This window comes from Talpa europaea (genome assembly GCF_964194135.1).
Source record: "Talpa europaea genome assembly, chromosome: 11".
Lineage (NCBI taxonomy): Eukaryota > Metazoa > Chordata > Mammalia > Eulipotyphla > Talpidae > Talpa > Talpa europaea.
In genome coordinates, this window is record NC_140078.1 from 104,528,310 (window position 1) to 104,600,166 (window position 71,857).

The window sequence follows — 71,857 nt, forward strand, 5'->3', positions numbered from 1 at the left end:
ATACATTTGTGCAGATCCCCAGACTTAGTCAGGCCCGTGGCTTTCTGGGTGCTCCAGCGCATGCTGTGTGGCTCTGCCCCAACATACCAGGAAGTGCCAGGTGAGGCCCGCGTCCCCGTAAACACATCCAGGTCAGAGCCCAAAGCAATAGCAGACACCCTCAGAGAAGCGGCATCAGGACCTGCAGTTGTCCCGAGGAACAGCAGCCCGAAAAGCTGTGAGGCCCCATCACAAGGCCCAGCCTGCGGCCACCCCCAGGCATGCGCCCAGCCTGCTGCGTGTGACTGTGAAGCACGACACATGTCTGTCACGCGTGAGGAACTGGACCCTGACACATGGGAAAGCAGCCCTGGCCAGGTACCAGAAGTCCAAGGCAGGCGGGAGGGCCAGCAGAGTGGCACAGGTGGACTCTGAGTGGCCTCTGTGGGCGTGTCTGGGCAGGAAAGTCACATGGGTAACAGACGTGAGAAACAAGGACAGACAAACCACGTCTGGAAGGTTCCTGTCTGTAAATGGGTCCTGCCTCCCGTGAGCAGCACTGGAGGGAGAACGCTGGAGACCCGTGAGCACAGGCAGGAAGGAGGTGGCTGTGGTCCATGGACAGCCGAGGTGGGGGTGCAGGGCACGGGACACGGGTCTGGCGGGTGAGCGTGAGCTGAAAGGCCACACTGGAGAGACGTGCGGCCCTTTCTCAGGTGCGGGCACCTGGGCAGGACTGTGCAGGCACAGAGGCCTCTAGCACTCCCTGGGGCCAGGCCGACCCAGTGGTCGCAGCTGCCCAGGAAGCCCAGCAAAGAAGCATCTCTGCACAGACCCACCCTCACTCCCAGGACAATGCAGACTCAGCCTGAGGGTGCCGGGCCAACCTCTACAACAGGGGCGCCCTCGGCCAAGACCTCACTTGCCTTGTGCACTGTGCCCCTCTTGGGCCAGGGCTGCAGGCACACAGGAGGCGATGCCCAGTATATGTGTCATGGTAAGACAACTGCTCACTGGCCACCGTTTCCAACCGCTGCTTTCAAGGACGGACAGCAGTACCGACCAATCATTCCAGAAGGAAGAGGACTGAGGATTTGGGGTGTGCTTTCTCTCCCTAGTTCTCATGCTAATTCACTGTGCTCTGAACCCACAACTGAACTCCCCACCCCTCAGGTCCCTGTCTACAAAGGACGGGGTGTGACAAGCGACTTCTTGGGGAGCAGGAGAGCGCCCCTCTGCCCCGCTCCTGTCATCTGCGCGGACACAACAGGTTCAGCAGCACGCGGACTGCAAGGGCTCCACAGTACCCAGGCAGCCGGGGCCATGCTTCTCTGCCACGCGTGTTCTCTCCTCTCACTTGCTGAGGGCTCTGTGCACACGTGGTCACAGCTAAGATCCAGGACTGCCGAAGGTGGATCATCCTGAGCCCAAATTCCCAGTTCTCAGGGAGCAGCTTCTAGCACCTGACTCAATTGTCCAAGAGCAGCAATGCCAGGGCCTGCGCGGTCACGACACACAGCGGACATGGGGGCCCTGCCCTGTGCCTCAGTTGTAAGTCCACAGAGCAGGGGCTGCTGAGCGCCACCCGCCCTGAGGATGACAGAGCTGACTCTTCCTCAGGTGGGAAGCCACCTGCGAAGCCACCCTGAGCACGACAGAAACCGAGACGAGAAGTGCCTGACAGGTGAGTAAGCGCGTTCAAGCGAGGCAACGAGTCCCCCTGCTGCGACCGGGCCCACCATGTGGCTCGTGAGCCTCAGCGTCCCGGATGTCATGATGAAGCTGCCTGCCTGCCGGGGGGACGGGTCTGATGTGGCACTGCCGGTGGGAGAACGCGGCTTTGCTCCCCACAGACTGAGGACTCAACTTTCCACCCTGGGAGTCTCACTCTCCAGCGTTCTACAGACGGCCGTGCTCCTGGGAGAGGGAGGCGGTTTGAAAGGTGTGCACGCATCAGAGCCTCGTGGCCACGGACGTGACATCTGTCATTTCCATTTAGGGCCCAGCAGCCTGAGCGCAGCAGGAGCGGGGCCCAGACTCACTGCAGATTCCTGTCCAGGAAGGCTCCTCATTTTTACCATCAAGGTTTCCTAGGATTCAGGTCAACGTTTTCTAAATCTTTTTAAATACCTAAATCAGCAATGTTTTTAAATTTAAACTCCTCTTTTTCAAGTTTTAAAGGTGAAAATAATTAAACATGTTTCATAATTAAGTTTCTCTTGCTCAGGTCCTGCTGAAATTCCCCGCGCATGACGCACCGGAGGACAACATTACCCCACCCGAAGGCCTTGCTGTCGCGGCCTGTCCCGCTAACTTTGGATTCTTTCCCAGGTCTGCGTTCCTCCTGTCGTAACATTGATTACTGGAACACTCCTCTAATCCACTCATTATCAGAGACGTGCAGAAGATGCTGAAAAACACCCTTAATTGTGTGAGCATTTAAGGTTAATTTGTTCTTCAGTTCTCATTTTATTATTAGGCTTCATTTTCATACTAAAATGTTCCTACCTTGATTTTATAACAAAATCCATTCATTCCCTTAAAGGAAACTGTTTATGCTTTTAATTTTTTAAATGGATGCTCCATCAGGAGTTCCCGCACAGCACCAGCGCTATTTACCATGGAATCGGCCATCTGTCATCCCGGGAGTGTGGTCGATGGCGATGTGTCAAACAATTAACAGAGGTAATAAACAGTCACTGCGCAGCCGTGTCGGCTGCATCCGCGGTCACTGGCTGGGAACCGACGCGCCGAAACTCTGCATCCACCCGACGTCCGCCAGAGGAGCGCGGCTGAGACGCAGCCGACGGTGATTAGTGAGGACGGCAAGACTCACCACGCGCCTCTTCATCCTGGAAACTCTTTCTCTTCTCCCTCCTTGTTAAGTTTGCAAACATATGTCATAGAGTGCAGGCGCCTTCAGCCAGAATTGTATTCACTCCTGGCAGTTTCCACAAAAACACACACATTAATATAAAACAAAACTGATTCTAAATTATTTGACTGCATCAACGCTCCACTTGAGTTGTCCCGTGACAGGAAAAATTACCACGTGGATTACAAAGATTGAAACATTAGCGTCTGTCCAAGTTTCAGGGTGTAGGCTTGCACATCTGTGGAACTCAGGCTGTCACAGAAGCCGCCAGCCGGGCACTCCTAGGACTGGGAGGAGGCGGATGTGCAAGAGCCAGTCAGGCCAGCGAGCTCCTTCCTCACAGCCTCAGAGTGGAGCATGTTCCCAGTCCTTGAGCCCCCGGCTCCGGGAGACGCGGCTTTCAGAGCACCATGTGCACGCAGTCCCCACAGGGTGGGCCCAGACCTGGGGGTCCCCACACAGACGCTTGGGGACAGTGGCGCGTGTCACTGCACACCTGCACGCGTGCCCATTACCTGGGCGCTGATGTGGACTTTCAGAAACAGGCTCCCGGCCACTCTGTCTGGGTCCAAACCCAAGCTCTGTGCTGTGGTGGCCCTCGGGTGGGCGCCCTGCCCCATCCTGCACCGAGACCTCGGCCGGCCACAGCCTCCACCTGCTGCTGGTACCGACTTGGCCGAACACATGGTGGCGGGAGCTTCGTGGCTGCACACGAGGACTGTCCATCTCTGAGCCCCAGCTGGCAGACGCACCTGTTTTCATCACTCCGCGGTTTGTGCACCGGCTGAGCTCCCTCTCACATCTGGTGGTTCTCCAAGTGGGGTTCCAGGCCAGAGCAGCGATGCCCCCCCCACCCCGGACACAGCGCCCAGACCGTGGCCTCTGGGCTCTGCCGGGAGACGGGCAAGCGTCTCTTAAAGCCCATGAGGCTGTCTGGAGAGGCACTAAGCTCCAGGGACACGTGTGTCTATGGGGGTGCTGAGCCAACCCCCACACTCCGGGGCAGTGGGAGGGGAGCCCACAGCCGTCGTCATAGGAGTGTCTGTTGCTCCGCGTCTGTGCCTTCCACGTTCTCTTTCTGTCTCTCTAAAGACTCGCTCTGGTCAGGGAAAGGCCGCCCAGCAAGGCCTTCCTAGCTTAAAGACAGTAAGTGGGACTTGGATTCCATCTGCAAACCCCGTCCCTGCCCCTTGGCCAGTGTCTGCCGGAGCTGCCAGTGGCTTCTGTGCGTGGTCCAGCCCGCTGCTGTCCTTCCTCCACGCCCCAGGGCCGGCACTGAGCACAGAACCCCAGAAGTGAGGGACGCTGGGAGCACAGCGCAGCCAGCCACCCCCACGCCAGGGAGCTGTCAGGTCCCCTGACCGAGACTGGACAGCCCAGCAGGGTGCGCCCCCACGGGAGGAGTGGCTGTGTCACTGCGACACCCCGCTCGGCCCCTGGGGTGCGGCAGTCGGCAAGGCACTGGGCGGTGGACAGCAAACGTCCTTAGAACATGTGTTTTCACATTTTGTAGAGGAAACCTTTGTGGGCTGGTTGAAAAGTACAGCAGGTCACGCCTAGAGTTTCAAAGGCAGTTTCCCTTTAACTCACTGAGCCACGGTCCTCCCCGCTTGCCACGTGCTCCCTGCGCGTACACCGACTTGAGCACGTCCACACTGGCCGACACGCATGTTCCATATAGTCATTAAATGAGACTTATTAGTTTTCCACAATAAAGCCACTCTGGGAGGAGCGCTGTGCCGCCGTCTCCGGTCTGTGCTCCCGCAGCCGCGCCACTGCCGGCCCTGGAAAGCCAAGGCGTACGGCTGCTCCCTGCGCAAAGGCAGGTGCGCACCCGCTCCGGCGCGCGGGAGGCAGAGCTGCGTCTCCCAGGAGGAGCACGGGGTCTCCTGCAGAGGCGAGACCTACGTTCTGACGGCTCGTTAAGGGGAAGACCCTCACTGGAGAGACAGGTGGATGTGGCTGAATGTGCCTGGCGGCTTCAGACATCACACTCACGCAGCTGATGCCCGCGTTGTGTCTGCACTCACGAGACACTTCTTCCGTTGGAATCTGTCATGTCCTACAGCGCTGCCTGTGAGAAACACATCCCACCTGCTGGCAGGCGCCCGTGATCCCCACGATAGTGGATTTGCTGCTAAAATGTAACAACTCTCATCAAGTGATACACCAAGAGTATTTGATTTTACGAAAATCCTGGAGGTGGGAAACCACCTTATTTACAGAGATTATCGATGCATTATCTGTGAAGTCAAAGGAAAACAATGATGTGCAAATACTTGCCCGCAGACACCCCAGATGTGCACATCTCAGCACCGTGGTGACACCAGGAGCTGCAGAGCCCTGAGCACCTGCCGCCGGTCCCGCAGCACCAATCCATGCTGCGGGGGTCTGTTGTCGTTCCGCTGAACATGACAGAGATCCACCGAGTCATCTCCCAGGGAGGCTTTAGCGTCCAAATAATGAGTATTTCAGAAATAGAGCATTCCTTCAAGGATGGGCAACCCGCTTCTGACAAGATCAGACAGCAGATATTTAAGCCAACCAAGAGACAAAAACTCAGGTTTTCCAAGACCAGGGAGAGCCCTGGAGCCACAAGAACAAAGGCTAAAACCTGTAGGCGGCCACCTTGGAGCAAAGGAGTTTAAAGACCTCTAGGTCAATGCGTCTCAAACCCCGATGGCAGGAGCCAGTATGGCGAGAAACAACTCCCGCGGCACCCTGGAGTCCGCACATCGAGGGCTGGTGGGGCTATGGCCCTCTGTCCCTCCAAGGCTGGCTGTGTCGGGTAGCCTGAGGGTGAGGGGAGCACAGTCCCACCTCCCGATGACCGGAGCGCAGCGAGCATCTCCCTCTGAGGCGAAGGGCAGGCAGCTGACCCTGTGTCGAAGCCCAGGTGCCAACCTCAGGCCCCCTCCTAAGTGCAGCCCACTGCCCGGGCCAAGGGCGCGGCTCCCGGGTTATCCACCCAGACGTGGATCACGACCAGCACTCAAAAGTGCTTCTGCGGCTCTGCGACTTGCACACTACGTGTAATAAATGCCCAGAACCGGCGGGTCCAAACTGTCCTGTCTTCCGCCCAAACCCCTGCAGTCCGGCGGCCTAGCATGTCCGTGGCCCAGACACAGGTGGCACAGAGCCAGCACCAGCCCTCTCACACTCAGCACACACTGCCTCTGCCTGCTACACACTGGCCGTGGCGGGCGACCCTGAGACCACAGCCACTGACCTCGCCTCGCGCCCCGCATAGTCTGAGGGGTGGCGGGCAGCCGCGACCTTCTCTAGGAGAAGAACATGGCGAAAGGGGCAGGATGTGACTCCTAGACTGCGGTGACAAGCAGGTGCTGGCTTCCTCCCTGGCCTTCCTCCCTCTGGCTGCTGCTCGCTCACAGCCACGGAAGCCAGTTGCCCGACTGTCCTGGGAAGGGGTCACGGGGCTAAGAGCCGGCGGAGCCAGCCCCACAGTCAGTGGGGAGCCGTTCTCGGCCCAGCAGCCCGCGAGGAGCTGATCTTGCTGAAACGTGGATGAGTGAGACATGTGCCTCCCCCGGTGGGCCCTTCGGAGGAGACAGCAGCGCCACTTTGAGAGAGCAGACCCGGCCGGGCCGTGCCTAGCTCCAGCCGTCCACAAAGCGAGACCTAATGCTTGTTGTTTGAGGCCTGCATCTGGGGTACCTGAGAGTCATGAACACCCGACAGTGCGAGCACTCGCCCCCCCTCCAGAGAACACGTCCCTGCAGGGAGCAGTCCGTGCCCGCTGTCAGAGCGCCCCCCACGGCGCAGGGTGGAGCACGTCGCCCAGCCAGCTCCACAGTGACCAGAACAGCACCTGCTCACGAGAGGGCAGGGATCAGGCGAGGGGCTGACGTGCCCCCTGGGGTGAGGGCTCCGAGGGTGTGAACAGACCGAAGAGCTGAGGTCACAGGCTGGGCGACACGTGAGCCACCTGTGCTTGAGGAACCTGCGTCCACACGCGAGGACTATTTAGCCCTCTGGTCCTCCTCGCTTTTCTCTGACTTTCAACTTCCACATCCACATAGGCCTTTAAAAGCGTATCCTTTGGGCTAGTATTTTAGTGACAGCTCGGGATTTGCAAACAACTAGGGTGCCAGGCTGCTGCCACTGCCATGACTGGTCATCGGGCCAGGCCGGAGGGACCGTGGTCACGGGAGAGGGCACTCAGGGAGTGGCCTCCAAGGGCGCCTGAAGGGGAGCATTCTGTGCCCCCCTGGTTTGGGGTCAGCCACACTGACCCCAGGGAGACGCTGAACTCGCTGAAAAGCAGTTTTGTCTAATTTTAAGGCACCACACCAATTCTCATGAATGAGTATTTGAAAGGAACGCAGCATATCAAGACGCCTTCTCACGACTTTCAGGAATTGTTTTCCAGAGGGAAAGGAACCTGGGCCCTTGCCGTTCCGCTGATGCCACATGGTCACGGGAACAGCTCACAAAACTTGTGACTTTCTTTAAAATACTATAAATAAGTGATTTAAATTGCAATTCATAATTTATTTTGTCTCAGTTACATGACTCTGAGGTGTGTTATATTTGCTTTGGATCGATTCTCTGCTGACGGAGGAGCTGTCATTTTCACTACGGAAAGCCCTTTAAGTGAATTTGTGACTTTTAAATACTAAATCACCCAGGAAATGTCATTGTGTGTTGGTCTACATGGAGAGAAATCCTTACCATAGTAATAATAAGATTATACCTTATTTCCAATTTTCCCTAATGAATATTCTTATTTTACCCATTTAAGTTTCTCCAGTGGATTTCCTTGATGTAAACACAATAGTTCCCATGCTTGCTCAAGCTGAAAATGTTGAAGATGATTATAAAGTAAGATGGATAACCGACCTCCCAGAGATGCAAACCTGTTTAGATCCAGGCTTACCAGCTAGCCAAAACTGTCTAGAATATTCTAACTCAAAAAGATATAGATATAATATTTAAACTCTAGGAAATAAATTGACTGTCAAAAAAAGTTTCACATTATCAGTGAATCAATAATTTAAAATCCAGCAGTAATATTTCACAACATATGACTCACAACAGAAAACAAAAATAACAGACAAAAGTTGATAGAAAAAATTGCTCATTAGTAAAAGGGTCTACATTTTTAGGATTTAATAAATCACAGAATGAAAAGTGCTGATTTAGGAGTGATAAAACCAGTAGAAATGTAAATTAAGGAAGTTTCTGTGACTTTTACTTTTCCTATAACACAGTTCCCTTGCCTATATAAAAGTAAATAAGCACTGAATGTGCTTACCTGCATACAAAGCAAATACTAATGAGTCGTCCATAAAACTGCTCAGTATGGTGCCAACAATTTTTACAAGGGAACTTTTTTGGGTCCCTTTACTTTTTATGGCAGTGATTTCTCATGTTCAATAAAGCACATTCTTCTCCCAAAATATAATTGGACAGACTGCGACCATGAGCAGGACCAGGGAAGTCACGGCTCCCCACATGCAATGCAGCTGATCCGGGGTGACCAGCTCCCGGGAGCAAGGTCAAGCCACCACATGCAGAAACGAAGCTTAAGCAGCCTCAGGAAACCGAGGCATGCAGCGCTCACCCTGGGACAGGTCACTGGCAAATCTGGGAGATACTGGAGGAAAGGAGGAAATTCCTCTTGCAAATACTGAAGACAGAAAGGGGTGGAGGCACTCAGATTTCTGTTGTCAGAGAAAGTGGCTTTAGAAAAATTTATAAAAAGGAAGAAGATTTTCTTGATGCTTAAAGACTCACCACTTTGATATCCTATAGGACTTTAGATTGGCCATAGAATGAGGCCGCCTTTGTGGGTTAATTAGCAGCACTCTTGGTATCATAGAGAAAGAGTTGTCTGTTCAGGAGTGTGCTGCACGCATCAGGACTAACACACGGATCTCATGAAGGAGCTGCTGGTCCTGGGATTATTTTAGTGATTATTTCCAAAAACAGCATTTTGGAAATTATTCTAAAACTTGTTGAAAGGAAGACTATCAATGCTTATGGGCACGCAGCTTGTATTTTCAACATCAGAATGAAGATTCAATATAATGAATGCTTTCTAGGGTTCTTAATTTAAGGAGTGAGCTTTAAAGAAATAAATCTACAGAAAACTTCCATCACAAGCACCACCAAGTTATTTCCAAAGCTTGTAATTTAAGATTTCCAGATGGTTGAAGAGCAAATTCTGTGGTGGTTAAAGAATGAAAATCTCACAATATGAAAAAAAATAATAATAATAATCACCACCCTGTGACTAGGCTGGCTTATATGAAAGAATTTGAGATGAGTAGAAATAAAGATAGTGAAAAATAAATGTTTGTAATGACATATATTTAAAATGCTACATATAATAAAAAGCATAGTTTCTTTAACACTACCGTGTTGGTTTATTAGGAACTGTGGAAGTAGCCCCTTTACTTACTAACCTACACAATGATCACATTATCAAGCACTGTCGAAATACATTAATAAAAATATAATTTATAATTTTAAAATTTTGCGGTGAAATGCTTACATGTGTGTTCAACACACCACTGAGTCTTTACTATAAAATTATAGTAGCCCTGATTCCTCTATCCATGACCCTCTTTCACGCCACTTCAGGGGAGAAATGCACACTTGTGAGACTTATATTGTCCATGTTATCTAGGTTAAGTCTCCAGATGCTTTGAAAATAGGAGGGCTCTCCAAGTGAAGCCACTTGATGTGCAGAATAAAGAAGACAATAAAGAAGCGCTTCCTGAGCCCCAACCATGCTCTCTGGTTGGCACAGGAGCAGAATGACCAGCTGTGGTGCTCATGAGCTCCGACAGACGTCCACGCGCACGAGGCGCCATGGCCAGAGGCGCCAGAATAAGCAGCGTGACAATGGCACATGGCTATGTTCATGCTTTGCCTCACCTCTCAGGAAACGTGTAATTATGAATTTCAGGATTAGAAAAATGATCTTTCACTTCCATAAAACATTATTTTACAAAATCACTGAAAGTGACTTGGTCAATTCTCCACCTTGTTTCGAGGCACATGACTGAAACGCACGACATCAGCAGGACAAGTAATCATCACTACTACTGGCCCCACAAGTCCCGCCGGAGGGCCTCACAGGACAAGAGAACCGTGAGGCACCCTGTGTGGTGATCCAGGACATACTTGCTTCTTCTCCTTATTCAAGCTAGAAATGGCACCCATGTGCAAGGGCTGTATTAGGTAAGGGAGGGTAACCAATAAAAAGAATCTTCAGGGGGCCTCCCCGGTGGTGCAGGGGCAGCCTCGGCACTATGAAGCTATAGGAGCCTCTGCAGCAAGAGTTCCATTTCTGGCCATGGAGCTACCCACACGCCACAGCAGACCTCTCCTGTCTCCCCGCTGCTCCCCTCAGCAGTGTGTTTCAGTGGATCTACCTATTCTTCTCCCCACTCTGCCTCTTGTGAGTCCTCTCACCCCCCATAGCTCTCACCTGCACCCCAGTTCTTGTATGTATAAATAAATAAAAAATTGAGAAATTATCATTTCTAGAGACTAAATATGGGTATTGGTTAAACAGGGTGGAAAAGACCACACCACAGCAGTTCCATGGGGCTGTCACTACTGGGTCCTTATTTGTCTTTCGTGCCACGATCCCCTGACTCCGAATGTGTAGAAAGATGGGTTCCGAAGTAGGAAAACCTACTCGAGTTTCCTAAGTGAATGAGTCTATTTCAGAAAACCTGCCTTGCTTGGCAGAGTCTCCTGTACTATTCTAAAAGGTTCTACCTGGAAGTTGCCATTGGCTAACACTCAGTTTTAAAGATGATTTAAATATATAACTGAATTTCAAGTAAATTCCAGGAAGGAAACACATTTGGCTGCTTCTTGTCAGAAATGCACACACCCTTTGAAATAAACCCTCTGAAAGGTGGACTTCCTGAGTGCAGCGTGGAGCCTATGTGGGGCAGGTTGGGGACAAGCTGACAAAGGATTGTGGATGTTATTAAATGGACCAAACTGCCCACTGTGGACTGATAACACTCCCCCCTCCTTCTATTCACCTTCGGCATTTGGCGTCCTGGGTGTGGGGTGTCTGTGACAGTGGTGCAAGGTCTATATGCAGGGCGGACCTGCACCTGTACCCGGGAGCTCTGATTTGGAGGAATCAGCCACCACTGAGACATAAAACTTGGATGAACTCACAAACCTTCACCCTTGTTTGCTTTTTGGAGGTGTAGGATTAAGCAGCAGATTCTTAAAGTATTGTTGCACTCCAGTATAGAGAATGCTGCAGAACTAAATACTTTAAAATGCAGTAAGTAACCTCCCCTGGAGGAGGTCCTCGGTCACCTGCTTTCACTTCCATTTTTCCACATTAAGGTATTTTTTGCAGGATCTGTCCGATGTGATGAAGATGCATCATGGGCTTCTCAGGGAAGCTAAGAAGTCTCGAGAGTGTTCATGAGTGAATCCCCGAGTTCTAGATCAGAAATAGTGTCCTACAGAGAAGGCTGGCGTGTGGCAGTAACTCCATCATTTCTCAGTGAGAGAAAGACATGAAGATAAGTAATCTCTGAGCAGACCCAGCAAGAGCAGAAACAAATGCCATCAGAGGACTTTGGAATGCCGGGAGAGCGGAATGGGGTCCCACCCCCGGCGTTGCTAATGCACACCCATGCGAGAAAGAGAACGGGACGGGGCAGAGGCAGCTCGAGGAAGGAGGACGGCGGAGGCCCACCTGCTGGACTGACTGACCAGACGAGTGGAAGACCACCTGCTGCGTGGCCCAGAGGAGCGAGTGTGGAGGAGCCAGGTGGGAAGGCGATGCCAGCAGCCGCGGGTCAGCGAGACAGATGATGCGCCGAGGCAGGTCCTGAGCCCAGGGCGAAGATAAGTGAATGAATGAAGATAAGTGGCACAAAACACCCATCCGTACGTGCACTAGTGACTAGCCAAGATCACTGCTTCCAGGTTTAAAAATAAAGAAAGAGAATGCGGTGGCACTTAGAGAGGGGCGGCTGCGAAAGCTGTCTCTAGTGGCTACTAGGGACTCCCTGCCCTGGATGTGTCCGCCAGAGCACTCTTGGGCTCAAAGAGCATCACCACTCCCAATGGCCCTCGCAGCCAGGGCGAGCAGACAGAGAAGACCTGGCCTCCAGAGACACCATCCACGGATGAGTCAGGACCTCCTAGGATACACAAAGATACTAGCTATGCCATCCTTTGTAAAACTGAAAAATTATTCACTCACACCCTTCTCTGAAGGGTTTATCTGTCTCCCCCTGGAAATAAGCAAGGGACTGCACTACTTCAGGAGCTGTGGGCAGTCATTTTACAGCCCAAGAGGAATCAGCTTTAGGATGAAGCCACAGCAGCTATGGGAGAGAATTCTGGCAGGAAAAAACACTAAACATTGGATTCACCAACCCCGAGGCTTTTCTGACTCTCTGCTTTCCTTTTATATAATAGGACTTCCCTCATTTTAAAAGCAGTGTGAGTTTACCCATTTTTGGTTATTTGCAATAGAAAGAATTCTAAATGATAATATGTCTCTCTTTTTTTCTTAAAAGATTTATTTATTCATGCATACAAGAACGGGCCAGATGCATGGGAGGGTAAAAGGATTCACCAGAGACAGAGCGGGGAACAGAACAGGCAGACTGACGAAGTACACAGCTGAGGGGAGCAGCGGGTGCTACAGGAGAGGTCTGCCGCGCCATGTGGGATTCTCACCAACCGGCCGGGATCAAACCCGCACTGCAGAGGCTGCGGACAGCTTCACAGTGTGGTGCTCAACCCACTGTGCCACCAGGGAGGTCCTGCCTCTCTTCTTAAGTAAACATCTACTCCCAAATTATTATGTATATCTACATAAACATCCATCCATCCATCCATCCATCCATCCATCCATCCATCCATCCATCCATCCATCCGTGGTGAGGAGTGGAGTGAAGTCTTTGGTTAAAAACTACCTCCAATTTTAAATAAACACTCTTTTTTTCTAATACTTTTCTTTCAATTGCATGGCATTCTTTTTGTTTTGTCAGTGGGCTGAGCTGTTAACACCCACTAGTATATACTGTGAATGCCATTAAGCTGATGGTTTGAGATAGAAACTTATTTAGAAATAGTCAATTCTGGTGAACTTGGACATCCTAGGTTTCAGGAGATCATGTCATTACAAGCCTGGGGTCTGACCACCACCCTACCTGTACCATGATTTCCAACTGAGCAGAGACTACCTGAATGTCTATCGACTGCACTTAAATAGTCAAATTATACAGACAGAATGATTTCTAAAAAAGATCATCTTTAGTATAATGAGTGAACTCTCCATTAAAACACAAATGAATCTTGATCTTACAGAGGTGTTAGGGTCTAAAATTCAAAATTCTAGATTCACGCATTCTCAAGAAAATATCAGTAATACATCCATTATACCACTTTTTTTTTAAGATTTATTTATTTTTATACAAGAGCTGGGGTACAGGCCAGAGGCGTGGGAGAGTAAGAGGATTCACCAGAGACAGAGCAGGGAGCAGAACAGGCAGAAGGACCGAAGACACTGCCGAGGGGAGCAGCGGGCGAGGCAGGAGAGGTCTGCTGCGCCATGTAGGAATCTCCCTGGCCGGTCAGGAATCGAACTCACACTGCAGAGGCTGCGGTCAGCTTCACAGCGCACGCTCAACCCGCCGTGCCACCGGGGAGGCCCCATACCATTTCTTTTTATACTGCTATGCCGTTCTCTTTGCCCCTCCAATTTCTGACAGTGTCGAGGGCCTCCTTCAATCTTCTTTGGCTCTGGCAGAGGAGTGGAATGAAAGGATCCCTTGTTCAGTGGAGACAGAAGGTGGTTCTTGTGACCCTGTTCCTGACACTTTTTGCACAAGACTTCGGGAGTCCCACGGAAGACTCCCAATCTATGACTCTCCGTTTGATTTCCAGGGTTACAGTCCATACTAGCTGGGTACCTTCAGGGAGACACTAACTTCCTGAAGCTCAGTTTGCTCAAGTGACTCGGCAACTTCACAAAGGTGCCTCCAGTATCAAAATGAACACATATAAATGCCCCTGCGAGTGCAGAGCTCTATTCATAGCTATGCGATTACCATGGGATGCTTTCTTGAAGCTACATGTCCTCTCCCGGTCCCCATGACAGGCCTGCCTCTTAGGAGGCACAGGTTGAGAAGAGTCTGGGACTCGGCACCTGTGTAGGGAAGGGGGCAGCGGCAGGTCGCTGGAGCAAGGACTTCCCGTGTGCAGCACAGGCCGCCTGGTGCCGAAGACACCAGGGGTGATAGGTCTCTAAAACGAGACCCGGGTTTGTAGCATTTGGGGTCTGCTGGCCTCAGCACTTCAGCTTTTATTTACATTTTCAAGAGCTCAGCAATACGAGCAAATGACAGATTCGGACAACCTTGTAGGTTGTGTGCAAAAAGCAAGCAGATTTCTGGGTTTATGGCGTCATGCAAAGAATTGTTCATATTTATTAGTGTATTTATATGTAAATATACAAACATTAATCCTGCAAGGCGGGTTCCATCATCCCTGTCATAGAGAAAGAAAAGTGAAACTCCAAGTATTTGGGAAAACTGACGAAGCCACTGCGGTGACAGGTGGCCCACAAATGCAAAACCATGACAAACCCAAGGACCCACTCTTTCTAAGACTTCCTGAGGTAGGGCTGCGTCCCTCGCCACTGCAATTCCTTGAGCATCACACCCTGTCTTTACTTCCTGTTTTCCAGACTGCCTAACACGTGGCTGGAGGTCATTAAGTATTCACTTCCTTCCTTAGACCGCAGACCGAACAGCCCAACTAGAGAAGTCACTTCCTTCCATAAAATTCAGTAGCGAGAATGAGCCCAAAGGGACTTAATTTCATTGCAGAGAACCTGACCCTGACGCGCTTGGCCATGTATCACGATGGTCTATTTGCCAGAGGAAGCCCCGGCTCTAATGGGCCTGAACCCTCGGTTTCGCAATTTGCACAGGCAAGGAAATCAGCATCAGCAACAAGGAACCTTCAAGAACCCACATAGTTTAGCTGTCTGATGACTTGTTTTTATCTTACCCAGGCTGCCTCATTCCCAAGGAGCACACACGCACTGAAATCAGCATTTGTCCAAACCACTCACTTGCTGAAAGAATTACATATCCCTTCCCGGTGAAGAACAGAGGTTCGTAAGAGTAAATAACTACATACTCATCAATCTCAAACCGCTGTGTCTACTGGAACTGCTGTCATTCCAGGAGGAGCTGCCCCAAGCCCTCACGTCAGACTCCGTGCCCGGCCCTGGCGCCACATGGCTGCCACTAGCGTGCACGCAGCCTTGCGAGCAGAGATGGGGCGAGACTATGCCCATCGCATCCCTTCATGCGGGCTCTGAGCACGTGGGCACGGGCGGACCAGGAAGTTCTTTCAGCCAAAGCCACAGGCTCTAATTAGCTTCTTTATCAGTGTTGTCCTTGTGATCACTGAAACACAGGTCTACTGCATTCTGGGGACCAAGTGGGAGCTAAACAGAGTGGCCAAATAAATGGAGGCATGTGGTTCAGCCTCGTGCCCCTGCCCACAGCAACATGCCCCGGAGCAGATGCACCAACCACACCCGAGCCACCCTGCGCCTGGCCACCGCAGGGGTGCAGCACTTCTCCCCCAGTCCCAGGGGTCAGGCCCTTCACTCCCGGTGCCTGGACAGTGGGCGTCCAGCCAGGGGACACAGGACGCTGCCGCCCACAGCAGGACCAAGAACACACAGGTTTTAATTGTGCAAATCAATTACTGGGAACCAAGGTAAGTGACAGAAGCGAGAAGGGCTGTGGGAGCGAGGACTGGACTCGGCGACACGACGTTCCCTGGGCATGGAGCCAGCCACTTCAGGCGCAAGGCTGGCAGGGCAGTGCCTAGGAGCTGCACCATGCGCAAGGGAACACCTGCACACAGAAGGCCTCTCCAGCGTGAGAGGCTGACAGCGAGAGGAGGCCCGCCTTCTCTCTCCACGGGGCGACAGCACCACGGAGCCTACAGAGCGCATGCGAGCTGAGGCAGGGGGTGAAAGGAATGGTCAGGGGCGACAGTTCTCCAACCTCTAGTCTTCTGGCACCTTCCCACCTTCTACTTGGGATGAAATACCAGACAGAGTGTGAAGAGGAGAATTGTACGCCAGTGCCCACGCTTACACTCTGAACAGAAGTGTCCATGTGCCTGTGTGCGTGTGACTGGATGCTGTGTCATCTGTCTAGAGCTGGGTCTGTATCCACACAGGCCATGTGACCTCACTGCAGCCAAAGGAGCTGCCCGCGGGCACTGTAACTCCAGGAACTTCTTCCACGCGACCAGGCGGATGGGCAAGCTGGAATCAGGCCAAAGCATCGGCCAGGAGCACAAGGCAAGGAGCATCCATAGCTCCTGTGGGTTCCTTGCTGGGACATGTTTCTCCTTCCCCAGGATGCCACTGACCCTACAGCCTAGGCCAGGAACTCTGTCTCGCTCACGCTGCACACCTGGCTATTTCCATGGACCTTGGCCACCGTTGGCACAACAGAGAAGACAGCACAGAATGGAAAGCAGGCGGGACTTAGAATAAGGCCACCTGGAAATAAAATTCCAACTGGAATAATCACTAGTGGTTTGATCGTTGCAAGTTTTATGAAACTTCCGAGCCTCCGCGCCTACTAACTACATCCCCATGTTGCAATGTGGCTTCTCTGAGATCAAGCATGTGTCAGGAAAAACACATTTTCAGATGTATGATTTAATAAACCCACTTATTAACGCACATGCTCTGTTAATAAAGTGTTTGGAAGCATTACTTAATGAACACCCACTGGCCTGAGTCGCCAGGAAATGAGCGTAAAGGCCGCTGCGCCTGCTGGGCATGGTGCTCTAGGCCCGCTCCAGTGCATTCCCTCACCTCTGCGCGGTCCTCTGGCCTCTCCCTGGGTACAGGGTGACTGCCTCCTTCCCCCGGCTGTTCTCGCCTCACACGGGGTCTCCGCGGAGCTGCTCTTTCACTTGCTACCGTCCCTCACCAAGCACGTGGCCCTCAACTCTCACTCGGTATTAAAAGCCTTCGCTCCGATCCCAGGCTCCCTGCTGTGCTGGACCAGGCCTCAGCAGGGCTGGCACCTGAGAGACCGACAGGCCTCGACAGGGCTGGCACCCAGGAGACAGAAGGGCCTTGGCAGGGCTGGCACCCAGGATCTAAGTGAAGACTGAGCATCACCAGGCTGAGCGCCGGTTCCAGCCACACAGCAGATGAAACGCTTAGGCAACAAATGGAACAAGAACAATGTTGGGATAAATGCAGAAAAACAAAATCTCAAGATCAAAAGTCACCTTACGATAAAATAGGTTGGAGCAAAGCTGAAATGCTGAGTCCAAAAAAAAAAAACAAACAAACAAACAAAAAAAAAACCAACAACTTAGAGGAAACAGAAATTAAAGAAGGTCTGAAACTGCCTCACAGCAGGCGCGCTTCAGAAGCGGCACGCTCAGAAACGGGCTGTGAACCCTGCTCGGGTCAGACCCATGGCAGGGCATGGCCAGAAGCAAGCTGCCACTTGGTTGTTCAAAAAAAAAAAAAAAAAAGGAAGTCCATGTGGCCACTAAGGCAGCTCCCATTAAAGCACCTGGGAAAGTGTTTCCAGACAAACGGTCTGCGGAGGCCTCAGACCTCAGGACACTCACTGGAGCAAAAGGCAGAAGCAATTCCATGTGACCCCTGCTCCATGGCTGGGGTGAGGATGTAATCACAGACTCCCCAGAAGCCGCCCGCGCTACTGCAGTTAAAAAGAAAACACTAACGTTAACGCTGGGGAGGTGAAAAAAGGTTGCTTCGATCCCTTGGGTAACAAAGAAATTTACAACATATACTACTTTGTGTAAAGTATGCTATTTTGCTTTAATTACTCATTGCATCATGTCTCAGGTGTGCAATTTTCTCAGACATAGAACTTTAGTCCCTCAAAACAAGTCAGGAATTAACCTCACAGCTCTGTGAACCAGACAATGGCAGAACCAGAGGAGTAAGGGACAGCAGCAGTAGGCGCCGGTCGCACCCCAAGGCCCCCACCCGCACCCCCACGGCCCCTCACAGCTGCAGCACTGGCCCCATGATGCTTACCCCAAGACCTATCCACCCTCCGCGCACAGCTGCGAGCTCCCTGGCTGCTGGCACATTTTAGAGACTAGAGTGAAATGTGTTGTCCATTTTCCCAATCGAGCAATTCATGAAAATGCCCCTTTTACTGCCTCTCCTCCCCCCAAAAAATACAACAGAGGTGAACTATGTATTTCTAGCAAATGACTACTGGGAAAAATATTCTCTGTCTTGAGAAACATAACCCTTTCACCCACAGCACTGATGAGCCACCTGTGCGTCCTGAGAATGCCCATTATGACTCCGTGCTGCTTTTTCACCCCACAAAAGCACAGGTAAAGCCATGAAAATTAAAAAATATATACACACCATTCACCACGGGGATTTTGTGCAAAGACCAATGTTTTCAAGTTAAACAGAAAAATATCAACATGATTGAATCTTCACTCGCATCCATGCTCGATACGTCCCAAAAGCTAATCGGATGTATACTCTGTTGTAATACCCTGCACACGTGTGTGAAGATACCAATGTTCCTACATGCAGTTAAATGCAACTGAAAAAATTTCATGAGAAATGCATTTAATATTTTTGAGTTTAGTAACCAATGACATGAAATCAATCAGCAGGAAAACATTTTGACATCAGCCATATTAGGGAGGAAGAAATATCAAGCACCATACATGGCACTTAGCACGTTCAGGTGCAGACGCGCTCAGGGGGTGGCTCTGCAGGCTGGGCGTGGCCGCGCGGTCTGGGGGGGGCGCACACGTTTGGTTCTGCTAAGAGTGGGGTTTTCCTTGGAGGAGCTGAAGCATTCGGGTTTAGATTCACTATTCCCCAGATTATCTGTCCATGACTCTCACAGGCATGAAACCGGTGGAGGGTTGATCACTTATTCATCACGTCATCAGCAACGGGACCAAGTCACCAGAACAAGGAGGGGGCGTCACAGCCTTTAACCTACCCTGAGATCCTGCAGGGGCTGCGATCACCACAATGCTCTGTCTTGCGGAATCTTCCAGCACTGGATTGAGCAAATTTTAACCTCGTTGAAGGAGCGCTCAGGGGCACAAGTCCAGCCTGTCACTGTCCTTTCTTAATTTCAAGCTGAGTTAAGGATTCAATTTTCCTTTGAAGTTAGAGGAGGCAGCAACGTTTACATCACACTTAGAGGAAAGTGAAATCAGCAGAGAGAGCTGGCGTGTGGCTCCACAGGTGGGGCCGCGGTGTCACATCCCAGGCAGTAAATGCGCCTGCGCCATCGGCTAACAAGAGACTTTATATCCACGGAACGTGGACGTGGACATTAAGTTACAGCGTCGATGGCGTGACGCACGCAAGGGCAATCTGCGAGAGTAAGTCCCTCTGCACGAGGATGTGCTTAACCACACTGACCGTCACTCCTGACGTCATTTCAACAGTATGCCCAGAACCAGGCTTCGGACATTTAAACTAGCAGTTATTTCACTTTTCATCCAAGCAGAGTTACTTGTAAAACTGGAGAGTCAAATTACATTGGGGGGGGGGCAGTGGGAGGGGCGGGGGCACCAGGAGTGGAGGCAACAGCAGCGTCTGGGGGACGGGCTGTCACCACGAGTGACTTGATGCCATGCTCCGCAGAGCCTCTCCATCTCTCAGGGCCCGTGACGTCTGCATTCTTGATGGCGCCATTAAACAGCTGTGCAGTGCTCATTCTGGAACAAACACGCTCCAACAGGAGCACTGGAATTAGCTGTGGAGAATACAAATTAGCCGCCAGATTTACTCCTTCCCCTGACATCATCAGCAAGTATCGATGGCTTCCTGCGGTGCACGACATCCTTATTCACTCCTCACGACTCACTCACAGCTTCTCCGTTTTCTCCTCAATGCTTCTAAATAGGTGATCCATCCCGGGCTTGTGCACATCTCCGTCTGCTCGCAGTCCTCAGATAGCCGCAGGCCGTCCATCACTGGGGCAGCAACGGACGGCGTTCACGGCAGACAGTTGTTCTCTTTCGATTTATTTGTTTTTTTTTCTTTTCGAGATTTTTAAAAGAGAAGGAAACAAATGGCCTTTTTTCATGCAGCAACGTGTTGATGGTGGGGGAGGTGCAGGCGCATCTAGCTAGAGCGTCCGCTGAGCACAGTCAGTCCCCACCCAGGGTCAGCATCTTTCCCGCCTTTTCTGCACATCCCCTGGGGCCTTCCCCAGAGGCCTGAGTGTGGCCAGCAGCAGGGCCCCCCCACCTCCCCTCCAGAGCCAGGCTGCGGGGGGAGGGCCGCAGGAGTCTTCCTGTGTGGCTGGGGCACTCACACTCCCGCTACTCTCACCCCAGGGCAGGGACAGACCAGCAAGAGAAGTGCCTGTTATGCTGGCCGCCCTGGTTACGTTTCATGTTCCATTCCTGTCAGCACAGCTCTTCTGAAAACCGACAGACTCACCACCGAGAGATGCTGCTGACACTAGGAAGGAGCCCATGAGGTGCCCCAAGTGATGGAAGGTGCCAGGGTGAGTGCCTAGCTGGATGCCCACTCTGGCCAAGGAGCCCCAGCCCGCCGACCCCTCCTTCTCAGCTGTCTGTCGGCTGAACATGGGCCACTGCCTTTGTCTGTCACTAAATTTCTCACAGATCCTGCACCGGGGACCGCGCAGCATTGGACATGGACAGCAGCACCCATGATGTGCCCCTCCCTCCAGTGTCGGCACGCACCTGCCGTCCGAGCCCCTCAGAGCGGGTGGCTGGGCCCTGGACATGGTGGCCAGAGGCCTGTGCACAGGGCCACAACAGTTGCAGTGGGCCTTGCCGTGAGGCGCCCTGTATGCATCCAGCAAGATCGTCCCAGAGCAGCCACCTGCCAGGCCGCAGCCTCCTGGACAGCCGGGCGTCCACTTCATGCAGCATGTCCGCTGGCTCATCCACTGGCTCAGGACAGCTGCGCCGCTGGAGACAGCACCGCTCAGGGTTCAGTGCTAACAAGACAGCAGAGACTGGTCTCTGTGGAAGGGCCTGTTGACATTCTGAACGCATGTGCCTGCATACTCACGTCACGTCTGCAGGGAAGGACACGTGACAGGATGGCTGAGAAGCACGTGGGTGCGCGTGTGGGGATAATTGTTTTATGACAATGGAAAAGGTCATCTGAAATGATCCGACGCCAAATGTCAGATGCCGGGCACCGCCGCTGCGCTCTGGCACTGGGCAGCATGGGCTGGGCAGGTGGCATGGGGAAGGGGCCAACCCAGCCTATCTTCTGGCTGACACCAAGCCCGCTGCAAGCTGTGCTGAGGGCCTCAGGCAGGGCACGCAGCCTCATGCGCGCTGCCAACCCCACAGCTTAAGATGCAAACTAGAGCAGCTACCACAGGGCTACTGGAGAAGGAAACACACATGGAACCCGCCGCACCCCACAACCACACACAGTCACCTGTTCTAGTGTTAGAATGTCGGCCGACAGTCCATCCGGACTTCAGTGTCGCTCGTTGTGTTCCCGTCAACACGCACTTCCCTCTGTCTACAGAAACCACAGAAGTGGCGGGTTCTGGGGACCAAGGGAGACGCCATCTCCTCACCGCGCCCACTGTGCCGCATGGCGTCTTCCCGGGCTAGGTATTTACTCCTCTAGCCCTTACCACCCTGAGGTGTATAAATCGTGGGAAAAATGACCACTGATGAGTGTTGGACAGGCAGGTGGACATGCCATAACCACAGAGCGGTCCCCTAAGTACTGCCAGTGCCCCTGAGTCTGCGCCATACTCCTGTGACGAGCAACCGCTGCCACGTGCGCGAGGGCTCAGCACCGGGGTCACCTGCAGCCCCCCAGGCTCACGGCAGCTGCTAGGACCCTGGGCGTAAACTGCTTCCAAGGCCAGTCCGCAGTCGGGGGCTCCTTAGCACTAGAGGCCCACAGACTGGTCAGGTGCCGCCTGCACCCTCCCCAACCAGCCCCACACGCACACCCCCGCACACCTGCCTACAAGACGGGACCATGGAACGGGCGCCTCAGGGCTCCCGTGACGTGGTCATCCCGACCCAGCTCGTGCAAGCAGGCACTAAAGCCAGCGGCACTGGGTCATCCGACTGGGTTACGCGACTGGCGGGCAACAGAGCTGGACAGGGACCGCGTCATTATCAGTTCACCCCGTTCCTGCCACTAGAGCTTCTAAAACATCCCCAGCGCCTTCTCGATATACGAGCCCTTTCCCGTAGACAGAGGTGAAAATCTAGATTGAGAGACGTAACAAAGCGTTTATAACGTGCTTCTTAAGAAGCGCTGAAGGCAGTTTCTGCGACTAGCAAGACTCCCGAGGCCGCCGGGAAACGCGTGGCTCAAGCGCTCGCTACCTGTTCGCCCAGAACCATCCAAACAGCACGTCGCTGGCACGCAGCTGGTTCTTCAGGGCTGGCAGGCTGCTCCTTCTCCGGCCACTCACTCTCCCTGCTCCCCACGGGCAGGGGCCAAGCGAGCCCCCGTCGGGGTTCCCGGGACACAGGCATTGGCACCGTGGCATGTGCTCTGGGCCCGGCTGTCCCTTCCCCACAGGCCACAGACTCACCCCTGGCCTGCGTCACCCTCCCTTCAGCGTCACCGTCTTGCCGGGCACCCACGGACTGTCCACACCTCCTGTCTTGAACCTGCCTCAGACCACAGTGGGGCGGCCAGCCTCCCACGCTTTCCAGTCCAGGGCCGTCCTGCAGGTGAGCAGCAAGGAGGGGGCCGAGGGTGGGCGGCGCAGGGTCCACCCTGGTGGCAGCAGCAGCCCTACATCCGGGGCCTCTGAGGGCCATTCCCGAGGGGGCCTTACTTCAAGACCCCAGCACCCGGCACACGTGGCCTGGCCTGGCACGGACGGCGGGCTCCTGCATGCGGGCGTCGGCCTCTCTGCCGTGCTCCGAGTGGGCCCACGGGGGGAAGGAAGGGGCGGAGGTGACTCTTTGCCTTTTTGGTCAGTCTTAGGCCTGATGTGGGGCGTGTAGCCCACAAGAAGGCTGTGGCCCCACAAGGAACAAGGCAAAGCCCTGGCAGACTCCTCCTGAGACTCTGGCGGCCCGTCAGCGACGCTGCACGCTGTGTAAGGAGACGCGGGGCTGAAACTCCTTCCTTCCTTCCTGCTCATTTTCAGAGGCTCAGTGAACACACACAAGAAACACACACACACATACACACACACACACTCTCTCTCTCTCTCTCTTCCTCTTCGCAGTCCCTACGTCCCCCACAAGCTGGGGGGGTGCACCTGACATCACTGGTGGCTCCTCCCGCCCAGCCTGGCCCGCCCCCTGGGGAGGCTGCCTGTGCCATCGGTGTCTGTCCTGGATTATCTTCCCCCGCAGACGTGAAGGGGGCTCTGGGCCCTGTGGGCGGCGGGCGAGAGCAAGAGTGCACGCACGGCACGTCAGCACAGGAGCGCGCGGCGGCCAGGCAGCCTGGCCTTGTGGCTGCCGGCCCACGCAAAGCCTGGCCCCTGTGTCCCTGTCACTGCACCACTGGAAAAGGATGAAGCCAGGCCACTCCTGCCTCCCTGACGCCCGCACCCAGCAGGCTCCACCACACTCGCTCCAGGGCAGGCACCTCAGGGAGGACATGCAGCGGCCTCCTGGAGCCGCCTGGTATTCGTCTGTGCTTCTCGTCAGGAAACACCTCAGCTGGGCTGCTCTCACTCTGGGCCTTATTAGGTGACCCCACCGCTGTCCACCTGGTCCTCGACTCCACTCCGGGCTCAGAGGGTACATATGACAACACACATGTCCTCCGTAGCCAAGCACCGAGCGTCCTGGCAGAGCCTCGGGAGACAGGGCATCCTCGGAGGCCAGCACCACCCCGGGGCAGCTCCCCACCGCCTGCTTCACTGGGTTGCGCTGCACGCCCCCTTTCTCGTCTCCTTGGCGAGAGGAAACCAAGACAGCTACCGCCAGAGGTCTGCACCCCAGTGGGGGATGGGGCACCACGCTGACAGGGCACCAGGACCCCTGGCTGGAGCCGCAGCTCCTGGGGAAGCTGAAGAAAGCCCAGGCGCCGGAGTCACTGCCGAGGGCAGCCTCGCATGTCCACACAGGTTCTCAGCTCTGCAGCCTCCTGTGGCGCCCGCACGGCGCGTGCCCTCGGCTCTGCTCCCATGGACGTGCCTGGCTCTGCCTGGTGGACGCGCTCCGTGGGCTGGCGTAGGAGGACGGAGCAGACACATCTCAACCACCTGTTCAGTCCTCGAAGACACGAATACGCCGCCAAAACTCAGCACGGAAAGGACGGCAGTGGACACGAAGCCCCCACTGCCAGAGGGGCGCTGGGGTGAGGAGGAGGACGGCCAATTCCAGGCGGGACGCAGAAGGCGGCTCTGAACTGGACACCGAAGATGGGAGGCTGCTCGGGACGCGGCCCCCGCGGCGACTGCCCCGCCGCACAGCTGCTTGGATGCGCCTGGAGAGCAACCTCCCCGAGCCTGGACGCTCTGCCGGTCGCTCTGCCGGTCGCTCCGCCCGGCGATGGCGCGCGCTCTCGGGCGCCAGGTCCAGACGGAAGCCCTGGGAAAGATGCAGGTCGCCTGGCCCCCTGGACAGAGCGAGGAAACCTGCTGTGACTTGAGCGGAGGCCACCGGTGAGCCCCGGAACCAGGCTCCGCTGCTCTGGAAAGCCAAGCCTCGCTCCCCGAGGCCCACAGCTGTTCTCCAAGCCGGTTCCTCCTTCCCACTCCCCTGACTGGCTGCGTCTTATCTTTGCCCCTTTCTGGTTCTTTCTCCCGACTCCGTCCCCTCACCAGCCCACGCCAGCAAGGCTGCCTTTACTGGGAACCCCTCCAGGTGGCCACTGTGGCTTCCTCCTGCCTGAGGAGGGCAGCTCCTCACTGGATTGTCCACGCCACAGCTGACAGGTTTTCGCATCACCGTCACAAGTGACTGTGTCTGTAAGTGACTGCGTCTGTGAGTGACTGTCACTCGATCCTAAGAAATCACCCCACGTTTTGCGCCCCAGTGGCTTCCAAGGGCGTCGCCATTTTTATAGGTAAGATTCAGAGTATCCTGAGGGAAAGTGAGGCAGGTCAGTACAGGGATTTCTTTGTGGACATTTATCTTAAATTTTTAACAAACTCTTATTGTAAACACAGGAAATTCAGCAACGGAACTTTCTGGAAGATCACAACATGGAGAAAAGCAGTGTAAACGTGACCTTGTTTACATGCCACGAGGCGTCTGACGCTCCCCCTTCTCAGCCTCCCACGGCCCTGAATCCCTCCACCCTCTCAGTCTTACACCACGTGACCTCGAGGCTCCTATGCTTGATGCTAAGCTGGACAGAACCACACTGAGGACAGGTCCTGATCAAGGCGTGTGCCCAGAAAAGGCAGTGAATGCCAGCCGGCCCCTCCCAGCCCCTGCACACCACATGAGGATTCTGCCACTAGGTCAGCATGGACTCACGCATGCCTGGGTACTCCAAACCTTGTCAATACCCGGGGCTGCCCGGCCTGAGGAGAGAGAGGCCGCAGCCCTGCCAGCAAAGCTGGCCTCTGGCTAGATGAGGTGCCCATCTCCCCTCTGCTGGCTGCCCGAGGTGCAGCGATCTTTATAGCGTGATTTCACCCAGGGAACAGAGGGGAAATGATTCCTCTGGAGTCCTCTCTACCCGCAACGACAACCCAGCCCCTCCAGGGAGTGCTCGGATCCCGCGAGACAGTATGAACCTCAATAGGCCGCTCAGCAGGCCCACCCACCGTTTGCCTGGGTTTCGTCCTCACTTGCCATCACGGATGGAAAACAAGCACCCCCAAGAAAACTCACTGATCTACATTTCTGAAGATGCACTTGGGGAGCGAGCACAGGACACAGGCCTGGTCATCACCAGGCCATCATGACCTCCTGGGAGGCTCGATGCTGCTCCTCGTGGGGCGGGCACAGGGCAGAGTGGCCCCTCCTGGCCGGCTTTGGCTGTGCCTCTCTCCAGGGCCCATAGTTGTTCTCTAAGCCGGCGCAGGGCTGGGCCTGGAGACACCGGTTCACCTGGCCTTGTACACGCATTTCTCACAGGAAGTTTGAGTGTCTTATGCCAGTTTGAACAGAAGGAGACAGCAACTTGGAGCTTCAACTCACCCAGGGATTCCATGGCTGCAGCCCAGGGAAAACACGTGCCCATGGGGCCAGCTGGCCCCACATCCACGCACGCCCACATGCGCCCATGGCCAGGTGCTGCAGCGTTGGGTCAGGCGGCTGTGGGGCGTGGCCTCTGGCTGGAAGCCACGCGCTCTGAAAGCAGAGGCCAGACGTCCGACTCAAGGTCCTTATCTACAACCTACAGAACACAAAGAACCCGTCCTAACAAACAACAGTTGTAAAATGGGTAAACTACTTGAACAGAAATCTCACCCAAGGCAACCTATGAGCAGCTACCAGGGTCAAGAAACGTCTTTCTTTGTTACTCGGAAAACCAGCTCACGACAGGAGGCACAGCGTCCCTGCCGGGCTGGCGGAGACAGAACATGTCTCCGGCGGAGGAGAGACAGTCGCCAGCCTCGCTGTGGGGCGTGGAACATGCACAGCCTCTCTGGAAAACAGGCTGTTGGTTTCTTAAAAACGTAAGTAAACACTGTGTGCCAAGGAATCCCGCTGCTGGGACAGACACAGACACGTGAGAATATATGACGTGCACATAAATATCTGTGATCGAGTATTCAGGCCAGCAGCATTTTTCATAAAAGCCCCTAACGGAAGACCATCCGAATGGGAGACACAGTCCAGCGTGACTGACAGGGGTGGCCTCAGCGGGGCAGCCCGAGTGTCCCCAGTGAGAGACACGTGGTCGCGGGAGGCACAGGCTCCGCCCACACGGTCCGCCCACCCAAGGAAGTTCACAGACAGAAGGGGTGAGGGACTGGCTGGGGCTGGGCTGCTGACCACACACGGGCCGGGCCGTCCAGGGCAGTAGTGGGCATGGATCAGGCGCCCGGCCCATCGCTGGTGAATACGTTACTGAGTTTTATGCTTCCAGCCGTAAACTCTGTGCACGTGAATTATACTTCAGTTTTAACAGAAATAAGTACAGACCCTTGGATAATTTACATTTTATGAACCACTTTCAACAAAAAGCTTTTTCTCCAGCTTTAATCCTACAGAGGTTCTTCCCAGCAAAATCTATTCTTAGAATTCTGCATCACTTATCATCAGGGCAAAGCAAGTCAAAGACACAGTGAGAGACCAACTCACACGTGTGAGAATGGCCTGTATCAAAAAGTCCAGAAACAGTGCGTGCCGGCAGGGTGTGGAGTCAGAGAGCCCTGCCCACGGGGGTGGAATGTCCAGTCAGCCCCTTGGAATAGTATGGAAGTTGCTCAACATATTAAAAATAGATCGGCCATATGGTCCAGCACCCACTCCTTGGTATCTATCCAAAGAATATCAGTCCCAGGGACACGCGCACTCATGCTCACTGCAGCACTGTCTGTACCGGTCACGTTCGGGAGACGCTCAGGTGCCCGGTGGCATATGAGCTGCATATGCCACCTAGACCACGCAGCCTACCTAGACAATGGAATACTGCTCGGGCATAAACAACACGAAGCCCTGTCATTCTCCACAACACGGCAGACACAGTGGCTATGCACAGAGACACGTCTGAAGGAGAAAGAGGCGGAGGACGTGAAATGCCGAGAAACGAAACAAGGAACAGACAAACCAAGACACACCCTAGAGGTGGTTGCAGAGCTGAGGCAGGGGGTGGGGGGGCGCAGGGAAGGCCCATGGGCTGTGGTGTAGGATGCCTGAGTGGCAGTGTGGTCACATACACCTGAAGAGGGGTGGACCTGTACCCCCCAAACTACGCCCTGTGTTGTAAACCAACACCACCTCAATGAAATCCGGACCACAGGAACCCCAGCACACAGCAGGGCGTCTCAGCCCAGCACACGCCCCCAGGCACGGCACACGCCACAGGTCCTGCACATGGTCTGCATGGGGCCATGCCTCGAGTGGAGAGGGGAGCAGATGGGGGGGGGGCTGCGACAGTCCTCCTGGGCACCGTGCTCGGGCTTGGGCAGCCAAAGCCCTGTACTGGGGAGCCGCGTCTGTGCCTCGGGCCGCGCCCTGCCCTTTTCTGCCCTTGCTCAGAGAACGTGGAGCCCCCGGCAGACAGACATGCTGGCTCTAAAAGGGGTCCATTGACAGCGAGCCCTCCTGTGACTGCTGCTGTGCCTGGGGCAGGTGAGTCCCTTTGTGAGGGGCAGGAGCACGTGTCCGAGCCAGGTGTCAGCTCCGCCCTGAGCGCAGGCCATGGGCCTGCTGCTGAGAAGAGGTGGGCGGGGCTGTTGAGAGGCCTCCCAGAAGCAGCTACTCTAAGACCCCCGACCTTCAGGAGACACCACCACGTGTCAATAAATTCCACCCTTGAACTTGAACCTGAGGCAGCCAGTCCAGGAACAGCTGCTAACTGCTGGGTGCCGCCCAGCCCCCAGGCTGCACCCCGAGAGCCGCCTGTGCTGTGTGCCTGCCCGAGCTCAGGCTCTCGGAGGGCACGGTAGGCGGCTGCCCTAGAAAGGCGGGCGCGGCAGACGAAGGAGACAGATGGAAGCGCCTGCGGCCAGGGGCCGCCTCTCCCAACACAGGGTGCATGGCCGGCAGCGGGCAGTGGCGGCCAGCTGCGGGGGGCAGAGCAGCCTGGGGTTTGTCCCGAGGGAGGCCTTCCCTGACGCCACTGGGCCTGGGGCTGCTCCTGCTTGCGCTTTCCTGCTTAATGGCTCCAACATGCGCTTTCCTGCTTAACGGTTGACAGGAGTCTTCAGGCGAGTGGGCTCTGGTCCTAATTAGAGCACTTTGTAGTTCTCTGATAAAAAAGGACCCGCCATTTGGAGGCTGAATAGTGGCTTCAATCATGAGCGCTGAGCCCTCTCCTCCCCAGGCTGCCTGGGGCCTGCTGTTCCTCAGACTGATGCTGCCACGTCATGCCTCGCCCGCTGCCCCGGCAGATAACGCGCACACAATGCATTCCGAAGCGGGGGTTGATCCTGTGGGGTCCAGAATGAATTAAATTCAAGAACGCCGCAATGCCAATATACTCATCTTGTTTACAAAACATAATCAGGGCCGCTTGCTGGCATGTCACGGGGGAGTGAAGCGTTTCTAATTCAACAAGTTAATCCTGTGATTTGAGGGGCTGAGGAGCGAGGAAGGCGCTGGGTAATGCGCTGCAGTGGTGACACAGGCACCCATGAAAACACGAGGCTGTTCAACTGCTCAGCTGCAACATTAACAGAAAAGGCAGCGAGCACGCGATCGGGACACTGACTTCCAGGAGAGACAAAGCCTCACGTGGACGGCGGGGGGGATTCCACTCACACCTCCCGGGAAGCTGCTGTCTGACCCTGCTGTTCCCTCAGAGGGGGCCGGGCTGGGGGGCTCGTCAGCATCATCACCGGGACTGGAGCACCCACTGGGGGCAGCTGCGTGTCAGGGGGATGTCAGAGGGGGGTGCAAAGGCGGGGTGCGCCGGCCCAGACGCTTGTTCTGAGCGTACATCCGAACGGCTCGCGAGGCAGCACCAGGAGCAGAGGCGGCCGGCGTGGGTCATGACCTTCTCACGCGAAACACGAGACCCCCTCACTGACAGTCATTACACAATCAGCCTCTTGTTGTCAGGGCAGGATGTAGACGGGGCGGTCACCCAGATTCCTCACAGGTTTGCACCCCGAGATAGGATGGTTTGATCCCACTTTCACGAAACACGCCTTCTCGGACTGGGTTCCCTCGTCCACACCTGAGAAGCAAGCAGGGAGAGGGAGCACCTGCCGTCCCGCTCCCCACACCGATCCCCTCGACCGGAGGAGCAAGACGGCCCCTCCTGGCCACACCGCGGCCACCTGTCCTGGCGCGCGCTCGGACGTGCCTCCCCAGCGCTTGAGGGCGCGGCGCGCAGGGGAAGCAGGGCGTCCGGCCAGTGCTGGAGCGGAACCTCCTGTTCCCTTCCGCGTGGCAAAAGTGAGGGCGGGGCCTGCGGCTGCGGCGCCACCGTGGGCTCCGGCTCCACCGTGGGCTCCGGCTCGTGGGCCCTCGCGCCAGGAAAGGCCGCTGCTTTCAATGTAGGTCCACAAGGAGCGAGGCCCCCCCCCACGCGCTGCAGGGCCCACACGACTCAGCGTCTTAGCAGCGTCAGAGTCACTGCCACTGGGAAGCGCACACAACCAGCGTTTCTAGGACCAATGCCAGCTGCACTGACCAGCTCCCCCGGAAGGCGGCCCTGCTGGCCAACAGTCTCCGGACAGACCCGCCCCACGCCTGAGGTGGCCGGGACTAAACGCCAGCAGGAGGTCCCCCGGGCTGACGGGACCCTCTTCTCACCAGCCCTCAAATCCTGCTTTGCTGCTCACGCCGGGCAAGTGCTCACGCACCGCGCCCCACTCTCACCTCTGCACCAAGGACACTGTGCGCTCTGTGGAGGAAGTGCAGCTGCTGCCTCCTGGCTGGGTGAGAAGCCACAGGCCTGCGGGCACCAGATCCCGGGCATCGCACCTGTCCTCTGCCGAGGGGCCTGGCTGAGGGCGGCGCCAGCAGGAGGCCCGGAACGAAGCCCACACGAGCAAGCGTGCCAGGCTGCCCCCGCCCAGCTCCTCCCCCTCCTGCTGCCCCTTCACTCGACAGTGTCAAGAAGAACTTCCGCAAACAGCTTCCGTAACTGCTATTAGAAGCCCATTTCTTTCGCAGCCCTGTCAAGTAAGTGTGGCTTCCACCTCGGTTCTCTTCCGTGCTTACCTCAGGCTGCCGCCAGCCAGGAGGTTTCAAGAATCCTGCCCCATAACTGGTCTTGGCACAGGAATGACAAGGTGCTTTTGAGCTTTCCTGTTTTGTAGCTGAGTCGTGCGCCACCGAATGTTCCATGGCTGACGCTCGCCTGCTGACAGGCGCTCAGGCTGCTTCTGAGTCCTGGTTGTCGGAAACAGAGCTGCAACGACCTGGGGTGCTTGGACTTCTTTGGTGCGGTCTCTTGTCTTGGGGTTAAGTACTCAGAGGAGGGATACATGGAGCGTAAGGGATTTCTGTGTTAACTCTCTGAGGACTCTCCAGACTGGCGTCTGCACGACACAGAAGGACCAGAGGGGCTATGCTGACTGGGGAAGGGCACACGGGATGGACAGCAGCGTGTGCTCCCACGCACGGGTTGTACGTAAGGAGAACAGATAAACACACACATGCTCGACCTGTGACACCACTCAGGGGTGACCAGAGGCCACTAAACGGGGCGGTGAATCCGGACGAGGGCAGCAGAGCCGGGAGTCCAGTGGTGAGCGGGGCACAGACAACGTGCAGCGTCCCCGCGTGAGTGCGGCCCTCGCCCGCGTCCTAGGGCAGAGCCGCACCAGAGCCCTGCAGGCTGCCGGGGCAGCGAGCGAGAGCCCGGGCCCGCCCATCCCCGTCGGGAGAGCCCCTCAGCTTTCCTGTCCATTCCATGGACTCATTTGTCTAATTGTTCATTTGCACAGATTAAAAAAGGTGTCTGACCACAACAGCTGCGCTGCCCCTGCCCCCCGCTGGCCTCAAACGGCAAGGATCTCCCTGACCCGGGGCTCCGCGCCTGCAGCATCCCTCGGAGAACTCTCCAACTGGGGTGTGCCTGCCCTTCGAGAGTGGGCTTCTGGCCTCGTGCCAGTCTGACCCCAGGACGGCCTCCCTTGAGCCTCTGGGGAGCAGCAGAGGACTGGCCAGGAGCACCGCCCTCGCCCTCGTGCACTCCCAGCGGGGCACGCCCTCCTCCACTCCCCAGGGGCTGCGCGCACCCTCTCCCACCGCCGGAAGCCTGAATATAAGTCTGCCTTGTCTGTTCAAACTTGTGGGCTACAGCTTTTCTTTGCCAGCGTGTGTGTGCTGCGTGTGCTTCTGCTCCGCCTCGCCTTACTTTGTCCACGTTTTCTACCATTCTTCATCGATGAGAGACCGAAGGGGAGACGAGCCGCACTTGGCGAGGTAAACAAAGCGGGCAGGATGGTGGTGTGTTGTCAGGTGGCAACTACACCTGGGAGCTCTCCGGGGCCTGTTTCTGCAGGATCTGTCCGGCCTGGGAGCAGCCAGCTGCCTTCGCACTTCTGCTCCACGTCCCCCGGACCCCCAGGCCCTCGGGCCCGCCAGTGTGTTAAGATGCAGCCCCTGCTCGATGAGACTTAAACGGCTGCCTGTGCTGACACACGAGGCCAGCAGGGACGCTTCACGGGATGTTTTGGTTTAAATTACTGCTGCTGGCCAGCTCTGCGGAGGGACAGATGCTGAGGGGTCCTGGGCCGGTTGGCAAACGAGGAAGATGGCAGTGAGAGCGCAGGAAGAATCCCCCCAGGATATTTTTGAAGAGAGTAGGGGCTGGGAGGCAGGCACAAGGAAGAACCTCCCTCCTTCACCAGAAGGGAGAGAAGTTGCCCCCTGTGATTTACAGGCAAAACAGGTCAAAGCTGGGAGGCCGGGAAAGTCTCGAGCTGAGCAAACGGGGAAACACCGTGGGAGGGAGGCAGCCATTGCAGACATCTATGGGACTGGCACGGCCAAACCCCAAATCTAACGAGGCAGCAGAAACAAAAGGAAACCCTGCATACGCCTCCTTGGCCCTGCAGGAAACAGCAGCATGTTTTAGGAACTACCCTGGCTGGGCGCATGCAGAGCTGCAGAGAGGCGCCCCCGGGACTCACAGCGCAGGCACAGGTCGGAATGCGAAGGCCACCTCTGCTTGCCCGGAAAGGCCTCTGCTGGCAGCACCCAGCACATTCCTACTCCCAGCAGCTTAGCCCCGAGGGGGAAGAAGCTTCCTTCAGAAAGCAGGGGTCTGCGCTCCGAGCTCACAGGAAGTTACTTACAGTGTCGTTGCACTGGCTTCTCCTCTTTTCTTCTTTTCCAGAAGCCTGGCCTCGTGTGGCGCTGTCTGCAGAAGTCCCTGGAGAGCTGGACTGGGCGTCACCACTGTCAGCCTCCCCACCCTGCAGGGTCGGCCCCACCGTGGGCAATTCTCGACCTGTCCCCTCCCCCTCACCTGTGCCCAGAGGGGGCACTGCACGTGGCTGCCTTGGCCTTTTCTTGTTCATTTAAATTTTACTATGTTATATAATCCCAAAGGATATACTTTCATGTTACCGGAGACCAGAAGACGTGGAATTCCCGGAAAAACTGGTCTGAGACATTTTACTCTCCCTGGTACAGAATACTGGTTACAATGCCCGCTTTCAAAAGTTTCCTCTTAGAAAATACTCTTTGCTACTATTGGGACTTCTCAGCGTCTCCATGGATAAACTGCTGCCACCGCCACCTTGTTAATGGTTTCATCTATTTTAAAGCACTGAGTGACGATCTAGGGAGGCAGCTAGTCCTCCAGAATCCCCAAAATAAAATAAGACTCAACCGGAGTCACATCAACTCCATGAGCTCGTGCATATTCAGAGAGGAATTGAATTTAAATGTGCACACATGTAAGTTCACATTCAGAGGTTTATTTTCAAAATTTTGGATCAGACTACACTTCCTGTTCTCATTTAATACTAGGCCATGAGCATGTTCTCGAACCAGGAACAATTTTCAGAAAGATGCAGTGTGAAGAGCGCATGTGGATTCCAACACCCAAATATACCAGAACGGAACCCTCCGGCTGCTGGAGCTGCAGCTGCCAGCCTGCTGTTTCCTCCGCGTCTCTAACCTCGTCTAGAGCTTCAGAGTCAGAGCGAGGCTCCAGCTGGAGAGTGCCTGCGACCGCTCTCCACTCTCCACTCTCCGGGGCGCAGACCTCATGTCCCAGTGAGGAGAGCAGAGAGCAGTCGGGGCCGGACACCATGCAGCAGCCCGGACCTACAGCAGGGCAGCAGTTGAAAAGCCGCTGCTTGGATGACACTGAGTAGAAAACACCCCCAGTCCCTCACCCCTGAGCCCCATGGCCTGCCCCGTGCTCGGAACGCCCACTCAGGTGCGGTCGGGCAGCAGCACCTGCCCGAGACCCACACGGTACTGGGGGGCATGCAGGTGCCAGCGGCACCCCACAGGCACGGCCGAGTGCTACACACAGAGCACCGGCCATGCACGTGGCCTCTGACCCCCGTGACGGCCCTCTGGGGCCACAGGGCTGCTCTGCCACCACCCAGCAGCGGGGCCAGACCTGAACCCAACTCCCATGGGTGTGCGATTACTGCCGAGTGCAGGTCACCCACCTCACAGGGCTCCAAGCCCCAAGTCCAGCCGCTGTGAGTCAGGGTCTGCACTCAAGCGGGCACCCCCAGCCCACCCGCGAGGAACTGAGACCGTGGACTGTCCTTGAGCCACTCGCTGACAGCGGCAGAGTGGGCTGGACATGGCGGCAGTGTGCTTCTCCTGCATCGGCAGAGGACCCCAAGGGCTCGGCGCTGGCCGGGGTGCAGGAGGCGAGGACCCCGTCACACGGGGTGTGCACCACACCAGCAGGCATGCAGTGGGGCCAGCGTGTGTGGAGCTGACCTCGCCTGGTGCTGGGCACCCCCACCCCCACGACACTGTCCTGCCGGGTACGGAGTTACTGCCCCTCCCTCACGCTGTCAGCCCTTCCCACAAGCCTCGGACGAGGGGACCGGCTCCTCTGACTTCACACACAGGCGTTTCCCTCTGCTTTTCCATCAACAGGCATCTTGATTTAAAGCTGACTGCAGGTGACTAAGCATGAAGTGAAACTAAGCATGAAGCGCTCGCCTGGAGTCACTACAGCGACCATGTAACCAGCGTCTTTCCAGATCTCGCCAGCAATTCCCATCCCGTGAGAACACGCAGGCCCAGGCCCAGGCCCTGTGGCCAGCAAGGAGCATGCCCCCACGCACACAGCTGCCGTGGAGAGGAGCCAGCATGGACACGCGCGGACAGGGCTTCACCCTCAGACGCCCACTGCCGCTCACGGGACCCTGAAGACCTAGCTGTCTCTGCGCACAGCTCCGAAAGCTCCAACGCTGCGCGGCGAGACACTGAGACAAGGTGGTGCTCGGTCTGCACCCGCGCAGGGGAGTGGGTGGTGATTACTCCCATTTGGGAACAGGTGAGACCACAACAGGAGAAAAGCTCGACAACATGCCTCTGATCCTCCAGATGGACTCCGGCACCCAGGAGCGCGTCCTTCTCCAGCTGGCCCGGCCCCGCCCTCTCCGGCAACACAGGGTCAGAAGCGCGGTCAGGCCCCCCCAGACTGCAAACACTTTGTGTGCACCTGCTCCTTCCCAGGCTGCACACTCGCTAACTAGGGGTGTGCGCACCACACACGTCTGTGCAGGCTGGCGCACTTAGTTGCACATCTTGTTTCTCAAACGTTTCTCGTGGAACCTCCACGTCAGGACGTGCCCGGGTACAGCGTGCTGTGATCTTGCTGACGCATACCGGAGGGCGAAGCAACGACTAGCAGCTTGGGCTGCTCGCTGATTGGGTGTGGGATCTCCAGGACTTCTGCAGCTTCCCAGCAGCCCTCTGACGAGAACAAGAACCGCCAATTTCACTAAGGGGAGCTCAGGAAAGTGAAAAAGGGAGCTGCCAGACGTGAAAATCCCAGTCACAGTGGCCAGAGCCGCCTCTTCACTAGGACGCCCGCCCAGGCAGGGCACAAGGCCCGTCGGCCTCACCCCAGCCCCGCCACCCAGGCTGGTAGAGTGGTTCTCGCCCTGCGGTCTGCCACGTGGGATGTCATCACTCACAACCGTGCGAGAGGAAGGGAAAGCCAGGTGGACACTCGGTGCACGAGCAAATTGCATTTCACACGTGGCCGGCAGCCTCTGCACTGGCTCGCCCCATGCAGGGCTCAGATTCCATGTATCTGTCCTTATAGAGAGATCATGGGCCTCCCCGTTGGCGCAGTGGTTGAGCACTGGGCTGTGAAGCTGCCCGCAGCCTCTGCAGTGCCACTTCGATCCCCGGCCACCGGCGAGGATCCCACATGGCGCGCAGACCTCTCCCGCCGCCCGCTGCTCCCCTCAGCAGTGTATTTCATCAGTCTGCCTGTTCTGTTTCCGCTCTGGCTCTGGTGAATTCTCTCACCCTCCCGCGCTTCTGACTGTGTCCAGTGCTTGTATAAATAAATAAATTAATTTAAAAATATTTTTAAAAATAAATAAAAAGGTCATTCAACCCACTGACAGCAGCTGCGCAGGCAACATGCATTGGATACACAAGTCACCTGACTAGAGCACACGCTGATCGCTCTGCGCTAGCGATAGCGCCGCCACCGCCGTGTCCTACCGAAAAGCGGACATGTGGCAAGAAAACTATGCCCCGTCACACAAACAGAGTGGGGGGGACCGACCCCAAGCCTCTCAGCAGAGACCCAGGTCAGGCTGCTCCGGGACACGTCTGTGAACGTTCCCGCATCTCTCACGCAGGGTCTCCACGCGGGCCAGGGCACGGTTTGCTCATCGCTTCCCGCAGACACGCAGGCGGCAGTGAAAACGCCCTCCTCCCCGACACACACGGCAAACCTCCAGTCCAACACGGCTCGGGGCACTGCTCGCGTAACTTCCCGCACAGAACCACCGGCCGACAGATCTGCTGCTGCGGATGAGGCTTAGCAAGACCCTAAAGACCTGGCGAGCCGTGATTCATCCTATGAGTCGAGCAGTTCTCGTCCCAGAACAATCAGAGCCAATTTTCAAACTCGCTGAACACTCACTTTTGCACGCTACTCTTGGCAACAGTGAGGTTTCGGGTGGGAAGGACATACTGAGTTAACACTTCACCCCTCCAAAATGAAAATCGTCACATGCCTTTGGCCCAGGTGGACCTTCCGGCACCTCACCCGGTGGCTGCGCCTCCTGCCGCACCCCCGCTGCGGGGCCTCATCCTGGCCACGGCCCAGCACGGGTGTAGGACTATGTCCTCACACCTAAATGCTCTCGGCGCCTGCTGTCGGGTGGGGGGCGCCGCCACGGGTGGTAGGTGGCAAACATGCGGGGACACGCGTTACCCCCACCACCTTCTCCTCTCTGCCTTTAAGACGCAACTACACGCCCGTCGTCCACTCCCTCCAGGAAGACCCCGTGACGCTTCTGCCCCCCCATAATCTATGGGCTTCCCCAGCCCCCCCCCAGGCACAGCTTCCCCTGAGAGCAGAGCACACCTGTGGAGGCTCCCCAGGAGGAATGGTGGGCAGTGAGGGTCAGCAAACACCCTGAGGACTCTGAGATGGGGGGCGGGGGACAAGGGACGGTGCCAGGAAGAGACGAATGTGCTCTACTTAATCAGTCTTTAAAAATCAAACCACATGGGTCCTCCCTGGTGGCCAAGGGGTTAAGTGCTGCACTGTGAAGCCATCGGCAGCCACTGTAGCATGAGTTCCATCCCTGGCCAGGGAGCTACCCACATGGCACAGCAGACCTCTCCGGTCTCCCCGCTGCTCCCCTCAGCCAGTCTGCCTGTTCTGTTCCCCACGTGGTCTCTGGTGAGTCCTCTCACCCCCTCTACCTCTGGCCAGTATCCCAGTTCTTGCATACATGAATAAATCTTTAAAAAAAAATCAAAACACACAAGTTTATTCTCTAGGAGGAACACCATATCCACTCAGTTACCCAGGTGCCCCTGGAATCCCCTCCGGGACCCACCTCCCTCCTCCAGGACCCTCCTCCCTGCTCCTCCCCTTGCTGGGCTGCCCTCACTGGTGACAGCACGGCTGCCCGCCGCTTTGGAGAAGCTCATGTCATTCTAATTAAGACCTGGAGAAACAAATGGGACCAGCTGAGAGCTGGCAGAGAGTGAGATGTAGAGGTGAGTGGCTTGTTTTTAAATTGTTTGTGGAGCAGGTAAGTGATACCTTTCCTTGCTGGAGGGTAGAACGGGTGTCTGCGTAAGGAAAATACACTGAATAGCAAATCAGCTTCTAGTCCTATGGTGTCTGTGTCCACGTCACGTATTTTTATTTTGCTTTAAACACTTTTCAAAGTGGCAAGAAACTACTTCCCAACATGGGGCTACTGCTGGTGTAGACAGCCATGGGGTCATTCTGAAGAGCCTTGGTTCTTGAGAATATCACAATGTCACTTTAAAAAATAAAGGTATTGGCTAATGTAAAAGAATAAACATAAATACCAAATAGCACTGCCACCTGGTAGCTCACTGTGGGGCTGTTTTCCTGGAGACAGTGGGAGATCTCAGCATCTGAGGGGCTCAGGGCACCAGCTCCTGCACCCCAGCAGCGAGTTGCCCCTGTGAGCCGAGGGTGTGAGCCCCACTGGAGAGTGTCAGCAACAAAGCAGGGGTGAGGTGCACAAGAGGATGTGGAACAGGCCACCTTTTTGGACAGAAAGAGCGGAGACGACCGTCCATCCGCGAATACACACATGCACACGCGCGCATACAGCGCCTAAGGCCCCTCTCTGAGAGCTGCGCACAACACAGAACCGCGCTACCGTAGCAGGCGACGCTGGCGGCAAGTGGGAACAAGGTGGGGGGCAGAGCGGAATGGAGCCCTTCAGGAGTTTACCTTTTTAGACTGTGTTGACTTAGAACCATGTAAACATTTGCCATATTCGAAAATAAAATAAAGACAAACACAATAAAAACAGCTACTAAAATTGAATACAAACAAAAACAAATGAATGTACACGGACAGCAGAGGCACACGGGAAGAAAGACGATTTCAAGTTACATCTGATCAGAGCGCAGCCTGAAGATTCTCTGAAAGGAATTTTGAACTGTGTGCAGCCACTTCCCCTTGGCAGGGAGTCAACACGCGGGCTGAGGCGCGCTCTGCAGGGGGCGCGGGCACCACCGCGCCTCAGCGCCAGGGCAGGGGAGGAAGACGCGGCTTCGGGTCCAACTGGCCAAGACAACACCGACGCAGGGTCTCTGAGCCACAAACATGTCCTCGTTCTTCATTTGAAGGGCCCAGCTGCGGCGACGAAAAGATAGCTTGTCTCCAGAAGGGATTTCTGGTGCCTTCCCTTGAGGGCAGGCAAGGGAACCAGCCACCGGAGTGGAAGCACACAGGCTGAGGGTCTAGGAAGCAGAGGTGACAGACCAGACGGGAACCAGGCTCCATCGGGGATGCAGCCCGAGGACTCAGGACGTTCTTGTCAAACTGCCCTGAGGAGAAGCAGCGAGTCCAGGGAGGCCATCTCCCCAGGCGCTGAGGCAGGGACTGCAGCATGTTGGATGGAGACATCCCATCGAGCCAACGGTAAGGAGAAACCCAACTCCATGAGAGAATGAAAACAGAACACGGGTAAACAGCTCGAAGAGAGAGAGACACGAGCGGACAATAGGTAGCACAGCCGGAAGCCAAGCTCACAGGGACACCAAGTGAGGCGGGGAGCCGCTGCTCCTCTGCTGGCCCAGACCGAGGGTCAGCTGGGTAGCCGGGCTGGGCAGGCGAGGAGGCCTCCACTACCCCAGGCAGGCCTAGGTGTGACAGTGCTCAAAGCCTAAGCGTCCATTCTGCTGCTCTGTGGCTCCGGGGCCAGCTAATCGGCCCGCCTTTGCTGCTCTGGTGATGATGGCTCGGTAAACATCTGACTCGAGTATCACCATGGCTTTTCAGGGAGTGAAGAAAGACCATTCTGCACCCTGTGCACGTTCGGTTAGAAGTGTGTGGCAGCAAGGACAGCAAACCCACCAGCGGGGCCAGCGCTGAAGTCCACAGGAACCTGTCCCGTGTTGGACGCTCCTTCACCCTTCGCTCTGTCGCATTTACCACTTTCAAAGTTTCTGCGATCACTGTCTGCTGGTGCTGCTCCTTCAGTCGGGCATCGAGAAGACTTCATTGTATCTCTGCTTCATCTGCAGCATCGTTTAGAATTCACAAAGCCTGCTTTATCACACATCAAATGCCACAGTCTGGCGGTTAATCTCACTGAAAGGTTAGTTATGTGTGGCACCTGCAGAGGTGTCTGAACTGAAGATTCCCAGGATTTGGTGCTAAAATGGGGATGAAGGTAAAATGAAATTGGGGATTGGATAGACATCTGGGTGTTAGCTGACTTTGGGCATGATCTCAACGTCTTATAAAACATTTATGTTCTCTAGTTTATTGACAACAACTACAAAATCTACCACCACCATCAACATAACGAGTATTCAGCCTCTCTCTGAAACAGAGGCTTTTCTTTCTAAATATATTTTTTATATTTGCTTCCTTATGCACAACACCAAAACAAGATTGACAGTTCTTGCAGAGGTTTCTACTAGTAGGATATTTCATTATTATTATTCGTTGACTAATCTGTGGATCTAGAATCCGTAGACTCTGGGAAGTAGAATGCCAAAGATTCTCATTAGATGCACGTAAATTCTCCTCTGGGTGCAGAAGACTTAGACACCAGCCCCCAAACCCCAACCAAGTATGTGGCCCACTCTCAGCAGGACGCCATGCGCCCCTGAACACACGTTCTATGATTAACTCATTCCAGATAACAGTCATGAAGGCCAGACTGCTGGGAGGGGGAACACAGCCCCTCTTGGTGAAACCACACTTGTGATACTCTGCAGACAGGTGTCCCGAGGGGAGGGCAGGGACGGGCAGGTGGACACGAACGTCTCTGCCCCGACATTCCACCCAGAGCATGGCGGTACGGCTCGCGCCCACTCCCAGTGGGCCTGCCCCTGCGAATGCCCTGGCCAGACACACAGAGCCTGGGCACGCCGTGCAGCCGTGGCAGACTGTGGGCCCACAGGGCAGAGCTGGACTTCAGAGTCTGGGCTGTGAGAACGTGTGTCTCCGCCTTGGAAACCAGACCACTGAAAAGAGGCAGGTCACAGGCAAGTGGCAGCGAAATGGGAACATGGGTGAGTCTGTATCTTCCCAGCTCCCAGCAAGGGGAGCCCCACGCCGCGCTTTCCCGGACTTGCACAGGAAACTCTGCTGTCAAACAGCAAGTGCTTCCTGAGGCAGACGATGACCAGCTGGAGCCGCCAGGACCCACAAGGACCCTCCAGGGCCCGCCACGGCCCACCAGGACCTGCCAGGACCTTCCGGGACCTGCAAGGGCCGATGTGCCCACCTCGTCTGCTGAAACCACAGCGCTGGCACCTGCGCGCCCACGTGCACAGAACATCGATCCGCACAGAGTCCACCCTGTGCAACACATTTTAAATTTCGATAAAGCGGGTCTCATCGGGCAGGCTGTGCCTCTAACAAAATTTATCTCAGAGAAAATGGATCGATTATTATCACCTTAGCTGCCAAGGACAGTCCAGATTTAACTACATTAATAATCACATTAAGGTTACTGTTGTGTTTATTAGCACGTGGGTTACGAAGTTACACTGGTCTGGTGTTCTGCCTTTATCTTATTTCCCCCAAATTCCCTGTTATTTCCGCACGTGACTTGTTGGACACAAGGTTCAAGCCCACGGGAGAGAGGCGCCAGGACAGAGGCGCCTGCCCCTCGCTGAGAGCCGGGCTGGCGTGGCGTAGAAGCGGTCTCTTGCTGAGATTTCCCCACAGAAGCCCCAAGGAGCCCTGCTGCCCCTCCCAGGCTGAGAAGGGGTGTGCCCCCTGCCCCGGGCAATGGACCAGACACTCGGGCACGGAGAGGCTGCACAAGTGCCCAGGAGAAGCCTGTCCCTTCCCAGCGGCCACATCCAGGAGGCATGTGGGGGCCCTCCCTGGGTTAGTCAAACAGCGAGCGCTGATCACCTGCTGTTTTAAGCAAAATGCAGTGAAACACAGAGAAAGGCTCCTCGCCAAGTTTCACAGACACGGCCATTTCTCCCCAGCTACCAAGCAACGGTCTTGCCCCAGGAAATGCGGTGCAAGCCCAGAGCAGAGCGGGGCCATGCAAGGGCTGCAGAAAGCAGGTTGTGTGGCTTCCTTGTTGTCACCAGTCGCTGGCATGGGAGGGGCCTGCCATGCAACCTGGGCCCTGAGAAGCCTCTTTGCCCACTAGAGACGACCAGGCAGCTGGGTATGCCGAGAAGCTTCCCGAGGGCAGTGCTGACTCCACACTGCTCACAGGTTCCCGGAGACGCTCGGCGGGATCTTAAGAGCACCATGTCCGCAATGCAGATGGAGAGAAATGAGGGCAGTGGAAGTCCCCCAGGGTGCTCCCATTCAAGGACTCCCCCAGGGCACTTCCCCCAGGTACTCCCCTCCAAATGCTCGCCAGGGTGCTCCCCCCAGGGTGCTCCCCCTAGGGCACGCCCCTCCAAATGCTCCCCAGGGTGCTCCTCCCAGGGCATTCCCCTCCAAGCACCCCCCCCCAGGGTGCTCCCTTCAGGCCCCCTAATGTTAATGGCGGTGAAGGTTCTCAAGAGCCAGGGCTCATTCTTTTCATGAAGTGTCCGCTTCGTGATTTACATTTTCTATTCACTTGATTAAGGAAACAGTATCAGAGATGAAACCAGGCCCAGCGCTGGTTCCAGGACTGCCCTGCGGGCAGCAAGTTGAGTGGGGAAGAGCTGCCCGCCCGGCGCCGCATCGCCTCAGAGCCGGAGCCGGGGCCAGGGCCCGGGCTTGAACTGTTCTCCCAAAGACGGGCTCCGAACGGCCACTGGGAGTGTAACAGTCTTTCCTTTTCATTCCTTTCTGTGAAGTTTAGAGGAACAACACAGAGAAGATTCTAGAACATTTGGCCCTTCTCAGTCGAATGGGGCTCCCCCAGGATCCAGCGTGGAGGGGAGCACTGGAAGCGGAGAACGTGAGTTCAAAAGTCACCGTGGCCACTCCAAACACAGGCGCTAGGACAGAATGCCGCGAGCAGGCGCCTGAGGGTGGCGCGTGATGCGATCCTAGGGTGGCATTCACCGTGGGTGGGCTACAGCAGAGATGGTGAAGCTTCCTGAAAAAGCCACAGCAGCTACATCGCAAAGCACCAGTGCCTGAGCAACCAGGGGCTCCTGGCGGTGGCGACAACGCTGAGGTCAACGGGCAGTGGGCAGCCCCAAGTCGGCTCACACCAGGCCCCAGCCGGGACGCTCCCCGCCAACAGGAGGAGGCGCCGTGCCCGAGAGCTACGTCACAGCGCCTGCCTCGCGTCGCGAGCGTTTGTGGGAAGTGAAATGATTGTCAGCACGTAACCTGAAGCAAACACTGTCCTATTTTCACTTCATTTTCAGGAAAAGAATCCCTGCATTCAAGAGTCACAGAAAAGAAAAAGCGATGTGAGATTCCAGCGGGTTTCCAGGCAGAGGGTCTGTGCGTGGCGGCAAGGACAGAGTCACAGGGGGCACGTCCGTGTACCGGAGCCGCGTCTCCCCAGCTGCACGCACCCACCCGGCCATGTTCCCCAGCAAGCAGGCGCCTCCATGCGCTGCAGCAGGAGCTCAGCAGCAGCGAGACTCTGCTATTCAAATATTGAAAGCGTATCAATTATGGAAGAGACAGCCACCCTTTTCTGATCACTAAGTCTGGGAGGGGGACCAGGGAAAGCGAGCGGCTGCAGGGCCAGTGCCAGGCCCAGCTGGGTGCACGCACCCGCCAGGGCAGCTCAGTCACGCCAGTGAGACCAGGCCACCCGACCACGCTTGGCCACGGTGGGCTCGGTCGTCTCCAAGAGAGACACTGAGGCTTTGCTGAAGGCAACATGCCTAGAGGTCACTATTTCTCCACTGACGTAAGGGGAAAGAATCCCAGCGAGTGGCGGTTAGGAAAGGGAGCACTTCGGGAGTGAAAGGCAGGTGCGCAGTCTCAGCATGACATGTGACACATGTGACAGCGTGTCAGGAGTGTAAATGTACTGGTGCTGAGTTTCTGGATAAGCAACCGTGGTCCACAAATACCAAGCAATCAGGCAAAGAAACTCAGTATTTTATCACCTTCTAACGTGTTACCATGGAGCTTACACATGCAGAGACTTCATAAAGATTCAAATCAATCTAATATGGACAACCTTGTCCAGTTGCTAGTCCGAGCAATCCCAGGGGACCCCTCCTCCTGGACAGGTGATCTGGTGAGTACCTTTTGCTTCCTTGCTTTATTCTTACAGAAAATGGAGAGATGAGAGATTTGAGATGAGAGATTTGGAAGAAGTGGACTTAGAAATAAATGTAATCCTGATTCTGCTCCCCAGGACCCAGCAATCCCCAGCGGGGATTTAGCAGGATTTAGCCCCTTGTGAGGCAGTCACGGCAGGCACGCGTGGACACTGACCTCACCGCTGGGCAAGGAGAGACCATGCGTGCGTGGCAACAAGCGCAGCCGACACAGGCCCCGGGACGGGCACCGCGCCTGCTGCTGCATGCAAACCACGGCCATGAGGAGATACCACCTGGGGGCCCAGGAGGCTGGGTGCGGGCACACGGGGCCTGCACCTTAGGTGGGGCCTGTGCCCGTCTGAGTCCATGCCACTCGTGGGCTGTGCTGTGCGCAGGTGCATGGTGCCCACTGTGTGACAAACACATGTCCTTTGTGGTGTGGTGCACAGGGCCGGTGTGATGTGCAGGGGTATAGGAGCAGGTGCGGGTGTGTGCCCTGCATGAGCCGTGTGTGACACGGTATGTGTGAACCACGTGTGGCATACATGTGTGCACGGGTCTGTGTGGTGCCCGCATGCAGGGAGCTCATGGCCCTGGGAGGGGCATGCTGTGCAGGGCCCCAGGGTGCATGTGGTGCGCATGGTGGGAGGAGTGTATGTGGGCTGCGTGTGCAGGGTCCATGTGTGGATGTGTGCATGTACAGCGAGTGCCCACTGGGTCATGTGGGTGGGTGTGTGATGAGGGATGATAGTACTCCTGTCATCAGGTCATGCGACTCTGGAAAAGCCACCTCACCCGCAAGACGGGGTGCAGTAGGAAACGCTCTGCTCCCATGCACACCGCAGTACCCAATGGGCCCGTTTCTAGGGGGACCGTGGCCAGGCAACTGCACACCCCGGGAAGCAGACCCACCCTGAGCCCGGGGCTGCAGCTTTACGGTGACAGGAGCCACTTCAGCCACACTCTGCGGGACTGGCTGAGCTGGCCTCATCCCAGGACCCGCTGGCAGTGGATTTCAGTCAGTCTGCCTGTTCTGCTCCCTGCCCTGTCCCTGGTGAGTCCTCTCACCCTCCCACACATCTGGCCTGTACCCCAGTTCTTGTATGCATGAATAAATAAATCCTAAAAAAAAATGGCCAAGCTGAAAACAGCCACCGCAGAGCAGCTGAAGCCAGAGGCTGGGCTGACTCAGAAGATGGGCTTCTGAGACGCTGCTGCTGCAGAGAGGAAGAGAGTGTGAGGAGTAAGCGAAACTCCCACTAAAGAAACGACACCTTCAATGGCACCAGGACAGGACCAGGCAGGTCATGACACAGATGCTCGTTCGCAGGGGAGGCGGCCCTTGCTGCTGACACAGCATTTATATGGAAAAGGCAGTGCTAAGGCTCCATCTACTCATGTTCTAGCACCTGTGATTCATTGCCGTGAAAGTCAGTAAGTCACAACTCTGTAAGTCACTGCAGACTGAATGGAAGGAACCTTAACGACAGGTCAGAAAGTCACTGTAAAAAAAAAAAAAAAAGGCCTCCCCTGGTGGTGCAGCGGTTGAGTGCTGGGTTGCGAAGCTGCCCGCAGCCTCTGCAGCACCAGTTCAATCCCCGACCGCCGGCGAGGGTCCCACATGGCGCACAGACCTCTCCTGCCGCCTGCTGCTCCCCTCAGCAGTGTACTTTGTCAGTCTGCCTGCTCTGCTCCCCGCTCTGGCTCTGGTGAATCCTCTCACCCTCCCGCGTTTCTGGCTGTACCCAGTGCTTGTACAAATAAATAAATAAATCTTTAGGAAAAAAAAAAAAAAAAGCACCACCTTTACTGGAACAGAATGATGCCAAATGTCAAAGAACAAAAGATTTAGATGCAATCTAAAGACCGACATGCACAAGGTCCCAGCATGCTACGAGGGTCTTAGCTTCAAATCAGGTGAAAATGCCCTAATGAGCCCAGGGCGGTGAGGCAGAGTCACCCTGAAGCCATTGCTGCAGGCCCCGAGGGTGCGAGGGAGAAAAGCTCTTTGGGAGGCCATGTGGCCATGTGGCCATGTGGGTGGGTGAGAGCCCACACGAGGGAGGCAAAGGACAATTCCAGATTCAAACCCTGGGCTTTCCACTCCCACACGTGTTCAGTGTCAGATGTTTCTATCTCCTCAGGAGTTGGTCCCTATTTTCTGGAGGAAAGATGGACACATGCCCGCTGGAGATATACATGAAGAGGCACATCATCTCCAGTAAGACTATCTTGCAGAACTCAAGGCGCTGCGGGCTTCAGCAATTCCTTAAACGTTCTGTGTGTGCAGAAGAATTGGGGTACAGGCCAGAGGTGCGGGGGTGAGAGGACTCACCAGAGACAGAGTGGGGAGCAGAACCGGCAGATTCACTGAAATCCACCACTGAGAGAGCCGCTGCCTTCCTCCAGGCTGAGGGCAGCTCACAGGGCACCAGCCAAGGCCACATCTGGCTCTGCAGCTGCCTTCTGCCCACTTTGGGCCAATTTCACCTACGACCCCAGATGGCCACACATGCTGGTGTTTGTTCCCGTCTTGACGGAGCCAGCATCCCTCCTCGTGTCTGCACAGCGGAGACCCAGGCTGTCTTTGACAGCAGTGGTGAGAGCCAGAACGGAGGAGCTGGTGGGACACGGCTGCAGCCAGCCCCTCGGGTCTGTCTGAGGACCTGGGCAAGTGCTTCCTCCCGAGCCCCAGCGCACCGCGGAGAGCTGACCAGGCAACAGCGCCTGCCGGCTGTGCCTACAGCGTGAAGCCAGGTCGCGCGTCCAGTCATGGGCATACGGGTGGCTGGGCAGATGGACGGTGAGGACAGTCATCACTATCGCCATAACAAATGAGAAGCACAAGTTTGTATAATAATTATTCAATAGATGGAAAGTAACAATTATCATCAGAAGCAATAAGCAGAATTTTGTATAATTACTTAATAGATGAAAAATAATAATTATTATCATGATAATAAATCACAAGTAGAAGCTACCGTAATGAGTAAATATTTTTATTTAACAGTTTCAAAATTTCCATTTCTTAAAAACATGGTTCAGAGTTGGTCCTTTTCCTTGACTTTTTCCAGGGAGGGACACAAGGATTAGGTTACTAAGCCACTTGTCTACATTTCTGCACTGCTCCACTGTGAGAACATCCAGAACCCCGCAGCTGATCGCTGAGCACGGTGCCGCCGTCCCCGCCCCAGCCGGCAAGCTCTGGGGCCGGCAGGTGCTGGCCGGCCTGTCCAGTGCAAGGAGAGCTGACCCGCAAGCAGAGGAGCTGGCGGGCAGCGCGGGCGGGTGGTCGGGTGAGGAGTCCATGCAGGCCGCCCTCCGCGGTGCTGGTGCCGGGGCTTTCTCCCCAGGGCCCTCTGCGTTCCAGGGCAGCTTTGAAGCATAATTAGTCAGTGCAGGCCCAGGAAAGCTCTTCACGCAGCTCAAATCCCGGCCTGAGGGAGCGAACCCGCGTGAGGGCCCTGCCTCAGCTCCAGTCTATGCAATGCTCCCAGCCCGCGCTGCCCGGAAGGAGTGACAGACGCTCTGGAAACAGCAGCTCGGCCCTGCCAGACGACAGGCGCTGACCAGAATCAGAGCCCTGGGGTGGAGCCGGCCACAGAAGCCATGTGACCAGGCCTCGCGCCCCACCTGCCGCAAGCCTGCTCAAGGCCAAACAAGGAACAGACGGAGCTGGCCCTGAGCTCGGCTGCCCACGGCCTCTCCTCGCTGTCTCGGGCCAAGGCAGAGCAGGGTGGCGGCAGGACCTGCTGCACAGTGGCTCCCGGAATCTCGGCCGCCCCTGCCCGGTGAGGGAGGTTGATCCCAGGTCTCCTCCAGATGCAGGCCCAGCAGCGCACCCACGGCCCGCACGGCGCACGCCAGACACAGCAATAAATGCCACTAACGCTCAGGGCGACGCGAGCCGGGCCCTCCACTGGCCAGGAGACAGTGGTCACGATGCCCAGGGCTGCGGGGGGCGGGCACCGCTGCTGCACCAGAACCTCACTTCTAACCAGCACGCCATGTTCCCGATGCTTCCGCCCCCGCTGTGCACCAGGTCAGCACGTCCTCTGGAGCAGGAAGGTGTCACAGGACTGCAGAGGGGACAGAGGGCCTGATGACCTGACCCGCGGGCTACTGACCCCTCCTCAAGGCACCACCCCCTTCTTCCTGGAAGCCTCCCTCTCAGAGCCCTGGAGCATCTGAGCCGACGTTCCCAGGAAGTGGGAAGAACAACACACCTGCTCCCTGTGCGCGGTCACGGCAGAGCGAGCGGGGAGGGCAGCCCCGTGAGATGGCCAACGAGAGAGAGAGAGAGACAGCAGGGAGGCCTGGCGGGACGCATGGGTGGGCGGCAGGCCTGACATCGTCATGAGGGGCATGTGGGCTCAGTGTCATCTACAATCTGCCCACACAGAGCCTGCACCCTCTGAGAGCGAACTGGCGCTGGACGGGGAGGCACTTCTCTGTGTAAGGGACACCAGCCCTCTCCGGACAAGCTCCTGCACCCTTTCTGCTAGGGACAGACAGCAAACCGGGGGAGAGTCGGAGGGGATGCCCGCTCGGCCTTAGGCCGCAGGAGCCCGGCACTGGTGGCGGCCGGTGCTCTCAGGGGCAGCAGGCGCTTCCTGAGCCTCTGAGTCCCGGGCCCACTCATGCGGAGAGCAGGGCTGTCCCTGCAAGGAGAGTCGGGTCGTGCTGCGCTGTGCGCATCCAAGCTACGGAGCACACAGGGACTCCACACTCTTCTAAGAGCAAGGGGTGCCGGACAGCAGAACTCACAGGCCAGGCATTAAGAGTCAGAGCTGAGAAGGTGCCCAGTGCACTCGCCTTGCTCTGGACCTCCGGAATACACGCCCCTTGTTCATCAACACGCTCCTCCTGAGACGCTCGCTACCGACCCACACAGAGCTCCGCAGAAGCATTCAAACTACAACAACTTCCCCCGTTCCCATCAGCTGATGGCCGGAGGAGAAATATGTATATATTCGGGAAGTGAATGAGCATGTTCAGCACGTCAACGTGAAATATTCACTAACATAAATTACACCATCTCACTTAGATGGCACGAACAAATTTGCTAAATTTAAATTCTTTCATTCAAAGGAAGCGCTACTGATGCATCATTATTTGCAATTATAAGCCCTTCAAGCCAATGGTACATCTTTAGGGTCAACTGTGCTTTTGCACAACAACTTAACGAGTGTTTGGGAATTCTGCTAACTGGAAGTGACCCATGCAGAATTCAACCTGCTCTTCAGTGTGGTTTGAACACTGCCGATGAGTCACAAAGCATGTTTTAATCTCTTGGCGAGGGTGAAATGCCATGTGTGACATTAACACACCTTTAACTCACCGGGCGCTACAAATCATAAATCAATAAGCGAATACTTTATATACTTCCTCCGACTCCTTCCTGCTCTCACTGCTGGCCAAGTGCGTCTCTACTGAGCAGACTTTATAGCATTTCTACTCTAATTAGACTCTATCAATTTCCTCCCACAGTGAAACGACCTTGAAACACAGAACACTCTTCATGGCTAGCTTAAAAAATGCCTCCTTGTGAGAATTCAAGCTCGCCTTCATTTCTCAGCCCTAGCAGCTATCTAGCAAGGGCATTCTTAAAGAACAATTTTGGAATGAATGCGCCATAAACAAACAGGCCTAACCTTTACCTCTTAAAAAATTAGAATTTCTAAGAAAAAAATGTTATGTTTGCGATTATAATGGGAAATTTTTGAGAGGGATCCAGAATGTAGTGATTCTTTTGTCTGCTGTGACTGACCTAATCTGAATTGTCTCAAAATTTCTAAGCACAAATAGGAATCAGGCTTCTTAGGAATGATGCTTTGGGGTGAAATCTGCATTAAAAGCCATTATTGAGATGGTGTGGGCTCAAACAGTGACTCCAAGGACTAAGATCAACTCGTTAGGTCCTTTATAATTTTAATTCCAGAAGTAATACATTTATTTATTCAGAAATGTGCACTCCGCTTTGTTGCCAGAAACATGATTTTAACATTCTATGAAGTTATAAATTCCAAATGTCCACTTGTCTTCAAAAGAAACCCAAAATAGATTTTCAGGAAAGCAAGCTGAAGAAAACACTCTAAGTTCTCAAATCTACTTTTCTTTCTAAAAAGCACAGACGTTCTGTTCCTTTGTAAAGCAAAGGGAGAAAATGAGACTGAAAGTCTGCTGGATTTATTCATACAAAGTATAAAATTATTATTTACTGACTATCAAAGCACGCCCAGTTGAAAGGCTACCTTGGCTTTGATTTCCTATGACGACACTGGGTGATAAGAAATCGTTCCTTCAAAGACGAACACGCGGGCCTATGCAGTCCGTGGGCAAGGATGGTGCCTCCCGAAGGCCCCGACGGGGCTGGGGCCGCCCTGCCGCAGCAGGAGGCGACACCGGACAGCGCTGAGCACGGCCTGACGAGGCCCTGAGTTTGGGGACAACAGCTGGGGACGGAGACCAGGGTCCTCTCTCGGGCTGCAGACTCACGCGAGCCGGGGGAACGTGCACGAGTCCGCGCCAGCGGAGCCGAGAAGACCCTGCGTGCGGGCAAGGCCAAGGGGCGAGCCGCGGCACTTCAGGCAGCCCGTGGGAAGCACGGCGCACTCTCTGGGAAGGGACACGAGGGACAAGACCAGGCTCCGAGCCACAGTCCCCACCCAGTGGGAAGACCGCAGTGCTGTTGCGACGAGGCCGCCCCTTTCAGGACAGAGCCGAGAGGCCGGAGCCAGGAGGGGCTGAGCATCCCTGCCCGAGCAGGCCCCACCGGCACATGCCCGCGCCCGCCACACACACCCGTGCACACCCCACCCTCCTCAGCACACACAGCGCACATGTGCGGAGCATCTTGCGCCTCCCTTCCACCCACCACTGCACGCGTTTCAGGATCAGGGTCACAGCACACCCAGCACCAACTCGCCGGTCTACTGGCCCCCTGCCCTCCGGCTCTCCCACCCCCGCTCCTGTGCCTGAGTTCTGCAGCCAGATGTGTAGGGCTCGTTTGGGTCAGGTTTGCCTGGTCCTGTTTCTCTACATCCCACATGAGTGAGACAAACTGGCATGTGCCTTTCTCCCTCTGACTGACCTTGCTGAGTGCCATCCCCTCCAGTGGCGAGATGGCACTCGTCCTTTCGACAGCTGCACAGTGCTCCACTGTGGGCACAGCCCACATCTCCTTTACCCGCCCCCGCTGCCACTCTTCCCATGGCTCGCTACTGTACACAGTGCTACACCGAACAAAGGAGTGTGTCCTTGGAAGACAAATGGGTATCTGGCATTTGAAACGTCACAGAATTTAAAATTATGTCTCTAGCAGCAAAACAGAGTCTTCTTTTCCGAATAAAGCTATTTTTTCTGGAATTAAAATTACTAAAGACTCCGTAATAAATTAATCTTGGTTTTCAACTGTATGTGTTTGTATTCCTTGGGTAGACACCCCGGAGTGGGATGCTGGATCACAAGGCAGAGCTGCTGTTAGTGTTCTGAGAAGCCTCCACAGTGTTTCCACAGCGAAGAGCCCCGTCTCCATTCCCACCAGCGGGGGGCGAGGGCCCTTCCCGCCACATGCTCTCCGATACTTATTGTTTGCGGTGTTTTTAATAAGTCCATCCTCACAGGTGGGAGGTGGTCTCTCAGTGGCGATAAGTGATGCGCAGTTTCTCATGAGTCTGTTAGCAGCTCCATGACATCCTTGGAAAAGTGTCTGTAGCTCTTCTGCTTTCCGTTTGTTGCGTTAGATGAGTTATTTGTAGTATCTTGAATACTAGCCCCTTGTCATATTTACAATGTGCAAATATTTTCCCCCATTCAGTAGTTGTTTCATTTTAATGACAGTTTCTATCGCTGCACAGAGGTTTTTAGGGTGATGTAGTCTGATTTAGCTTTGCTCTTGTTTCCCTTATTACTGGAGTCAAGTCCTCACAGATTCTTTGCGGCCAATTTTGTGGAGTGTTTTGCTTCTATTTTCTTCTATGTACTTTATGGTTTCAGATCTCACATCCAGGTCTTTAATCCACGTTGAGCTGGTGTGTGTGTATGGCGTAAGACAGTGATCTAGTGTCATTCTTTTGTATGTGATTGTCCAGTTTTCCCAACACCATTTGTTGAAAAGATTTTCCTCTCTCCGTTGTGTAATCTTGGCTTCTTTGTTGTCAATTAATTGCCTACGTAGGTGTGCATTTATTGCTGGGTTCTCAATTTTATTTCACTGATGTGTCTATTTCTAATCCAGTGCCATGAGGCCTTAATTATTATAGCTTTGTAGTATAGTTTGAAGTCTGCGAATGTTCTTCTTTTGTCAGGATTCCTTTGGTGATTCAAGGTCTTCTGTGGTTCCATACACATTTTGGTAACACTCGCTCTGTTTCTTTGAGGAAAGACATTGAAACTTTGACAGGGATTGTACTGAACCTTGTACTGCTTTCAGAAAGTTGACCATTTTAGCTATGCTAATTCTTCAAATTCATGAGCAAGGAATACCTTTCCATTTCTGGCTCTTGTATTTCTTCAATGTTTTACAGTTTTGATCCTTCACCTCCTTTTTAAAAATTAATTTCTAGGTACTTAATTCTTTCTGGAGTGATAGGAACTAGGTCTGTTTTATTGATGTTTTTGTTTTATAACTCTTTCTATATAGAAATGTAACAGATTTTCTATATTCATTTGTAGCCTGCCACTTTACTGGTTTATTGGTTCTAATAGTTTTCAGTGTTGTGGTGTTTTTTCAAGGATTTGCAATGTACATTACATCATCTGCAAATAGTAATAGTTTTACCTCTTTTCCAATTTGAATTCCTTTGTTTTTCATGCCCAATGGCTCCAGCGAGGGCTTCCAATACTATGTTGAAAAGCAGTGGTGACAGTTATCATATATGATTTAGAGGAAAAGATTTTAGTTTTCACCATAGAGTATGACATTACCTGTGAGTTTGCCATATATTGCTTTTATCACATTGAGGTATGTTCCATCTATCCCCATTTCGTTGAGGGTTGCTCTTTTTTAAGCAAATGTGGATGCTAAATATCGTCAGATTTTTTCCCAGCCATTGATATGATCATATGCTTTTACCTTTCCTTATGCTGACATGACATTAATTGCTTTGTGTATGCTGAGCTATCCCTTTACGCCTTGAATAAGCCCCACTTGGTCAGGATAGGTGATCCTTTTATTTTTTGATTTTTATTATGTTCACACAAAGATTTTTGCATTCCCCCCCCCAACAGCCCTTATGTCCCCTTTGTCCTTTTCCCCCCACCTTCCCTCTTAGCCTCAGAGTCCTGGAGCATTTATTAATGTCCACAAGTTTTTGAAAATGTTTCATGTTAATGAATTGCCTACTATGTAAATGTTGAGTATTTATCATTCTGACTTACTCTGCAGCACATAATTCTCTCAAATGCCCTCCACTTCGTTGAAAATGTCTTTGCTTCACCCTTTGTTATGACTATACAGTGCTCCATAGTGTGTATATGCTGCATCTCCTTGATCTGACAGTCCATTTATGGACATTTAAGCTGTTTCCATTTCGTAGCTATAATAATTAATGCTGCTCTGAACATGGCAGACCATATGGGCTTTTTCATGAATGGTTTCATATTCTGTGGGTAGATGCCCACAAGTGGGACTGCTGGGCCAACAGTAGTTACATGTTTAGTTTTTTAAGGTAAATCCAGATCACATTCCCTAACAGTCGCACCAGTTCACATTCCCGCCAACAGTGCAACAGGGCTGATTTTTCTCCACATTGTCTCTAGCACTTGTTGTCGGGGGTTTTTTTTTTTTTAAAGAATTATTTATTTATTTATTTATACAAGCGGTGGGTACAGTCAGAAGCGCGGGAGGGTGGGAGAATTCACCAGAGCCAGAGCGGGGAGCAGAGCATGCAGAAGGACCGAAGTACACTGCTGAGGGGAGCAGCGGGTGGCAGGAGAGGTCTGCGCGCCATGTGGGACCCTCCTCCGTTGGCCTGGGAGCAGCCGGGGATCGAACCGGCGCTGCAGAGGCTGCGGGCAGCTTTGCAACCCAGCGCTCAACCACTGCGCCACCGGGGAGGCCCTCTTTTTTTTTTTTTAGATTGATTTATTTATGCATACAAGAAACAGGGTACAGGCCAGAGGCGCAGGAGGGTGAGAGGATTCACCAGAGACAGAGCGGGGAACAGAACAGGCAGACTGACGAAGTACACTGCTGAGGGGAGCAGCGCGTGCTAAGTTTTATGCTACATCTTATTAGAAGTGATGAACATTTTTTTCATATTGGCCTCTGTAACATTTTTGGTATGTTATCTGCTGCTCTATTTTTTTTTTTTAATCCTTTCTGTTGTTGACTCTGACTTTTTTACATATCACGGATTTTATCTATTATTTGCTATATGTTGTAAGGCTATTTTCTCCCCTATTTCAGTAAGGTGTCTTGTATTTAATTGTCTTATATTTTCTTTCACGACTGTATAAACACTTTAACTTGAGGTAATATCAGTTATTTTTGTTTTTAATTTTCTTGCATAGGATTGAGTTATCAAAACTCTGTAGAGTGTGTCACGGAACATTTTGCCAATGTTGATTTGCAACCCTTTATTGTGTTGCTGAATTTGGTTTGCTAAGCAATTTTTTTTTTTTTTGCTAAGCAATTATGTTGAGCATTTCTGCATCGTTGTTCATCTGGGACGCGGGTCTGTAGTTCTCTTGTTCTGTGGTGTCCTTACCTGCTTTGGTATCACCGTGGTTGCCCTCATCAAATGTGTTAACATGGATTCCCTCTTTATCTCTATGGAAGGGTTTGAAATGGGCAGGTATTAGTTCATCTTTGATGGTTTAGTAGAACTCACTAATGAAACCATCTGGTCTCCTGGGCTTTTTTTGGGGGGGAGAGGAATTTGATTATTCCTTCAATTTCCTTGTTTATAATTGGTCTTTTCAGGGTTTTTGCTTTTATCAGAACTTCCTGATTCAGTCTGAGGAGGTTTCATGCTTCTAAAAATGTGTCCATTTTTTCTATGTCATCCAATTATCTTTTATTGGCGTAAAAATGTTCCTAGCAATCTCTTACAACCCTCTGTATTTCTGCGATGTTTACTTTAACTTCCCTTTCATTTCTGTTTCTATTTATTAGAGTTTTCCTTCTTTTTTTTCTCAGTGGATCTAAGAAGTCCCACTGTAGACAGAAAACAGCCAACTAAACGAGATCTGCTGCACCACTGACTGGTGTCCCTGTAGACAACAACATCTACAAAGGATGATCAAGTTCTTCAGGACTCATTGTTCTCTAAGGAGGTAGGTATAAACTTTGAGATCTTTACAGGAAAACAAAATACGACAACGACCAGAAACCTTGGAGTAGTCTTTCATAGCTTTTTTCTTTCTGATGTGGAAAACATTTGGGCTGTGAGATATTAGTAACTTTTTCAAAAACAAAATAGCTATGTTTCTATGGTCAAATTATTTCATTAAGGTATGCGACTAACATAGTTTGAACGATTTTTAAATAATTTCACTTAAAATCTCTTTTTGCTTGGGAATCTGCAGGTGACAATCCTCAAGGTGCACTGTGCACAGGACGACGCCCTGGAGGCTCTGTGACTGTGGACGCCGACGCACTAACGAGGCTTGAGAACCAGCATCTCTGCCCAGGCGCCAGGTCACACCAACCCAGTGTCCAGGAGCTACATTCTGCACACCCAGGCTCAGAAGGTCAGCAGGAAGACAGTTTTCTTCCAGTCATCATTTCCCACAGCAATCTGACCACAAGACTCTTTAACATCTCTCTTGGCGGACACTAATGTTCCCTGGCCCACCATCTGGGATACATGCACAGGTCCCCTTCTGGCCGAGGCAGGAAGTTAGCAGAGCTCCTTTCACCATTCCCACTGCAACCACAGGGCTGGTCTAGTTTTGCGGACGTTTTAATTCCCAATGACTAGACTCTGAATGAATGGAGTTCTGTATAACTAATTTAAGATAGGTCATCGAGAGCGAGCTCAAGGTTAAAGTAAGAATTTCATATTTTATTTTTCAGTGGGTATTTTATATTTTATCAACTGGGAAAGAGTTAAGCTCTGTGGAGGGCTCATTTTTTTCTCTGATGGGAAATAAATAACGAGTATTCCTCAGGGCAGAAATCTGAAGTCTAACAAGGAGAAAGAAGGACATGCTCCTACTTTCTCATCTATGCGGGAGTTCTGATTGATCCCCGGGGCTGGCTCTTCTGGGCAACTTTAATTGGCCTCACTTGGAAATTCTTTCCTCCTCACCTGGAAGGGAAACATTTTTTTAAAAAGACCTGGAAGGAGAGAGACAGAGAAAGGAAGGATGGAGGGGTGGGAGGGAAGGAGGAGAGAAGGGAGAGGAGAGAAGGGAGAGGAGGACACGAGTGCCTTCTACTCAGGCATCCCCAGGCCTAGCGAGATAAACCAGCCAACCCCGAAGCTCATTCAGAGAGACTCGGGGTGATGATGATGAAGGGGCAGTGGCCTGGCACCCTCTGCTTCTTGTGCGAGGCGCCCACGGCTGGTGAGCAGAGGGCCCTGCTGGGCAGGGCGCTGAGCAGCTCTTGTCCCCGCGACATCGCCAGGTCTCCCTGAGATTTCACCTTCCTTTTTAGCTCCAGGAGGGTAGGACAAAAGGAAGCACTAGAGGGGAAGCATCGAGGGGCTGTGCTTACTCGTGAGAGATGACCTGCCCACAGCAGCGGTCAGGCCGGGCAGCGCGGCCACAAGGGAGAGCCATGGGGGTTACTGCAGTTCAGGGCACTCGGGCCACCACCCCAGACTTAGTGAACCAGAACCTCGGGGTTGCTGTCAGCACCGGCTTCCCCGCTTGAGTGACTCAGGGACACCCACTGGTGCAGAGAGCACAGGCTCTGGAGGTCACGGCGCCTGGCAGGACTGCGTGGGCTCCGTCCAAGGACATGGAGCTGCACGCTGACCAGCCTCTGTTTTCCCATTTTCCCTTTTGGAGACTCCTACTTCAGACTAAGGGGTCCACCTTTGCGACTGCCAAGAGCCCCGGGATGGGCTGACAGGAGGTGCGGGAGATGTGGATCCCACCTGCTCCCTAACCCAGCCGGGACCCCAGACGTGCGAGGCCTCAGGTCCCCGGTGATCTAAAGGAGGATGGGTGGCGGGGAGGGCCGGCTGACAGGGCGGGCTGGGCGCTCAAGCTGGCGCAGCCTCCCCAAGGACCACGGGTCGCCCTCGGGCCGGCCTGGGGCTGCGCGTCCACCCCGCAAGTGGCCCTGCGCTCGGACCGGGTCCTCTTGGGCCCTCAAACCCCAACACGCAGTGTCTTGGGAAAGGCCCGACGCTCACCCCAGCGGCCCGCACCGAGGCCACCACAGGGTAGAGCCTGCTCAGGCAGTGCTTCCACACCACGCGGCACCAGCTGGGCGCTTGGCTCCCTCTGTGGCCCGTCCAGTGGGACCGTCTGTCAGCTTTGCCGGCACCTCGAGCCAGGGTGCCGGGCTATTCCCATGTGGGTGCCTCCCCAGAGGCTGCCAGTGCCATCTCCACCCCTCACTGCCAGTGCCTCTGACCCCTCAGTGCTTTCACCAGGAGTGCACAGTGTACTGCACCCCCCCCCACACACACACACACGGGAGCTGGCCCCCAGCCTCGCTCCCAGCGGAAGGCCGAGGCACAGGGGAAAGCCCACCTGGCTGGCCTCGGGTCTTCCTAGAGAAGGACCCCGCACTGAGGGGAGAAGGCAGCTGGAGGCAGCCCCAGGGGTACTGGCAGGGGCTGCCCCAGGAGGAGCCACCTTGGACATGGGTCAGAGGCCAGAAAAAACCTGGCGTGGGGCAAGCAGCCGGGCTTTCCATGAGGCCCGGGAGGTACTGACCATGTTCCATGAGAGGCCGGGGCTGAAGCCACAACCTTTCAGGAACTACCCCCACCTGTGCATCTGCAGGCCTGCGAACCCTGAGTGGCCTGCTCAGCGCCACTGCTGTGGCCTGTGGTCCTGTGATCCCGTACAAGGCCAGAGCTGCCCGGTCCATCGGTCATGGGTGCCCAACCCCACCAGGTGTCCTTCAAATCAATCACCAGCAGAAGCCAATCACCCCGGAAAGGCGTCCCTCACGGGGCTATGGACTGAAGTATGACAAGGGAGCCCAGAAGCTGCTCAGGGGACGCCTTGCTGATGAGCCTGAAACCAGGGCTGGGGTCTAGGGCTTGTCTCAATCACAAGAGGGCGGACTCCCGACCCTGACACTGCAGATGACAGCACGTTCTTGAGCTTTTCCCCTCCTCCCCTCACACTGATGCTGTGAGGCTGTCCTAGCTGGCTCCACGACTCCCGTCTGTCAGTGTGGTGTTGTCAGCCCAACAAAGCACAAGGTACTTTCACCCACTGTGTAAAGCTGGGGTGCTGGTGGGCTCGGCTCCAGGCGGGGAAACAGTGGGGAGCAACCTATCCCTGGTGTTGCATCGCAGGCCCCTCCCAAGCCTTGTTAAAATGGCAGAAAGTGCCTCCCTCACTGTCCGGGTGCAGTGCCCATGGCGGTCAGAAGCCGGGTCCTTTGCTCCGTGGACACAGCGGTGGAGCAGGAAACTCCAGTGGTCTCCACGGCAGAGAAATGCGCCAGGACATTCCCTGCTGCCCACTGAGCACGGAGAGAAGTGCCCAGGGCTGGAGATGAGCCAACTGTCTCCTCCAGGCCCAGCTCTGTCTGCACAGCAGAGTCCGAGGCCGCCAGGTAAGTGCCTTGAGGCCCGTTCAGCAGCCCAGGGACCTCACAGGGGGCAGCGCCCAGGGAGTCTGTCCCTTCCACCGACAGGCACTCTTCTCTACTCCCTGGAGTGCTCTGGCTCCTGTTTCCTTCTGCTCCAACTTGGACAACGAAACTCAGGGAGCAGGACCCAGCTACCTTCTAAGATTTCTCCGAAGAGCCTTCTCCTGGGCAGAGGCCCGGGGAGAGCCAGCAAGTCAACTGCCCGCAGCGGCCTGGGCTTCCGCTGCCGCTGTGCTCAGAGCCACACACCAGCTGGGTTTTACGCGGGCTCAGCTTAGCTGATGTGCACAAAGTAATTCGAGGCAGAGGCGGTAGAAAGATACCAGGACTAACATGAGCGCCCTCGGTTTCGAGGAAACCTTTGCAGACTTTTGAAAAAAAGAAAGATCATTACATGTATATGTAAATAGACCAGTGACAGGATCATACATGGGAGAGTTTGGGGATTCTAAGTTTCAAAATGCTATTTTCCTTACAATTTTGGTGCTGGCCCAAGGCAATCTGTGTGCGTGTGTGTGTGTGTGTGTCTGTGTGTGTGTGCAAGCGTGCCCTGAGGACTATTTCTCAAACTATAAAGCACTCGGCCTTTTCATTCTAAGTGGTGGGGACAGAAGGAGAAGCTATGGGACAAGCCGGAGAAGCAGCGCATGTCATTAAGAACGCGCATTGCAGTCTTCACACCCGGTGTAGAAACTCAGTTTCAAAAACAAATTATCCACAATTCGCTCTGCTTGGCTAAGCAGGACGCCGAGGGAGGGAAGACGCCAGGCTGGACCCGCCTGCCCTTCATTAGTATTCTAGGTATAGAGAAGGGAGTTCTCTGGGTCCTGCCGCGCCAGCGACCGCGCCAGGGGTGCCGGCCGGGGGCCCATGTGCCGCTGACGAGACACCGTCACCCTGCGTGTCCCCGTCAACGGCCCCATGCCCGGGACTGACTCTCACAGTGCACCTGGTCATCCTAATTATAACAGTTTCAGTATATTATCTTAGCTATTCAGGGGATTAAATCTTCACTTCTCCAACAAACTGGAACCAGCATTCTCTCGAATATGTATTCTCAAACATCTGCAACAACTGATCGTCCAGACAGGTCGGCTCCTCAAAAGCCACCATCACAGACGCCGTGTATGGAGGACCTGGCGGACATGCCTGACCTCCAAGTCGCTGTGTCTGCAGTAAAGACCCACCAGTTGAGTGTTTTCAAATGGACCGTGTTACAAGCTACAAACACAAAAAGGTCTCTCTGATACACGTGCTTTGATAAATCTGCTGTATGTTGATGTGACATGCAGAAATAAAGACACTAGAGCACATTCTACCGAGCTGTCACAAGCGTGTGTGCATGTAATGTGTGCACCCAGGCACAGGCTCTCAAACCACGTGGGCACGCTTTAACATCGTGACGTCAGGATTCTGAGCACCTCATGACCCCACAGGCTTCCCCAGGACACTCACTGGTTAGTCCCTCACCCAGAGTCAGCCTGTGACGTGAATTCTGTCCCGGCGGTTGACCTCTGCCTGCGCCAAGGCGTGGGTGTCCCGCCCATGCTAACTCTCGTCATCATTCACCACTGGCCGCTTCGTGGAGGACTCGCTTGAGGGTGAATCTGTTTTCCCCTCTGTAGCCCATGCTTCACCAGGCACCCCGAGGCGGCACTGGCTTCTCATGCTCTGGGAACTACTCCGAGCGCTCTGCTCACTTTTTAAACTGGGTTACTATCTCCGTATGACAGACCTGCATCCAGCGTAACAGTCCTTTGTTCTGCTGTTTTCACCCAGTTTCTCTCAAATGCAACATGAGTCCAAGTTTTCACGGTGGTGAAGCCCAACTTCTCAACTCTCTTGTGTGGTAAATATTCAAAGAAACCCACAAATGACTTTTGTCTACACATGGTGTGAAGAAATACTTATGAGATTTCTTCTAGAAACTATGTATTTTTTCTGTTTCAGTCCATTATCAATCTAAAATTAACTTTTCTGCTGGTGTGAAGGAAGACTAAAGATTTCCCATCCCCCAAAATAACTTGTTTTGGCCTCAACTCCCAAAACCTTTCACCTGCCCCCAGAAGAGCACTGGACACAAATGCTTGCTGAGCACGGGCGCACGCCTCTTTCCGCACTGTGGGCGCACTCTGCGGCCCGGTCCCGCACAGACCCGGCGCTCTAGCTGATGGTGGTGACCCAAGGGGACTGTGACATCAGCCACAGTAAGCCCTCCACTTCAGAGCGCTTTTTCAAAATTGCCTTCGATGTTCTAAATCCTTTGGATCTTCACATAATTGTTACAGTACGCTTGTTCATTTCTATTTTAAAATGCTGTTGGGGTTTTCACTGGCCACACCGGTGTGAACAGCCTTGGGCAGACCGGGGGCACTGGCTTCGCACGCTCTGGTTCACGTCAGTCACTTCTCAATTCTGCATTTCTTTGTTCACCCATCAGCAATAGCTTCTAAATTCCAATGTGTCTCCGTGAACATGTTTCATTACGTTCATTCTTAATAGTTTGGTTTCTATTTTGATAGCACTACAAATGGTACTTTGAACATTGTATTTCCCCACTGCTGTGGCCCACCTGTGGGTAGGCGTGCATCTCTTCCACGCGGTATTCTGGGCTCCTGCCAAATTCACATATTCGTTCTGCTCGTTTCTTTGAAAATTCCTTTGGGCATTTTAATGTACACAGTAACACTATCACCATCTTTCCATTATTTATGCCTTTATATTCTTTTCTGTTATATTATCATGATCACCACCACAGCACTGACTAGAAGAGGTCCAAGACGACATTTTTGTCTTGTTCCTGATCTTCAGGGGAAGCATTTGATTTTTCAAAACTAAGTGTGATAGTCATTCTAGGGTATTTGGAGGTGCACTACATTTTAAAAAATGTAAATTTTTGCTTGCTGAACATTTCTATTTCATAAGAACAGATGAATTTTATGAAATGCTTTCTTAGCTCCCACTGACTTAAAGTCTTTATTCCGTCCATGGGGTGAGCTCCACTGACCGGTGTGTGACGTCACGCAAGCTGTGCCTTCCCCCCTGTGCACAGCAGCCAGCCAGCGCGTGCACCGCTCCACCTGCCGCGCTCGTTATGTCTAAAAGACTTTTGTGTCCTGGCTCATGAGGTGTGTTGGTTTATAGCTTTTTAGTTTACTATCTGCACTACAATTTATTATAATGTAGACATTTGTTTGTATATGTATTAGTATATTATTTACATAATATTACACAAAAGTTAATACAGATTTCCTTTAATGCTTTATTGTTGGGTATAACACCCTTATCAAATGAGATTTCTTCTATTGCCTCAATGACATTACAACTGGTATCACATCTTCCTTAAGTAGTAGATGGCTTCACCCACATCATCATCTGGACTCACAGGCATGCCGGGAGCCCCAGCCTCACGCGGGCAGGGTGAGGCTTCGGCTGCACTAACTCACAGGTGCTCTCAAGTCTGAATGTAACTGTCCACCCAGTGTTTAAATTCTGTGTCCCTTTGCTCAAGATGCAACTTTCAGGGCTGTCCATGGCAAATGCCAACCCTCTAGCAGAAGGACAGGATGGGGAGCGAGAGACAGAGGCTGGTGTTGCTAAGAAGGAACACTTTTGAAGAGGGAGAGGCAATTCCCAAAGGAAATTAAGTGCATTTACACACAGCAGAAGGCAGCAGGGATAGGCAGAAGGACATCTACTATAATCACCAGCGCGTCTAGAGTTCTTTCATCAAGATGCTCGGGCTCATCGCGTAAGGATGTGAAAGATGCCGAGATTCAGTTGTTAGAAGGGAAGTGCATCAGTACAGTTCAGGTATTGGTTTCATCACCACCCTTCCTGAGAGCCTGACGAGAGACAGCCTCAGCCCTGGGAGTGGTGGCCACCGCTCCAGAACAGGTGAGGCCCTCTGAACAACCTGGGCATCCTGAAACCTCACAGGCGCCTCCAAGCATTTGCACTGCTGGAGCTCACAAGTTAATCCTCCAATCACTTTCTGGAGGGATTTGTTGTAAGTAATAATCTCCATGAATGCAACAACGCACAAACACTAATCTTCTAATTCACAGTCTGGGGTACAAGGCAGGCAGAAAGCGTGTCACTGCATGGAACAAAAAGGAAAAATGCCCTGACAATTTAAAACCTTACAGCTAAGGAGAACTTCACATTGTATTTAAAATACTTAATTTTCACAACATGCACGGATGCTAATCTTAAAAAAAAAAACCTCACATTCTAAATAGAATTTTAACTCTCTTTCTTAGTTCTTCATCTCTGGGATTGTAAATTAAGTTTTCCACCAAGAAATGGAATCGAGACATTTACTTTCTTCAGTAGTTTGGACTGTTTGGCCCCTCCAGTCTCCCCTGCGGGTACAGCAGTGTGTATGGGCAGGTCACGGCACAGGTGTGGCGCCCTGCAAACTCATGCCCAGTGCTCGCCTGCCCACAGCACACTGGCCTCCACTACTCTGCTTGTTCTCCCATCTGTGGCACAAAGTTGAGGGCGAAACTGGATGGAATTGACACCTACCTAGTCCTAATTTAACAGAGTAAGTGATCGTGTGCCAGGATGTTATCAGAAAACGACACGGAAGTCAATATTCCCAGAGAACTTCTCAGGCAGTCATTTGGTCTCATTTCTTCAAAAAAGGTTGCCATGAACCAAAGCGTCTCTCCAATGCCAATCCTCACACCACCTGGCACAGCGTGCTGGTAGCACTACGGGGCTCCTCTGTGACCCGATGCACCACGGGGTGGATGGGGCAGCACCGGGAAGGCAGGAATCATTCCAGTTACAGCTAAACCTTCATCATCATGACTCTGATCAGAGCCCATGTAAATGGGAACAGCCCACGAGGTAATGCGATTCAGGATGATGCCCTGTTCTGTCTCCATGCACATAACGACGTGAAAATTCTAGGGTTTTTTTTTTTACCTTCTCTGTGATAGTTAGAAAAAATGTTCTTCTTGAGCTTCAGTTTTCAAACTTTAAACTCTGAAGATAGACAAGCAGTTGAACAATAAGACATCTGGTAAGCAAAGATGCAGCTAGCCACGGAGTCGCCATGGAAACCACCAGACATGGACTATGAAGATGAACAATGGTGAGTTAATTTCTTCTCGGGTTGTGGCACTGGCTCACTGATTCACGTGTTGAGGTGCCTTTCAGAGGAAATGCTATCAGAGCCAAAAGACTCTCCCCTGACTTATTACGGGGTAAAATTCCAAACAAGTCAGACCCAAGTTCTTCAAATAGGAAAAAACAAAACATAATCCCAAGGAAACACAAATCCTTGCTAAGATATAATCATGTGTAGGCAGGAAACAGAGTGCCCTGGTTTCATGGGACACCAAGGGCAGCCTGGCCACAGTCTGCCAAGCCCGTCTCTGCAGCTTCTATGCCAACAGAGTCACAGACTCACCGATCTGCTCATGAAATGGCAGCAGATATTAAATGGAAGCTGCAGGTTATCCTGCTACAGAACATTGTGTTTACTTGGGATGCAGGTTAAAGGAAATATAATCAATGGCACTTAATTGAAAGTTTAGAAGGGAGTTGTGCTTTAAGAAATACAGAAGAGCTCCTTTTAAAAGTTGCAAGTTGTCAGGTGGAAAATAATTGATAGTGAGAAATGACTGAGCTGGAAGGGACCTTGAAAAATCATTTGGTCCAGCTGGAAGTTTTAATTTGTCCTCCAGCAGTGAAATGTCTAAGTTTCTAGAACAGATAGATGCCTGCTCTCTTCCTGAAGTTCTCCAGGGAGGGAGTCTCAACAGCTGATTCGATAATCCTTGCCAAGGTTTCATCACCTTGACAGCCTGGCAGCTCCGTTTTATTCCCACAGACAGCTCTCGTGTGGCCTGTTCTCTCTGGCGGGTTTGCAGGGAACACAGAGCAGGTGATCCTGCCCTGCTGGAAGCAGCTGTCACCCACGTCGGGATGGTGTCTTCTCTGGGTGCTCGTGTTTGAAGGCATGGGGTGCTCTCCTGGGTCTGTGGAATGACTGTCCCGAGCGTGATACTCTGAAACAGGAAGAGCTTCCCTGCATCATGGAAAGCTCCAGGGCAAATTGCAGCTATGTGTGTGCAGTGCTCTGCAACAGGCGAGTCATTTCACTGCAACCTGGCACTAGTGCTGCGCCACCAGCTCTGTGACGTACGCAGAGAATGAAACCCTCGCCTGTGCTCCCAGCTTCTGAGAAGCACAGGCACATGCGAGTTAAAGCTCTGGTAAACAAACCCAAGTGAACATACTGGGGCCCTGGTCAAGCCGACAGAGTGACCTGCTTTGCCATATCGCTGCAGGCGTTCTCACAGCTGTCCCATGTACCCATCGCCTGCTACCTGTGGGCTGGCAAAAGCTTCCATGAGCTAAAATGGCGGGAGGCCACAGAACAGCACCGCCACCTTCTATGGAAAATATCTGAGTGTTCCCAGATCCAAAAATAACACACCACATCACACCAGATAACACGCAGAAACTAAAAAAACACACGCCTAGTAAAGCAGGACCAAGTGGACACTCACAGCCCATCTGCAGCAGTTCTGGGGCAGGCCTGGGGAGGCCACCTCTGCTCGCAGGTCCCAGCCTCTAGCTGCTGCTGCAAAACCATCACTTCTCTCTTCTCTTGTGAAAGTGGAAACCACCCCCAGAGTCCCTCTGGTTAGCAAAAACAGGCACGAACGCAGTGTTTTCTGAAGAGCCAGGCGAGCGATGTGCGCTCTTGCAAGCAGGCAGCCCACACCAGCACTTCAGCAGGAGCGGAACTGGTGCTCCCGAGGCCCCGGCGCTGTAAGCAGGGTTGGGCTCCACGATGGAGTGCAGATTTTTTTCCCGCTTCTGAACAGCTGCGCAGTTCTTTGGAGAGACCCCGAGCACCACAAAGCCACAGGACGCCACGAGATTCAACTGGGCCATGTCCAAGTCTATGGTTTACACAAGACACACTACGCGGAAGGTGCTCGACTAGGGTTGGCTGTGCTTGTCAGTGTTCAGTGCACAAGAGAGCAATTAAACAGTTGGGCTGAGATAAATAAAAGCGACAGTAAGTGATTATGAAGCTAATGTTAGTTCATAACTCTTGACTAAATCTTTCACAAAACAATACTTCCAACGCACTTCATGCTACTTAGGAAGACCTTCAGACTACTCAGAAATCTAAGACATGCACAACACAACAGAGGGAGTTTTAGGAACTGAAAAACTCTTGCTATTCGAAGAATCAAGAGAGTTTCTATTTCTGAGGGCAGTGCTGATGAATTAGGGAAATTATGATAGTGGACACAAGGTACAAAGGTCCCCTGCTGTGAAATGTCTAATATTTCAACATCAGTTCTTTGATTTTTCTCTGAGAGAATAATGAATTATTTATTCACCTCTTGTCTGGGATCATCATTATGTGATTTTTCTGGAATAAAGACTTCTCACTTTTAACCCCTTTGCTTTTAAAGTACTGAGTCTAATGCCATAAGAAATTATTTTCCTTCCACTGGAGACTGTGGACCAACCTCCCTCCCTGCTTCCCTGCCCCCAGAAGGATGACGATGCTTCCCTCTCGCTCAGTTACACTTTTCTCATCACTGCTCCACAGATCCCGTGTCCTTCACTGACCCAAAGCCTGTACCCTACCCCACGCGCACTGTGAGTCCATGGCGCCTCCTCCCGGAAGCCCAGAGCATGCCCACCTCCTAGGTGTTCACCAAGGTGCCATCTTGTTTTCTGAGGACTTGCAGGCCCCCAGCCTCTAGCATGGCTTCTGCAAAACTACTGCTGCTCTCTTCTCTTGTAAAAGTGGAAACCCCCTTGGAGTTAGCAATTAACAGACCACGATAGCACAGTTGACAGACCACGGTAGAGCACAAACGTGACTTTCATATGCATTGGGGAGACCAGACCTGTTCATGTGACTTCCTTAACTGCAATAACCACTTCACAGGGGTATTGTGGAACCACCCCCCCCCATACCTCTGAGGTGTCTCTGTGTCTATCCAGGGAAGTGAAATCAGGGTGAAGGCTCTGGATTCTAGTTCAGTTCAGTCACCCGACTGCTCTAGGATTCAAGTGATTCAAATAGTCTCTCAATTCTTGGGTAGGAGGGACTATTTGTGTCCCCCCCCCCAATTACATTGAAACTTAAGCCCAACAGGATGGTTAAGAGGTGGGACCATGTGACTGGAATCAGCACCTTTACTAAAGATGCCCCCCAGAGTTCTCTTCCGCACCCACCACATGAGGTTACAGGGGGAAGGAAGTAGACCCTCACAAGACAACCGTGCCTTGACCATGGTCACCCCGGTTCCAGAACCACGGGAAACACATTTCCATGTTTTACAAACTACCATGTGTAAGGGATTTTGTGACAATCATCCAAATGGACTAGGACACGTGCCCAACACCAATACCTTCTACTCACAAAATGGTGTGAATCAGATGAGAAAATATAAATGAAAGCAATTTGACAGTTAAGACATTAACTCTTTGTCCCCCAAACACAGAGTTTTATAAATATTAAGCCCTTTTTAAAAATATTTATTTTTGTTTATTTATGCATACAAGAGCTGGGGTGTAGGTCAAAGCTGCGGGGGCGAGTGGTTTCACTGGAGACAGAATGGGGAGCAGAATAGGCAGATCTAGGGGCCTCCCCGGTGGCGCAGCGGTTGAGCGCTGGGTTGCGAAGCTGCCCGCAGCCTCTGCAGTGCCGGTTCGTTCCCTGGCTGCTTCCCGGCCACCGGAGGAGGGTCCCACATAGCACGCAGACCTCTCCTGCCGCCCGCTGCTCCCCTCAGCAGTGTCCTTCGGTCCTTCTGCCTGTTCTGCTCCCCGCTCTGGCTCTGGTGAATTCTCTCACCCTCCCGCGCTTCTGACTGTACCCAGTGCTTGTATAAATAAAATAAATAAATAAATCTTTAAAAAAAAAAAAGAATAGGCAGATCTACTGAAATCCACTGCTGAAGGGAGCAGCGGGGAGACAGGAGAGGTCTGCTGCACCCTGTGGGTAGCTCCCTGGCAGGGGGATCAAACTCATGCTGCAGTGACTGGCAATAGCTTGATAGTGCTGAGACTTCAACCCCTGCCCCACCGGGGAGGCCCAAATATTAATCCCTTTTTAACATAGGCAATATGCAAATTGACAATGGCCTTGAGCTGTCTTTGGGGATCCAGCTGTCACAGCAAGGGAAACCAAAATAAACTAAGAAGGCTTCATCAAACTAAAAAGTGTCTGCACACTGAAGAAATTATCAACAACACAAAAAGACATCCCTACCACGTGGGAGAAGATATTTGCACAGCACACACCCAACAAGAGGTTAGTATCTAAGCACTATAAAGACCTCATGAAACACAACAAAATCAACAGCTCAATTAAAAATGGGCAGAGGATCTGAACAGACATGTCTATGAAGACATGCAGATAAAAAGATGCGCATCATCTCTTATTAGGAAACTGGAAATCAAAACAACAAACACTTCACACCTGCTATTATCTAAAAGATAAGAAACTGTTGGGCAGGATGTGAGGGACGGGAAGCCTTGCAACTGTCAGCGGGGATGGGAATCAAGGGCGCCGTCATTACGGAAAACAGGACAGAGATTCCCTAAAAAAATAAAAATAGAAATGATGATCCAATTATCCCACTTGCAGGTATTCACCCGAAGGACACATAAACACTCGTCTGAAGAGAGACCCGCATGCCCAAGTTCCCTGTGGCACTACCGTTAGCCGAGAACTGGCAACCACCCTCTTGCCCACAGGCTGATGAGTGGGGCAAAGAAGCAGTGTAGACACACAACGGAAGACGATGCAGCTCTCACAGACAGGCCACTCTGCATCTGCAAACACGCGCAGGGACTTACAGGGAACCACACTGAGTGACACGAGTGGGAGAGAGAGACCAGGATTTACGCTCTCGAGGACGGAAACGAGTGAACCCAGGAAAAGAACACTAGCCCTGCAGACTGTAAGACCAGCCAGAGGCCGCCGGAAGGAAAGGGAAGGCGGGAAGGTCCATCAAGCCCACAGGACTGCTGTGGAGGGTTGCAGTGAACTTGACGCCGCAGATATGCAGGCTGGTTCCCAAAAGCACCGCAAATGCACACGCGAGGACACGCTGCCAGTGAACCCGTTTCTGTGACTGGGCCGCGGGGGTCACGGCCCATCCCATGCCCCAGGCACTCCCGACCCGAGGTGACGAGAGCTCAGCGCACTGCACTGTCTTCAGGAGCAGGCGTGGGAACGACTTTCCACCCTCTCCCTCTCCAGCAAAACACGGAGGAGACATCGATACCGCTGGGCATGAGTCCAGACCTCCCCATCACAATCGAAATCACTCAGTGGCCCTGAGACACCAAGAGCTTGAAAACAAATTGTGTGTCTATACCCCTCTGCGGTGGGCCCAGCACCTCACTGCCTCGTAAAGTTGAATTATTTTATTGTCATGAGCTCTGGAGTCTGAAAGGGACTCCTCATGCGCACCCCAACAGTCACCTCCTGGACAGGTTTCAGCTTGTCTGTCTGTCTTAAGCACACACCCATCTGGCCATGGTTCAAAGACCGTCACTAGGAGTCCCCAAGGGCAGCACATCTGTCCCCCACTCTTGGGCCTCGGCCCGCTGCATAGTGACATCGGACTAGCAGGAGTCTGCTGTTCCCTTTGGCGCAAGTAAAGACGCACCGTATTTACCCTGAAATGCCTTCCGACTCTGCATTTGGGGGTCGCTTGTTTCTTCTGAGCCTCACATGGGGCAGCATGGAAAGGGAAGTAAGCTTAAGCTCATTAAAATAGCATTGTTTCCAGAGTCCAGCACGACAGTGACTCCCCGGGAGCCACAGAGCTGGTCACACAACAGTGGCAGCCTCAGGGGCCATTCCTGAGCCCGCTACGGGTGAGGCACACAGGGCTGAGGGCTTGGGCTCACAGGTAGGAGGAGGCTTCCTCGCTGCCTCAGAGCAAGAGGAACTGCGCGGCAAAACTGTGAAGCGTTTCACCCAGAGACACAGATACGAGACTCAGCAGCACTCACCTCCTCCAGGTGGGGACGTCCCGGCCCGGCCCACAGGAGGGGACGTCCCCAGGGGCTCCAGCGGCTGCAGGGCCAAGTGCAGACTCCTCGATGGGAAACTCCCCTAACTGCAACTGCCTGCAAGACAGCAACAGGCGAAGCTCAGCCCCGCTGCAGAGCGGCGTCTGGTACCGCAGGGCTTGTGGGAAGGGCGCAGGCCGCCTCCCTCCAGGTGCTCCTTCCCGCAGACAGGTGATCGTCAGTTCCCGGCGTCAACCATGTCGCAGAGCCAAGCAAACCGGGGCCCCCTCACCCGAGGGGGGCTGGGCCGCTTGCACACACTGGGCTTCCCGCCCACCCCAAGGCCAGGCCTTCCCCGGGCTCCCCAGCCCCGTGCTCCCCAGAACCCGCCGAGGCGCCTGCCTCCGGGAAGCCTGGCTCCCCCTTCCACGGAGAGGTGCCCCCCGAATGACAATGAAAACGGACAGCCTCGCAGAGGGTGACTCAGAGGAAAATGCCCCTTTTATTAGAAACAGATTAAAGGAAAGGAAATCAATCTTGTGAGATCATGAAAATCCGGGCGAGTCCGGAATTCATTTATTTAAGATGGATGCGGGTCTGGAGGGCGAGGGGCTCGCGCGCGGCCCCAGCGCCGGGGCGTTTCCCTGGCGTCGCCCCGCAGGCCGGAGCCCGCGCCGCCGGAGGCTGAGCTGACCGCGGCCCACGAGCCGCCCCGCGGCGCTGACGGCCGCCGGGAGCCCGGGCAGGGGCCGGAGCCGCGTCCCCGGGAAGGAGGCGCGGGCAGCGCGCTCAGAGGCCGAGGTCGGGCTCCCTGCGCGCCGGGCAGCGGGCCTGGGCCGGGCCGAGTGGGAGGAACCGAGGGGGGGCCGCCCAGGCGCGCTTCTGGGGTGACAAGCGCACCCCACAGCCGGACGCGCGTGAGAAGCCGAGGAGGCCTGTTGCATGCGGGGCCCCGGCGCGCTCAGCCGCCCCCGCAGCGGCGGGTTCCGGGTTCCCGCAGGCCTGAGGGCGCCCCCTCAGCACCGCGGGAGCCCCTGCCGGGCTCCGGGCGCGCTGTCGACCCTGCTGCCCAGCCGAGCTGGCCTGAGGCGGGCCCGCGAGACCCCTCAGGCCCGGGGGCGGCGCGCTGGAGCCCCACAAAGTGTCCGCCCTCCCCACACCCCAGGAGAGGCGCCCTGTGTCCGTCCGCGGGGAAATGGAGGCGACGCTGCCGGAGCCCCTCAGGCCCCCAGAAGAAGGCAGCAACCGCGACACCCACCCCAGGGCGCGGCCCAGGCCCTCAGCCCCACCGGAGCGCTCTAGGCACCCACCGGCCCTCAGGACGCGCCCCGGCCCCTCAGCACCCACCCGCCCTCAGGACGCACCCGGGCCCTCAGCGCCCACCGGCCCTCAGGACGCACCCGGGCCCTCAGGGCCCACCCGCCCTCAGGACGCACCCCGGCCCCTCAGCGCCCACCCGCCCTCAGGACGCACCCGGGCCCTCAGCGCCCACCCGCCCTCAGGACGCACCCGGCCCCTCAGCGCCCACCCGCCCTCAGGACGCGCCCCGGCCCCTCAGGGCCCACCCGCCCTCAGGACGCGCCCCGGCCCCTCAGGGCCCACCCGCCCTCAGGACGCACCCGGGCCCTCAGCGCCCACCGGCCCTCAGGACGCACCCGGGCCCTCAGCGCCCACCCGCCCTCAGGACGCGCCCCGGCCCCTCAGGGCCCACCGGCCCTCAGGACGCGCCCCGGCCCCTCAGGGCCCACCCGCCCTGGGAACCCCTCCGCGCTGCTCCGCCGCCCCACCCCGCCGGCGCCCTCCCGTCGCCCGCCGCCTCACCTGAGGAGCCGCTCCAGGCCGTCTCCCGGGCCCTCCGGCCCGGCTGGGCTCCTGGGGCGGCGGGCAGGGGTCCTCGGCGGGCGGGCAGCGGCCACTGTGGAGCTCGGGCCGCGAAGGCCCGGGGCGGGGAGCGTGCGCGGGCGGAGGCGTTTGGGCGGGGGCGGGGCGTGCGTGGCGAGGACGTGGGCGGTGTGTGGGGACAGCGTGCGAGGGGGACGTGACGTGCACGCGCGGGGACGTGCGGGGGTGGACGCGCGCGGCGAGGGGGGGTGGACGCGCGCGGGGACGTGCGGGGGTGGACGCGCGCGGCGAGGGGAGGGGTGGACGCGCGCGGGGACGTGCGGGGGTGGACGCGCGCGGCGAGGGGAGGGGTGGACGCGCGCGGGGACGTGCGGGGGTGGACGCGCGCGGGGACGTGCGGGGGTGGACGCGCGCGGCGAGGGGGGGGTGGACGCGCGCGGCGAGGGGGGGGGGCCGTGACGGATCCCGCGGCGGCGGGCACGCGGCTCTCGCGGCTGCGCCCG